We start from the raw sequence: 70,161 nt of genomic DNA, 5'->3' as shown, positions 1-70,161 counted from the left end.
TGAAAGCACATACATAACTCGTGTGTCTCTGTGTGTGTGTCTGTGTGTGTGTGTGTCTGTGTGTGTATGTGTTGGCCATCAAATTGCGGCTGACTCAGAATGACCCTGTAGGGCTTTCACACCAAGAGACCGACAGAGGTAGTTTCCCATTGTCTGCTTCTGTATGGCAGCTTCGTACTTCCTCGGTGGATTCTGATCCACGTACAAACCATAGTGGATCCTGCTTAACTTCTGTGATCTGGCCACATAATCCTAAAGTGGGAAGGGACTATGCAGGCCACCTAGTCCCACCCCCTGCTCAGTGCAGGTTCAGCCTCAAGCATCCAAGAGAAGGATCTGTCCAGCTGCTGCTTGAAGACGGCCAGTGAGGGGGAGCTCCCCACCTCCTTAGGTGGCCCATTCCACTGCTGAACTAGACTCCTAGAATCCTAGAGTGGGAAGGGGCCAGGCAGGCCATCTAGTCCCACCCCTGCTCAGTGCAGGATCAGCCTCAAGCATCCAGGAGAAGGATCTGTCCAGACGCAGCTTGAAGACGGCCAGTGAGGGGGAGCTCCCCACCTCCTTAGGCAGCCCCTTCCACTGCTGAACTAGACTCCTAGAATCCTAGAGTGGGAAGGGGCCATGCAGGCCATCTAGTCCCACCCCCTGCTCAGTGCAGGATCAGCCTCAAGCATCCAGGAGAAGGATCTGTCCAGACGCAGCTTGAAGACGGCCAGTGAGGGGGAGCTCCCCACCTCCTCAGGCAGCCCCTTCCTCTGCTGAACTAGACTCCTAGAATCCTAGAGTGGGAAGGGGCCATGCAGGCCATCTAGTCCCACCCCCTGCTCAGTGCAGGATCAGCCTCAAGCATCCAGGAGAAGGATCTGTCCAGACGCAGCTTGAAGACGGCCAGTGAGGGGGAGCTCCCCACCTCCTCAGGCAGCCCCTTCCTCTGCTGAACTAGACTCCTAGAATCCTAGAGTGGGAAGGGGCCATGCAGGCCATCTAATCCCACCCCCTGCTAAGTGCAGGATCAGCCTCAAGCATCCAGGATAAGTCTGTGTCCAGCCGCTGCTTGAAGACAGCCAGTGAGAGGCCATCTAGTCCCACCTCCTGCTCAATGCATCTTAAGATATAAAATATATATCAGACTAGCCGAACCGCCCATTGCATGGGTGCTAGCTCCCCCTGCAGGGGGAGCGGGCCGAGGGAGGGGGGATGTACATGAGGTGAGCGGTGCGGTGGCAGCAAGGAGGTCGGTGGTGGGCAGGCCACTGGGAATTGGGGCGAGTGGTGGGGGGCGCGTGGAGGGCTGGGGGCCGGCGTCCTGGTGGCGGAGAGAGCGGGGGAGAGGGTGGTGGCCGGGCAATGGCAGAGCCAGCGGTGTATCCTGGCCGCGCGGTGAGTGACTGGTGAGGATCGCGCTGGCGGCCAGGGCCGCTGGCATCAGCTGGCTTAGTAGCGGGTAGCCAGAGGGCAACGGGGTTCCGCAAGCGGGAAGGCCTCTGTAGAGGCAGGTTCTTCTGGAGCGGGTGGTTCCGTGGCAGGCGGGCCGAGGGCTGCTGGCTGCCGCTGGTGGCCACGCTGTTTGGGAGTGGGTGCAGAGGGCGGCGGGGAGCCAGGACGGAGGCGAGGCAACCAAGTGCAGCCCTCACCACCCAGGAGCTGTGTGGCGGCAAGGCTGGGCGAGCGGTCCTACGCTGCTGGGGGAGTTGGGTGCTCTAGGGGCTGTCTCAATCTGGAGGCGCCCAGCTTCACTGGGTGCCTCCGGACTGGCCCACTGCCAGTGGTTTCGGAGGGCCGGACAGGCCCAGACAGCAGCCCTGTGACCCAGACAGCGCTGCCCAGATGGCCCTTTCGAAAATATATAGAGGAACTGGGGCAAGGATATATCTGAAGAAGTGCGCTTGCATACAAAAGCTTCTATGTTGAATAAAATTTAATTGGCAGGTGCCAATGGACTGAAACTTCATTTTTACTGGCATTAGAATCATAGAATAACAGAGTTGGAAGGGGCCTCTTGGGTCATCTAGTCCAACCCCCTGCACTATGCAGGACACTCAGAACCCTCTCGCTCATCCACTGTCACCTGCCACCCCCTTGAGCCTTCACAGAATCAGCCTCTCCGTCAGATGGCTCTCCAGCCTCTGCTTAAAAATTTCCCAAGATGGAGAGCCCACCACCTCCCGAGGAAGCCTGTTCCACTCAGAAACCGCTCTGACTGTTAGGAACTTATTCTGGAGGTTTAGACAGAATTTCTTTTGAATCAATTTCATCCCATTGGTTCTGGTCCATCCCTCCGGGGCAAAAGGGAACAACTCTGCCCCATCCTCTATATGGCACCCTTTTGAATACTTGAAGATGGTTATCAGATTAGCAGTTACTAATGACTGCTAATATCCAATTTTAACCCCCCCCCCCCGAAAATATCCATAAAGAGATGAGCGGGTGAATCTGGATTTAACTTGCTTTATCTCTACTGACCTCAATAGGATTTACTCATACCCTGTTTATGGTTCAAATTATCTACGTATCTTATGCGCATTATGGTAGGCAGTGACCAGCGAATGCTCTCTCTCTCTCTCTCTCTCTCTCTCTGTCTGTCTGTCTGTCTTTCGTTTTACTCCAGATTGTGAGGAAGGGGAGGAACAATGCGCATCCAGGTCTGATGCCTCGTTTTATTATTTTTATTTTTCTCCTGTCCTCTCTATCGAGACTGTTCTTTCTCTTGCCGGAATAAAAGCCACCGCCCAGCGTGAAAGGGGGCTGCATGTGCTGAAATGTAGCCCAAGGATATGTGTTATTATCATTCCCCTCTTGACCAGCAGGGTCTCGGCTCTCCCTCCCTTTCAGCCTTTTGTTTGAACAGATGGGGCTGGGGAAGGCAGGGAAAGAATAGCAGTCTCTTCTCATTAACTCTCCCAGTACACAAACACAGACCGGAGCACTGGGGACTGGGGAGGAGGCCGGCTTTCACGAGCCCCAGCGGAGGCCTGATGTCGTCACGCACAAAAGAAAGACCCCGAGATGTACAAAAACGTCGGCATTTACCTAAGAGGGCTTCTCTGTTTGGGTATGAAATAATAACCCGAATAATCATTCTTTTCCCACTTCATTTTATTCAGCCCGCTTGCCCCAGGAAAAAAAAAATGAAAACAAAACAAGCCCTGTGAATAAAAGCTTGGAGTCGGTTTTGCCGGGGCTGGAGAACAACGGCAGCCGGGGGGCTCCAAGGAGTTCTTGGGGGGGTCTTATGAATATTATTCTGAGGAGGCGTCCGTACAAAAGTGAAATGATGGAAGGGGACGGACGTCCGTACAGGTGGTGACCAGAGCCAGCTTCTTCCGTCGTGGACGTTCGGATGGCAGAAAACGGCCGGGCATGAATGCAGCTTCCACCCCCTGAACTGGATCTCAAGGGCTACTTCGTGGCAGTGAAAGGGAAGCCCATGTGGGAAAATATGGAATCAAGCATGCACATATTGCCCTGCATGCTCTACATCAGGGGTCCCAAACACAGAGCCTGTGGGCACCATGGCACCCGTCAAGACTTTCCCCAGCACCTACCAAGTGTCTTCAGAAAGTGGAGGTGGCCCAGTGGGGCTTTCTCCAGCAAGGCTTCTTCTGATGGACCACCAGAGAGAGGATGGTTTGCACAGATCTTTATAAAAACGTTGCATTGGCAATAGTCAGCCCAGCAGCACAAGAACCATCTTGTGACTGAAGGTAAGATCCAGCAGCCGTTTTGTGGCTGGCTCCACTTCATACAGCAGTCACTTTGAGGCTGGCTCCGCCTCCTGCAGCAGCCATTTTGTCGCTGCGCTCACCACACTGTGTCAAAATTCCAAAGCTGCTCACAGGCTCAAAGAGTTTTTGGGGGTGGGGGTGGCTGCCATGGTTCTATAGCACATCTTGGCCCTACGGAATTCTGGTTAAAAGGTTCTTTATCCTTGTTAGAATCAAGTTCTGCCCTCCAAATTTCAAAAGTCATTGTTTCATCCCTGCTGTTAACGGTCTCTCGCCTCTCTCAGCCCCGCCTTCCCCATGGGGTGTCTGTTGTGGGGAGAGGAAGGGAACGGTGTTTGAAAGTCATGGCCCCTGTCAAGCCCCTGCAGGAGGTGGGAGCCACACGCACTGACCAGACTGTACCCAGTGACACCTGTTCCCAGGGGGTGCAGGACAGCATGGCAGTTCACATGCCAGTTTTGCTCAGCCTGCTCCCCAATGGCATGGGCCCAAGGCCAGGCATGGTGGCCTCTCAGGACCATGTTCAACACAATGGTGGATGAGGTGAAGGAGGTGGGGACCCTAGGGGGAAGTGACCATGTCCTCATAGAATTCCTTTAGAGATGGGGAGCCAAGGAAGCTTGTAGCCAGACGCGGATGTTGGATTTTCGTAGGGCAAACTTTAATAAACTCAGAGACATGATGAGTGTCATACCATGGACGAGAATGCTGGAAGGGAAGGGAGCATGTGAAGGGTGGGCGCTACTCAAACAAGAGCTATTGCATGCTCAATCAATGACTATTCCAGAAAGACGAAAACACTGCAGGAGCTCTAAGAAGCCTATTTGGATGAACAGAGAACTTCAAGAGGAACTAAGAAAGAAAAGGAAAATGTTCAGGAAATCGAGGGAAGGACAGAGCTCTAAAGAAGAATACCTACAGGTTACTAGGCACTGTAGATCAATCATCAGAAAGGCCAAAGCTGAGAGTGAGCTAAGATTGGCCAGGGAAGCCCACTGTAACAAGAAAAGATTTTTCAGTTACGTGAGGAGCAAACGTAAAGTAAAGGAGGCAATAGGCCCGCTGTTGGGTGCGGATGGACAAACTCTAACGAAAGATGCAGAGAAAGCAGAAAGGCTTAGTGCCTATTTTACATCTGTTATTTCCCACAGGTCAAAGTGTTTAGGCACGTCTAGAGATGGCTGTAGCCAAAGGACAGTGTCTGGGTGGCAGGTTAACATGGATAGAGAGGTTGTCGAGAGGCATTTAGCTGCACTGGATGAGTTCAAATCCCCTGGTCCAGATGAAATGCACCCGAGAGTACTCAAAGAACTTTCCAGAGAACTTGCACAGCCCTTGTCCATCATCTTCGGAACCTCTTTAAGGACTGGAGATGTCCCGGAGGACTGGAAAAGAGCAAACGTTATTCCGATCTTCAAAAAAGGGAGGAAGGATGACCCGGGAAACTACAGACCAGTGAGTCTGACCTCTGTTGTGGGGAAGATAATGGAGCAGATATTAAAGGCAGCGATCTGCAAACATCTGGAGGACAATTTGGTGATCCAAGGAAGTCAGCATGGATTTGTCTCCAACAGGTCCTGCCAGACCAACCTAGTTTCCTTTTTTGACCAAGTAACAGGTTTGCTGGATCGGGGAAATTTGGTTGATGTCATTTACTTGGATTTTAGTAAAGCTTTTGACAAGGTTCCCCATGATGTTCTGATGGATAAGTTGAAGGACTGCAATCTGGATTTTCAGATCGTTAGGTGGATAGGGAATTGGTTAGAGAACCGCACTCAAAGAGTTGTTGTCAATGGTGTTTCATCAGACTGGAGAGAGGTGAGTAGCGGGGTACCTCAGGGTTCGGTGCTCGGCCCGGTACTTTTTAACATATTTATTAATGATCTAGATGACGGCGTGGAGGGACTACTCATCAAGTTTGCAGATGACACCAAATTGGGAGGACTGGCAAATACTCCGGAAGATAGAGACAGAGTTCAACGAGATCTGAACACAATGGAAAAATGGGCAAATGAGAACAAGATGCAATTTAATAAAGATAAGTGTAAAGTTCTGCATCTGGGTCAGAAAAATGAAAAGCATGCCTACTGGATGGGGGATACGCTTCTAGGTAGCACTGTGTGTGAACGAGACCTTGGGGTACTTGTGGATTGTAAACTAAACATAAGCAGGCAGTGTGATGCAGCGGTAAAAAAGGCAAATGCCATTTTGGGCTGTATCAACAGAGGCATCACATCAAAATCACAAGATGTCATAGTCCCATTGTATACGGCACTGGTCAGACCACACCTGGAGTACTGTGTGCAGTTCTGGAGGCCTCACTTCAAGAAGGACATCGATAAAATTGAAAGGGTACAGAGGAGAGCGACGAAGATGATCTGGGGCCAAGGGACCAAGCCCTATGAAGATAGGTTGAGGGACTTGGGAATGTTCAGCCTGGAGAAAAGGAGGTTGAGAGGGGACATGATAGCCCTCTTTAAGTATTTGAAAGGTTGTCACTTGGAGGAGGGCAGGATGCTGTTTCTGCTGGCTGCAGAGGAAAGGACACGGAGTAATGGGTTTAAACTTCAAGTACAACGATATAGGCTAGATATCAGGAAAATGTTTTTCACAGTCAGAGTAGTTCAGCAGTGGAATAGGCTGCCTAAGGAGGTGGTGAGCGCCCCCTCACTGGAAATCTTCAAGCAAAGGTTGGATACACACTTTTCTTGGATGCCTTAGGATGCTTAGGGCTAATCCTGCGTTGAGCAGGGGGTTGGACTAGATGGCCTGTATGGCCCCTTCCAACTCTATGATTCTATGAAGCTCCCGTTGCCCATAGAGAAGCTTCTCTATGGACATGGGTGTGAGCTGTCCCCAATCCGGCTCTGGGGAGGAGGGTTAGTTTGCAGGCAGCCATTTCTCTGCAGAGGTCCCGTCCCCCAGCCCTGCCCATCCACTTGATCTGGGCGCAACATTAGGTCGGCACGTCACTGTTGGTAAGCCGCTTTGGGACTCATTCAGGTAGCAAAAGCAGGGTATAAAAAAACCTGCTCTTCTTCACCTCGCTCTTATTTTCTCTCTTGGCCTACTTGTCCTAATCACTCCTCTCTCATTCTTGCTGGATGTCAACATTTACATTCTGATTGCTTTAATGTAATGCGTATTGATTGTTTTAAGGCCTGTCATCAGCCACTCTGAGCTGCCACAGGAAGGGTGGGTTATAAAAATAAAATAATAACATTTATGCATGCATGAATGTATGTATGGCAGGGGTCCCCTACCCTTTTGAGCCTGTGGATGCTTTTTAAAATTTGATTCATTGATAAATTGATGTGTATGGTTATGTGCCCTTATTCAAGCATGTTGTTATTTTAATATGATGTCTAAAGAAAAAAGTCTTTGCTTTAGTTTCACTTTTCACTTATTATGTTGTTTGGTTATTATGGTCTAGTAGCAGGGCCCAGGCTGGGCCTTGTCTTTCAAGTAAAACCATAGAGTTCCCAACAGTTCCTAGAGCTACCCACTTCTGGATCCAACACTACGGATGCCACTGGGTTTTAACAATATCCCCCCCCCCCCGTTGCTTGGAGTGGTGGCAGTCAGTGGAAGGAGTTGGATATACCACCATAACAGAGGCCTGGCAGCCTTTAAGAGTGACGTCACTTCCAGGTTTTACTATAGAGTTCCAGCCAATTCCTAGAGAGGCTTGGCCACTGAGTGATTCCCCCCTTCACCCCAACTTCACCCCTTTTCCAATAATGTTGTGAACTGTTTTGTTATTTGGTGCTATGGAGTTATTACAATCTCTCTCCCTTTTTCTCATCTTCCTTTCTCTTTGTCCCTATCTCAGTTCTTCAATTCTAATTTTCTTTTTAAGCCTCATCATGAACTTTGTTGTTAACTCACAGCCCCGTATGCCCGGAACATCCTTCCACCATTAACCTGCCAGTGACTGGCCTCTTCTGGTCCATAATCTAAGAAGTGGTTCAAAATTCTGTCTTTTCCCTCTTGCGATTACTTTAATCTCCTTCATCTTGGAAGCTCCGGTGGTGATATCCGTACTGGGCCCCAGATTGTTGTGGGTGAGTGTTGTAACTTTTTGGCAGTGCTGACATAAATACCAACTGTATGTTGATTTCTCTCTTTTGGCAGGATACTGAGCAGTTCTGTTGCAGAGAATGGGATGTTAAGAAAATTCCTCATGCCTGCTGAATATCACCGCTGTAGTGGGGCTTAATCCCAGAATCCCAGGCCACTGGGTTGCCAACCTCCAGGTAGTGGAAGGATTTCCCACACCTTGAGGTTTGCACTCAGTAGTTCTCCTGCATAAGGGATATAAAAACCTCTTATGATTTGGCATACTGATAGTTTGGCATCACATTGAAAAATCTTAAAAGGAATTCAGAGACAAGGGCTGTTTCCTGGGCTGATTCTGCACTTACTTTGTTTTTTCCATTGTGGATCCTCAGGTCTTTCTCTACCCCCCCCCCATTGAAACTGAAAGTGTTCTGCACATTGTTAGGGAAGTTCAGAAGGGGAGGGGGGGAGACAAGCGCAGCAGAAGTCTCTTTCTTTCTTTTCTTAAAGGGGCGGGAGAGGATTGGAGACAGCAGTAGAGGGAGGGAGGAATAAACCAAGAGATAAATCTCTGCTGAGAAAAATGTTGGCTTCTGGAGTGCAGTCACTTTAAGACAACACTTGCAACCAGGAACCAGGAAGTCTTTGAACTGATGCCCTGGCCAATCGGGGAAGACTGCTTTGCTACGAGGCATGGAGAAGGAAGTTAATTCGCAAAAAGCAGAAATTTGCACACTTACTGATGGCGATTTTTCAAATATCAAGAGTTATATCTACTTCTGGATATTGCGGGGGAAAGGTAGGATCACTCCAAATCAATCATGCATGTTGCAGAGGGAAAATTTAAAGTGCCCCAAATCAAAATAGAAATCTAATTCAGGGTAGACGACAAGGATTGATTTGGAGGTGGAGGGGTAAAAAGCCCTGTGCAGACTACACCCTGGTCGCCCCAGAAGAAGCACCTGCTAAACGGGTGGGCCCAACTACTGTCAGAAGTTATGGGAGGATTGTGTTATCTTTATGGCCTTTGGCTCTGTTTACAATGACTTGTATTTGAAAAAAGTGACAACATATTCATGTTAATAGTGCATTGAACAGATATTTTGATGGTACTTTATGCTAATTGTAAAAAAATTATTGTAAATATAACAGACATTTATTGTAACCTTTGTGCCCAAACGTTGGGTAAATCACTTTCACTTGGTATAATTTGCCTGTTGTATTAACTTTTGCTTTATTAACCTTCAGGTGTTGGCAAAAGACACCCATTGAACTGAATGGAAGACAAAGTTACCACTCCCCACTTTTGCTGACACACCCAGGAAGAATACAATGGGTGCTAGATTGGGGGGGTGGAATAACTCTGTGGATGGCCTCCCCCTCTCCCCAGGACCTGGAAAGGCTGCAGGCAGCTGGCAGGGGCAGCTCTCACCCGGCAGGGATCTGCAGCCTCCGAGCCTCAGAGGGAAGTGGAAGGAGGAGGGGGTGGTTGGAGTGGGGGACGGAAGGTGATTGGCTAGCCGCTGGACAGACAGGCAAGCTGGTTGGAGGAGGAGGCACTCAGGGGCAGGACATCTGCCCTGAGTGGGTGTTAAGCGCCAAGTGGCACTTAAGCCATATGAGACACGCTCTTCCTCCAAGGCCTTACCAGAAATATATTATGTGGAATAGATTATTTATTTAAATCATTTATTTCCCTTCTCCTGGAGAAAATGGCTGTGTGGCATCATACCCTACTAAGTCGGGGAACAGAGCTGGCCTCCAACCACGCAAATATTTAAAAACGCTGCTCTACATTAATCCATATATTGGTGGGTGTTGTAGCTGGCTTGGAGCCATATTTTAATAAATCTAATCTAATCCAGCAATGAAATTCTTTAGACCCCTCTTGTTCCAGCATAATAACTGGAAGAGGCATCATATTCATTTGTGGATTTGTTCATTTTAACCCGGTAGAGGGATTTGGATGAATGCTTTCTGCTGTGCAGGTTTGTTTTAACAGCTGAAATATCCAACTGTTTGCATCAAGGTGTTTCTCTAGGAATCTAGGATGAGATGATACCAAGGGCAAGATTTTAGAAAACTTTTAGTTTGTTATTAATTAATTAATTGGACTTATTGCCCGCCACATGGCGGCTTACAGTTTGTCCGAATTAAAAACCTATTAAGACCCCATTAAAACATCAGACATGTCTGCAATTACAATAGACTCCTAAAAAACATTTTTAAAATGTTGGCAGACTAAAGCTAATACAAGAGCAGGAGCAGGAGGAGGGAGCACAGATCGATTAGCATTATGTAAGAACCGCCTTAAACCTTCCTGACCACTTCCCATGTTTTGGATGTCACCCTTGGGCAAAGGGCAAATTGCTTACTATTTTATAATCTACGGTTTTCCATCTTCTCCACTAGCGTGTCCAAGAAATCAGCAGAAGCTCTCTTCCGGGTGAGTATTACGGCATCCCACCCATGCAATTAGGGTCGCAAACCTCCAAGTGGGACCTCTGGAATTATAATTGACCTTCAGGTGACAGAGATCAGTTCCCCTGGAGAAAATGGAGACCTTGGTGGGTGGACCCTGCAACATCAGGCCTCAGTGAAGTCCCTGCCCTTCCTCCCAAACCCCACCCCCACTTTCCTGAAATTTCCAACCCCAGATTTGGAAACCCGATTACCCTTCATGGAGTTCTCTAAGGATATGCCTTAATTATTCTGTTGCCTGGCTCAGGGCAGTCTCTTAGACCTGTACCCTGTTGACAGAGGTGCAAACCTGTCCATTCTGCTGAGGTGAGCAATCGTCCCAGCGGTCATCCCCTTGTAGGAAACGTGCCACACAGAAGGGTCTCCAGTCGCCCTTTATCCACCAAGGTCCTCCACCAGCTGAGGAAGGCTGCTGGAGGCGGGCAGCAGAGGGAAGCCATTTCTTCCTCAGGAAATCGTGCCTCAGCCAGCAGGAAACAGCTGGGCAGGAGCTGGGGGGGGGGGGCCTGGGAATTCTGCTGCGTTGGCTAAGCCATGCCAGTGTGGGTTTTGGGGATGAAGGCTGGGGGTCGGTTTGGGGGAGAAAGGAACCTCAGCAGGGTATCGTGGCAAAGAGTTTGTCTTCCAAAGCAGCTGTTCTCCAAAAGGAAACTGATCTCTGTGGTCTGAAAATCAGCTGTCATTCCCGGAAGTCTTCATGCAACACCAGGTGGTCTCAAAAGAGGCTGGCAATCCAAGATGAAGAACATGTGGGGTCAGATAGCAGGGATCAGTGCCCAGGGACAAAATGGCAGACCTGCACTGTGGCCTCCATGGCATTACACCTCACAGGGTTGCCGGTTCCTGCTGGCGGACTTTAATCGGGAGAACTGGGTTTGAGTTCACTTTCCAGCCATAGACACTGGGAGCATGGTGGGGAAAATGGCCCCCTGTGGTCCTGGCACTCTGGTGAGGGAAATTTATTCCCAACAAGTGGCACTTCTGAGGCAAGGGGGAGTGGTGTCCAGTTCTCAACTCAGACTCTTTCCAGTCTGGAGGGCTGCCAGCTTTAGATTGGGAATTTCCTGGAGATTTTAGGGATGGAGAGAAGCATAGAAGAGATGAAAGGGGATCTCCAGGCCATCTAGTCCACCCCCTTGCTCAGTGCAGGACCAGCGTAGAACATCCAGGATAAGTCGCTGTCCAGCCTCTGCTTGAAGACCACCAGTGAGAAAGGCCCCCCCTCCTTAGGCAGCCCATTCCACAGCTGAACTAGACCCCTTGAATCCTAGAGTGGGAAGGGTCCATGAAGGCCATCTAGTCCACCCCCTGCTCAGTGCAGGATCAGCCTCCAGCATCCAGGAGAAGGATCTGTCCGGCTGCTGCTTGAAGACTGTCAGTATGGGGGAGCTCCCTACCTCCTCAGGCAGCCCACTCCACTGCTAAACTAGACCCATAGAATCCTAGAGTGGGAAGGAGAAGGAGCTCCCCACCTCCTGAGGCATCCCTTTCCATGGCTGAACTAGACTGTGCATCAATTCCTCTGCTGCCAACAGGAACTGCTCCCTGCCCTCGAGGTGACAACCTTGGGGGAGGTGTGGTTTGGGGGGGGATGATCTCAGCATGGTATAATGCCACAGGGGCCTTTCATACATTCTAAATAATGCGGCTTCCTACCACTTCAGCAACCAAATGCAAGTTTCCGTGTTCATCGGAAGTGCGTGATTTAGTACCTGTGAAAGTTCCCGGAGTCTTTGCCCTCCAAAGCAGCTACTTTCTCCAGGGGAGCTGATTTCTGCCATCTGGCAATCAGCTGAAATTCCAGGAGGTCTCCAGGCCCTGCCCAGAGGTTGGCAACCGTCACCCACCAGCCTTCAGTTTGCAAGGCCGGAGAAATCACATTGGTGATCTTCTGCTTGGACCCCCTCACCAATTTTAGTCCGGTCCCTCTTTCTGGCAAAGACTTTGGCCACTTGCCAGAGCATGAATAATTAAGAAGACAGCAAGAACCGGCCACCAGACACCTGTTCTGCTCAGGTTTCCTTTATATTCCCATTCACACAGCTGAATATCAGAATCTGCAAATCATGACCGTTTGGTGTATGTTACACGTGGCAGAAGCCAGGGAGGAAACAGCAACACAGAGATATAATGGTTATAGCTGAAGACAACTGCAATGGGCACAGCCGGACTGGGGGCGGAAAGGGGTGTCACTCTGGGGGGGGCGGAAGAGAGGAGAGGAGAGAGGCTCTGGCCCTGACCCCTGGGGGGAAAGCACTGTGTGGGGACCCTGGAAGCACGGGGCCCATGACTCATGCTCCGTGTGCTCCATAGACAAGTTGCCCCTGGACTCAAGGTGGATTATGGAATGTGGATAGGGGAGTCAGGTCCCCTCTGGCCACCTGCAGGGAAAGGGGAGTCAGGTTTCCAGATCCACATTGGGGAACCCTGCAGATTTTGGGGTGGAGCCTGAGGTGGACAGGGACCACTGCACCCACCTCCCAAGAGTACTATGGCTGTGGACCGAAACCTGTGTGGGATTCCTGGCCCCAAAGAGGGGAGACCGGCCTCAACCAGAGCCAGGGCTTTTTTGGCCTCTGCCGGCTGAGATCAGGGCCCTGCAGGACCTTGGACAGCTCTGCAGGGCCTGTAAGAAGGTGCTGATCCGCCAGGCCTACGGTTGAGGCCGGGCAGACAACACGCTCCTTATCTATTGCAGCCTTTCTCTCTCTCTTTTTTAACCACTGAGAACCCCCTGGAATATTTTTCAGGCTTCGAGCAACCCCAGAAGTGGCATGATCATGCAGAATATGGCTGGGACACAAGGCTGGGGACAGGCCCACCTGGGTCATCCAGTAAAGGTTCACTACATCCAGATGTAGATTATGCTCTTTGGGCATCATGGCAAGCTAAGAACGTTTGCTTGAATCTTTTGGTTTGTTTCTGTGGACAGAAGTGACGAGAACAAGGTCAGGCTCTATTCAGGTGTTGGAGTATTTGATTTGCAGATGTTCAGCCCAAGTCACAACTGAATAGATCATCACTGGGCCCTGGGGGAGCAGGTCAATATGACCATATATGGTCACATCACCCCATAAATGTTTAGAATCATAGAATCATAGAGTTGGAAGGGGCCATACAGGCCATCTAGTCCAACCCCCTGCTCAACGCAGGATCAGCCCAAATCTTCCACAGTGAGGCCTCCAGAACTGCACACAGTACTCCAGGTGTGGTCTGACCAGTGCCGTATACAATGGGATTATGACATCTTGTGATTTTGATGTGATGCCCCTGTTGATACAGCCCAAAATGGCATTTGCCTTTTTTACCGCTGCATCACACTGCCTGCTCATGTTTAGTTTACAGTCCACAAGTACCCCAAGGTCTCGTTCACACACAGTGCTACCTAGAAGCGTATCCCCCATCCAGTAGGCATGCTTTTCATTTTTCTGACCCAGATGCAGAACTTTACACTTATCTTTATTAAATTGCATCTTGTTCTCATTTGCCCATTTTTCCATTGTGTTCAGATCTCGTTGAACTCTGCCTCTATCTTCCGGAGTATTTGCCAGTCCTCCCAATTTGGTGTCATCTGCAAACTTGATAAGTAGTCCCTCCACCCCCTCATCTAGATCATTAATAAATATGTTAAAAAGTACCGGGCCGAGCACCGAGCCCTGAGGTACCCCGCTACTCACCTCTCTCCAATCTGATGAAACACCATTGACAACAACTCTTTGAGTGCGGTTCTCTAACCAATTCCCTATCCACCTAACTATCTGAAAATCCAGATTGCAGTCCTTCAACTTATCCATCAGAACATCATGGGGATGTTCGCTGGCAGGGGACCATGGGAAATGAAGTCCAAGTGACAACCTTTCAAATACTTAAAGAGGGCTATCATGAGCCCTGAGCCTTCGGGGAGGGCGGTATATAAATCTAATAAATAAATAAATAAATAAATAAATAAATAAATAAATAAATGTCCCCTCTCAACCTCCTTTTCTCCAGGCTGAACATTCCCAAGACCCTCAACCTATCTTCATGGGGCTTAGTCCTATAAGTGCCTTTCCATTGTGTTCCAGGACATCCCTGTTGCCTGTGTCAAAAAACCTGACGGGGGAGCCTTCCTGACCACCTCGGGCAGGTGGGGGCCACAACAGAGAAGGCACAGTTGAGAATTTTCCCCAGTTGCAGAGTGGCCGCTGGACAAGGCCCTCCTCCGACAAACAAAGCTGTTGTGGCAGAGCATCGGAGGAGAGGCCGTCTGCAGGCAGGACGGGCCAAGGCCAGGAAGGGCTGTGCATGGCACCCGGAGGGCATGGAAAACCTCTAGGACCTAGGTAGTGGTTGGAGGTCTCTCACTGTTACAACTAGAACAGATCACCTGCTTTGCAAGATGTAGCCCAGGGGTAGTCAAACTGCGCCCTTCCAGATGCCCATGGACTACAATTCCCATGAGCCCCTGCCATCATTTCCCATTCCCGAGCTGGCAAACCTGGAATTCATTGTCTCTATACCTTCCCCAAACAGGGTTGCCAGCTTCTCACAGGTCCAGGTTAGGAAACTCCTGGAGATTTGGGGATGGAGCCTGGGAAGGACAGTGCGGCAATATGCCCTAAAATATGCCCTCCAAAGCTTCCATTTTTGCCAGAGGGGCTGGTCCCTGTAGTCTGGAGATGTAATTCTGGGGGATCCCCAGGTCCCCCCTGGAGCCTGGCATCCCATCACCAAAACACCTGTCTGACCCATTAGTTTAGCCCAGGGGTGGCCACAGTATAACCATATCACATAAAGGTCCAGGAAGGCGCTTTGATCATTAGCGATGAGGGGGTGCCAACCTCCAGCTGGAGCCTGGAGATCTTCCTTAATCGCCATTGATCTCTAGAGCGCACACGGCTCGGTTGCCCAAGAGAAGATGGCTGCTGAGTTCCTTCCCCCTGCCAAGCTTTACTCTCCCTCAAATCTCCAGGAATTTCTCCCGTAGTTGGCAGCCCTACACAAGAACCAATTTCTCTTCTTTCCTGTCATGCAAATCTTCCGCTGGATGGAAGGAGCGGGCGGATGCTAAGTGCAACATCTCCATCTAGTGTCAGAGAGAGGCAATGACACCTTCTTGACATTTCCCCCTTCCAACACACACGCGCCATGAATCACTCGCGGGTGCAGCAGGAAACGGGTGTGAAAACAAATATACCTGCTCTGTTTGCCCCGAGGGAGGCCCTTGGCGAAAGGAAGGAATTTACACTTCTCAACTCCAAAGGGCTAGCTGGACTAGGCTGCAACTAAAATAAACAGGAGCCTCCAAGGATATCAGAGAAATAAAAATATTTTATTCCAGTCAAAGCTTTCAAGGGCCACAGACCACAGTTTTGGAAGCAAAGCAGTGGATCCTTTCTGAAATATATGAGGTTATCATTACTGAAGCCAACCTCCAGGCGGGAGCTGGCAATCTCCTGGAGTTACTGATCTCTAGTAGACAACAAAAATTACTTATTTTTAAGATTCCGGTGGGTCGCCCTGGGAGTTTGAAGCAAAAGAACAGAGGCTGTGTCCGGAAGTGCCTTGAAGACCAACTGAATTTAATGCTGGGCATCATGCATGTCTGAAGAAGCATGCCTGTGTCAGGTCCACAAAGGACAGGCCCAAGGTCAGCCAGGAGGTCCTCTGTGTCTCAGAGCAGCCTACAGTCACCTTCCCTTCCTCTCCCCACAACAGACATTCTCTTGGGTTGGTGGGGCTTTCATGTCAATAGCCCCGGGGCTCTTTTAATTTACTCTCTCCTTATAGATGTATTCTGGTGCTTTCCATTTCATTGTCTGAAGAAGGGGGCGTGCACATGAAAGCGCATCACACCTTGATTAAAACTTGTTTGGTCTTAAAGGTTTCGCCGGACTCAGGCTTTGTCCTGCTACTTGAGACCAGCACAGCGACCCACCTGGATCAATCCTCCCCGCAGGAGGTGTGCTTTCTTGTCCTGGAGTTCTTCCAATTTCTGGGTCTGTCAGAAGGTTTCCTCTCTTCCAGAACTGGGAATGCCCCTGCCATTAATCACCAATCCGGACATTTTTAGACCCTCTGCTGTTTTTGAATCAGAGTTGGACCCAGTTTGACGGCTTTCATGGCCAGAGTCCATTGGCTGTTGAGGGTTTTCCGGGCTGTGGTTACACAGCTGTGGTTACACAGCCCGGAAAAATCAAACCAGCCGGTTGACTCCAGCCATGAGAAGCCCCGACAATTCATACCTGGATCTCCTCCCACAGCTCTGCAGCCACCGTGCCCCTCAAAGCCCCTCCAGGAGGCCCATGCCAGGGAGATGCCACGCTCTGCCAGGCGGTCTTGGGTGCGAAGGCGAATGGTAACTCTATGCCTGAGTCTGCTCCGGGCCACATTTCAGGCGGATTAACAGAGGCCGGCCCACCCACCCGTCTTGGTGCACACGCCTCCTGCAAGTCAGGCAGCCTGATGTCCCATGGACAGGGGGCTCTGGTGGGTGCCCATCATCGCCCTCCCTGATCACGGCAGCTGCTGGCCTTCTCTGCTTGCTGCAAACAGATCCCTGCCGCGGGGGCAAAACTTCAGGGCTTTCTGCCGCAGGACAAAGGAGGACACCCGGGCTGCCAGTAATCGCTCACCCGCTCCAGAAAGAAAGGACAAAAGTGCTTTTGAAGAAGGACTCACATTTTGCCAGAGATGCTTTGGCTGCCCGTGGCTACAGACGGGAGCCGAGCCGGCCAGCTAGAACCGGGTGCCAACACCTGGTTGGGGAATTCCTGGGGATTTGGGAGAGGAGGAGGGAGGGGGGAGAGGGGACCTTAGCAATGCCAAAGACGAGTCCGGCCTCCCAAGCAGCCGTTTTCTCCATGGAGACGGGCCTCTGTCGTCTCGAGGTCAGCTGCAATCCCAGGAATTCTGCAGGCCACACCTGGAGGTTGGCGACCCTAACTGTAACTTCTGGTCATAAAAGCTGTTTGGATTGTACTTTTTGGCAGCACCCCCTCCCAACCCTCAGTAAGCCAGCCACTGCATGTGACAGTGCAAGTTTAGGGACCAGTTCTTGAGGATGCCAGCCTCCAGGTGGGACCTGGGGATCTCCTGGGGTTATAGTTCATCTCCAGTTTCCCTTAAGAAAACAGCCACTTGGGAGGGTGAAGCCCCTAGTATGATGCTCCTCCCCTCCTCACCCGAATCCCGCCCACTCCCAGCCCCACCCCCAAATTCTACAGGCGTTTCCCAGCTCTAGGAGGAACCAAGCCAATCACCCGGGGGGGGGGATGCACCTCCTCCACTCCCTCTTGGATCCAGCTCCCTGAGCATATTGATAGTGTGTTTTTAAACTATGGAAGTCCAGGGAACAACCACGTCCTCGGAATAAATAGCTGCTTGAGAGTCAATCGGAATTTAAGCAGGTTCCACAAAGGAACAGACGGTTCCAGCTGGGCATTTGGCTTCTCCTTTGGGCTGCTATCTCCAGACCAGGAAAATTCCAGGGCGGGGTCAAGCCTGGGGAAGGGGAGGTTTGGGGAGCAGGGAGGGGGCTTCCGTGGGGTGCAGTGCCAGAAAGACCACCCACCAAAGCATCCATTTTCTTCAGGGGAACTAGAGGTCTCCAGTCCCCACCTGGAGGTTGAGAACCCTAGCTTCTCTTTAATAGGTGAATGGAAATGGGGATTGTAGGAGGTATATTTTAAGAAGAAGAAGAGCAGGTTTCTTATATCCCGCTTTTTCCTACCCCATGGAGTCCCAGAGCAGCTTCCAAACACCTGTCCCTGCCTCTCCCCACAAAAGACCCCCTGAGGGGTAAGCGGATGGACTCTGAGAGAACTGTGACTGGCCCAAGGTCACCCAGCTGGCTGCATGGGGGGGAGACGTGGGGAATTAAACCCAGTTCTCCAGATTGGGGCCCACCCCCCTTTAACCACGACACCACGCTGGCTCTGAAGTCCCACGGCAGGGCTGGTAACCCCCTCTGTGCAGGAGATGCCACCGACACGAGAACTTGAAGGCAAGTTGTGCCCTCCATGGCCACGGAGGGGCCGGAGAGCCATAAAAGAGCCTGGAGGAGTCTCCCCGCATCCCCCCCCCCCGCTGCCCCCTTTCTCTCTCCCGGACGATGCCGAGTGCCAGCGAAGTCCCTGAGCAGTGTCATCAGCTCTGTCCTTTCTCTTCATTGCACGGTCTATTTATATCCCGAAACAACTGCTTCCTAAAAATGGTGTTCTCCGTGACACAAGAGCCGGGCCCAGCTATGTGAGGTATCCGGGGCTGGGACGGTCCAGCTTCCCCTGTCTGTCTTGGGGGCTTTGTCTGCCCACCGGGACGGAGGGTTTGTTCCTGGGGCTGCCGGCTCCTCTGCGCCTCTCCCTCTCCGCATGGGCTCCTGAGAAGAGGCGGCACCCGAAGACTGGCTCCTGGGCCGCTTGGGCTGGCGACTCCCTCCTCCTTCTTGCCCCCGAGACCCCCCGCCATGGCCTCGCTGGCCCAGGGCGCTCTGTGGGGCTTGGCCGGCCTCTGCCTGCTGCTCGCCTGCTGCGGGGCAGAGGAAGGCCTGGAGTTCCCCACCTACGACGGGAAGGACCGGGTGGTCGACCTGAGCGAGAAGAACTACAAGCAGGCCCTGAAGAAGTACGAGATGCTGGGCGTCTTCCTCCACGAGCCGGTGGCTTCCGACAAGGCCTCACAGCGGCGCTTCCAGATGACGGAGATGGTCCTCGAGGTGAGCAGGGCGCTCGGGCTCAGAGCTGGCAGTCTTTCCCGCTCCATGGAGGTGGTGGGGGGTGGGGGGGGTGCCAGGTTGCAAACTTTGCCCTGGGAGATTTGCAGAGATTTGAAGATGGTGCTGTGGAGTGCGGTTAGCCTCAGGCTAGTCACAGTTCTCTTAGAGCTGTCCTCGCAGAGCAGTTCTCTCAAAGCTCTCTCAGCCCCACCGACCTCACGGTGCGTCTGTTGTGGGGAAAGGAAGGGAAAGGTCTCTGCAAGCCATTTTGAGACTCCTTCAGGCAGTGAGTACAAACCCTGTCTCTTCTTCTTCTCTTCCTTTGATATTGCAGAAGGCACTGGATTTCATTCCCCCACTCCTCCACATGCAGCCAGCTGGGTCACCTTGGACCAATGACAGTTCTCTCAGAGCTGTTCTCTTAGGGCTCTCTCGGCTCCAGCTGCCTCCCAGGTGTCTGCTGTGGGGAGAGGAAGGGAAAAGGGGTTGGGAAGCCGCTTTGGGGCTCCTTCAGGTCACAAAAAGCTGTGCATAAGAAAGCAGCTCTTCTCCTTAAAATATGCCTCGTATAATCTGCATTTCTGTTCACCCTATGAAGGAGAAGCTAGGGTTCCCAACCCACAGGTGGGGCCTGGAGATCTCCCAGAATTACAACTGATCTCTAGAGATGAGCTCTCCTGAAGGAAATGGCTGCTCGGGGGGGGGGGGGGGTAGGAGGGAACGAAAGGTGTCTGGAAGCCGCTTCGGGGCTCTTTTGAGTGGTGAAAAGTGGGTCTAAACACCGAGCTCTTCTCCTTCCCCTGGAATCGATGATGCACCGTCTGCCCTCCCGAGAGCAAGGGCAATTCCAAGAGAACTCCAGACCCTTCTGGGGAGTCCGACTCCTCTCAAAGGCCACCGGTTCTGCTGACTCTCCAGGGGGAATCAGGTCCTTCCGGGCCCAGCAAGGGCAAGTGAGAACAAACAGGCGGGGGGGGGGGCGGGGGTCTGGGGGCTGAGTGCAGTTCCAGAGGGGTGGCTGTGGGTGTCCGTAGCAGCACGAGAGAACTTCCCCTTAAGGCCCCTGGAGGAAGTGCTCGTGGCTCGGAGCTTGCTTTTTCGGGGCGGGGGAGACCCCTGGGGCTGGACGGCTCCAATGCCCACCGTGCAAATCCCCACCAGAGAGGCTTGAGAGGGGTGCCCTCGCTCCCTCCCTGGATAAGGCCAGGGGCACTTGGAGGGTGAACAAAGACGGGATGCCAAAGGAGAGGCCGGTTTGCACATAACAGAGGGCCTCCTGGACTCTGGTCTTTATCGCTGGGCTGACAGCGATGCAGCCCCAAGCGGGAGACGTCACGGAAACTGAGCCGACCAGAGATTCCAGCTGGCTCCGGTCCCGCAACTCCCAGGATTTCTCCCAGCTCCCACCTGCGGTCGGACCCCCATCAGCTTTTCCAATGAACTGCTTAGCAGAAGCAGTTTATTGAGGCGGCAATACGAAGCTCGTGCTGCGTCTTGCTGAAACTGAATCGATAGGCAATACATTGATCCACATCACCCCCCAGAGTCTCCAGCCCCCATCTTTACACCACTCCAGCGGAGCGGTATAAATAAAAGGCTAAGGGCTAAAGGGGGGGAGCGGGGGCAGGCTCTTTCCGTGATAAAAACGCAGAGGAGCAAATCAGGAGCCACTTTGCGGCTCCTGATTCGCTCCTCCGAGTGGCACTCCAGGGCCAAGTGGCCAATTCTGCGCTGCTCCCCATTGGCTACTTGGCCTGTCCTCAGAACAGCACTCTGCTGAGTCGCCCTTCCTCCCAGGCAGCCATCCTCGCCACTGTGGCCTCCAAACAATGAGTCCTCTCCGCGGGGAAAAGAGCAGGACCGCCACATCGAAGAGCAGGGCTGCCTGCTCTTTTCACACCGCCCACCTAGGGACTTCGCCCAGGGATGAGGGTGGCTGCTGGGGAGGAGGGTTGCACCACGCTGCCATGCCCCGGGAAAGAAGCTGGGCCGCCGCATCGAAGACATGGCGGCCCTGCTGCTTTCCCTCTGCCCACTGAGAGCCCTTGCCCTGGGAGGGAACTGCTCGCTACCCAGCAGGGCCGCCGCCTCCAGGCCCTGCTCTGCCACAGCCTGCCCGCCCACCACCGGACACACCCTGCTTAACGCCGCCGCCTCCATGAGCCTGCCGTCCTCTTTCGTCCCCGCCCTTTGTGCGCTGACCCCACCTGTTGCTTCACCCGCCCACCCACGCTTCTCCACGGCCCTCCGACGGCCTGCGCCCTGCCGCTTACCCGGAGACAGGCCTGCCCGCGACCTCACAGCCATGCAGCGTCGACACTGCCCACCCACTCTGCTGCTGCGCCTCTGCTCTGCCACCGTGCCCATTCTCTGGCACCACCGCTGATGCGGCACCCGCCCACACAGCCTTCTCCCCCCCTCAAACATGCCCATTTTTATAAATGGGCTTTGTTTCTAGTCAGACGTAAACAGACCCTGGTCAAAAAGGCGGGCCCCTGTTCCCACAAAAAGTGCAGGTGTGGGTTTGCCCCCAGGTGTGGGTTACATCATCCATGTCAAGCCAACCAAGGCTGGGCACAGCTGATGATGTTCCAACTCCCCCACAAGAGGAATTTAGCAAGACTCTCCAGTGGGAATCAAGCAGAATAAGCCTAACAAATCCATAAAGGTGAAGAGACTTTCTCCGTCTTCCTTCTCCCTGCCCGCCCCCCCCCCACCTCAATGACCCTATATTGACAGCTTGGCACCTCCTCAATAATTTACAAAGAACAATCCAGAATAACCACTGGGAATACTGAGCAGAGTTGCATGGCCGGTGTGTATTTTATTCAGGAGATCCATGGATTGTCTAGCAGGCAGGCAAGGGATTTTTGGAGGTGGTTTCTTGGCTCTGCATCCTGACCCCTAGTGTTCCTTGGAGGAATTACCACCCAAATTCTTGGGGCCATTCCGCACGAGTTCAAAGTAGCAGAAGGCTTACAAATGGTAAACGCTACTAATTTGCCGTTCCGCATGACATCGCACACAATCTGCAACAGTCCTGCAACACTAGCACTAAAATCGCTTCATTGTAGCGATTTCTGGTGAATCCAGAAAAGTGGATTCACCCTCAGAAAATGAGGGTGAATCCTCACTCCTGCCAACAACCTGCAACACTTGCGAAAAAGACCTGTGCGTTCTCAATGTAGTAGCTGCAACAAAGACCCTCCCCCTGGCTCTCTCCTCCGAACTTCCGGTGAAGCGATCGCCATTTTTTTTTCCTCGGAGCGAGCGGGGAACGGAACGAACCAGCGAGGCTTGGTTCACCCAGCGAGGCTTCTCCCCGGCTACAGTCCCTCCACAGAAGTGCTTTAAAGCTCCCCTAAGTCCCCAAGCACAACAGCTCACACACCAGCTAGATGGGTCTCTATGTTAGGAAGAATCAAGGCATATTCGTTGCAACCTGTGTGTGTGTGTGTTTTTTAACCTGTGCTTAAAGGGAAAGGGGCTTTTCGGGAGCAGGATAACAACCGATATGCCATTGTAGCGATAGACTTCACAGGGTTCTCTGAATCCCCGGCGCCCATTTACACAGCAGCAACAAAAGTATCCAGTTCCTTCCCTCGGGGACACGTGCCCTTTTCTTTATGGACTTGCTCCTTCAGGGGAATGTAGCCAATGTTCCCTCTAACACTTTCCCCCTTCGGAGGGGATCAGCTCACCTCCTGAGCAGAACTGAACCGCTGTAATCGTCCAGTGGCCACTGTGAGACCCGGCTCCAGATTCTTGCTGAGTGGGGCTGCCTGTGTTTATGAGCGCCGCTCACAAGGGCTCACAGCTTCGACGGAACACTGAATCTATTTAGTTATATTTTCTTTGTGTTTGCATTCACGCCCTGCCCTTCCCCGGAGGCTCAGGGCAGCTTACAAGTAGGTAAAAATAAATAGCAAAATTAAATAGTGCCGTGTTTCCCCGAAATTAAGACATACCCATAAAATAAGCTGTAGCATGATTTCTAAGCATTTGCACAATATTTACCATAGAAGCTGTGGCTGCCATTTTACTCTGCACTGTGGGTCTCTCTCCCCCCAGCACCAACCAGCAACAGTTGTGGGAGGATTGTGGCTGCTTTGGCGCCCACGGACACCCAAGGCGAGGGGAGGGGCGGAGCTGGCACCAGCGCACTAGCCGGTACCCGCATGCGGGCTCAGAGCTCTGCGCCTGCATGCAGATGCCGTCTGGCACACCGCCAGCATCAGCACCCCGCCCTTCCATGCCACGGCGCTGGCTGCCCCAGTCTCTCTCACCCCCCACAAAGACCAGTCAAGCTGCTGATCCCCAGCACTGACCAGCAACAGTCTGTGGGTCTCTCTCACCCCACACAAACACCTTTGTTGATGGCATCGACTTCTCTAAATAGCAATAAGACAGCCCCTGAAAATAAGCCACAGTGTGTCTTCTTGAGGAAAAATAAATATAAGACAGTGTCATATTTTCAGGGAAACACGGTAATAGTCAAATTTTAACAACTAGGTCAGTTGAAGATGAGTTGATTTTTACGGCTATTGGTGACAGCCTAGCATTTCACAGGCCTGTTAAAGAGCAGAGGGGGAGGAAGCATAAAATGGTCACTCTGGTGGGTTTCAGCTGGGCGGGATGTAGATCGGGAGGCCAGCAACTAGAAAACTGTCTCGACACCTCGACTGCAGGCTGGGCAGAACAGCTCTGTCTTGCGGGCCCTGCGGAATTGTTTGAGGCCCATGTCATTTGGCAGGGTGTCCCCCAGGAATACAACCCCGGTCAGGGCAGGAGACACCTGAAACGCCAGGACCCCAGTCAAACTTTCCACTCACCAGGAACACTTTGGTCTCGTGGGCATTAAGCCATGCTCCAAATTGCCTCCAGGCACTGGCTGGGTTTTGCCAGTGTGAGATACTGGTGAGTGTCACCCGCCTATTGGTGACAGCTGAACCCCTGGATGACCTCACCCTGCTAAAAAGCAGAGGGGACCTTGCCGAAGCACACGGACCAAACCCCAAGGCCCTGAGCAGCACCCGCCCAACCCCACCTTTGTACGCCTCCCCTCCAGGGAGGACCAGAAGCACCGGAGAACAGGGCCTCCCCATCCCCGCTCCAGGAAACCTCTTTCCCCGACACATGGGCCAGGAATGCGGCTCACGGCACGGCATCTGCTGCGAGGCACAATGGAGGGAGGGGGTGTGGCTGGGCAGAGGCCTGGAGGAAGGTTCCACATAGCTGGGGGGGGGGGTGGCGGATCGTATTCCTCTGCGGATGAGCCGTTCCTAAATTTAGTGACCTTAAGCCTAAGGGCATTTTCCATTCTAATGTGCTCCGGGACTGGCAATCTACAGATCTACATCCGCGGAGGCGTCCGTGAAGAGCGACCAGAGCCCAGCCCCATGCAGCTGCTGCAGCAGCAGGATGCCAGCCACCAGCCACAGGCCTTCGCACGCTTGGGGCGAGACTCTTTGTCCCTGGGAGGTCAGGATCCTTTCGTCTTTCTGCCCACTTCCCCCAGTTCTTATGGAAACCGAGCTGGGACGTGTGGACCTATTTTTCACAAAAAGGCAAGGGGGTGGTGGGGGTGGCAGGGGTGGTCTGCTTTGCCAGAGTCAGCCAGGCTGAGAGAAAGACTTAGGAACGGAGCTAACTCTTGAAGGGCCTGCAGCAGCAGGGCTTTTCACTATGTGGGCGCAAATCTGTTGTTCGTCCCAGCCCACGGGGGGGGGGGGGGTGCGCCTGGCATCCACCAGGCCAGGGCCTTTTCAGACCTTGCCCCAACCCGGTGGAGTGAGCTCCCGGAAGATCTGTGGGCCCTGATGGAGCTGTTCACAGTTCCGCAGGGCTGCAAGATGGAGCTCTTCCGCTCTTCCGCCACGTATTTGGTTAAGGATATGGCGGGGAAGGTCATGGCCCCTCCCTGAAATAGCGGGAAGAGTGGCCATTCCCATCCTCAAGACCCCAAAATGTTGGGTGGCTGTGGTCTGTTGAGCGGGGGGGGGGGGGAGTGGAACTTCCTTTGCTACCCGAGGTTCATTTTTATGACTGTAAATTAATCATCTTACGTTGAGGTTTTATTGTGGGACTTATTCCGTAATGCACCACGAGTCAGTTTGCCTGGGAGCAGCAGGTAACAAATCCAATAAAATAAAATCAAATACACAGTTACCAAGGGGCACAAAAACCAACAACTTAACATATAAAAAAAAGATAACATAGCAGCCCGACAAAATATGCTCATAAGTGAAAACAGTTGATACAGCTAGAAAAAGATAAAAGGGCTCCCCAGTAACTCCTCATTTCGGTTCAGCCTTTCTCAGTGATCTTCAAAACAATTATCTTCCCCAAAGTATCCTGTTAAAAAAGTAACGGGCTAAAAACAGTCATTTTGATCACAAAGGGTGTCTTCAAAGCATGCAAAAAACAGCTGGCTACTCTGTTCTAATACTCACAAATTGATGCAGGATCCAGCTGAAATCGGCTCCTGCCCCCAAGGCTAAACCGATTGGCCTTCCCCTCCCCCTGCTTTTTAAACACACACACACACACGGTTTAAAATTTGGCGTGGAAAATGCCATAGGACTTCAGTTCTGTGTGGGATTGTTTTCTTTCATGGGCATTCCAAGAGTGAACCATGGAGGAAAAGTCCATATGGAGGCTGGGCCAACGGCTTCTGCCCCAGCCCCAGGCAGTGTGGGTCAGAGACCCCATTAAGGATGATGTGAAATTGGTTTGCCAACTCTGGAGACGTTGAGGATGGAGGCCAGGAAAGGAGTGCTTGGGAAGGGGAGGGACCTCCGCAGATGAAAGGGCTGTGCGGTCCGGTCTCGGGGGCAGGCCGTTCCTCCTGCTCCGTAATCTGGAGGCCAGTTAGGGATCCCAGACACCCCCGGAAGGCAGGTGCAAGAAGCAGCGTGGGGCGGAAATGACATTGAGCTTTGTGCTGGCAAGGACCTTGGCCCATTGCCCACCATTTCTGCCCCTTGTGCTGCTCCCGAGCATCTGGAGAGCCACAGTTGGGCCCTAGGCTCAGGGTGAAAGTGCAGTCCCACACCTAAATGTTTCCTGCTCGGAAAGTGTGTGTGAAGAAGCCAGGCCTCACGGAAATGAATGGAAACCAGCCTCCTAGGGTTGCCAGCTCTGACTGGGACATTCCCGGACATCAGGAAGTGGAGCGTGAGAAGGGGGCTGAGGAAGGGAGTGACCTCGGCTACTTATACTGCCAGACTCCAAAAGCATCCATTCTCTTCAGGGGAACTGATCTCTGTAGTCTGAAGATGAGTTGGAATTCTGGGAGAGTCCCTTGGCCCCACCTGGAGGCTGGCACCCCTGGTCCTCTCCGTTTGTTAAACCGGGTAACTCCAGGCTCAGCTGCAGAGGAAGGTAATCTCTATAATGCCTGCGGAACCCACGCTCCTTATTCCATGCTGTCTCAATCAAAAACAAGAAGGCTCCAAAGGAAGACTCCACTGTGAAACTGCTGAACTAGAATCCATTAAGACATTGAATAACGTACTTTCAAGGCAGTTTTGAAGTATATTTAACTTTTTCGCGCAAGAAAATCCAGCTGCAAAAGGACACTGAAAGTGCATTATTATTTATTATTTATTTTATTTTATTTATTTATATTTTATACCGCCCTTCCCTACAGCTCTAGGCAGTTTACATAAAACATTTTTGAACACTCACATAGAACACTATCAAAATTAATAACAGTATAACAATAACAACAACACATCAACTGGAGCAATTAGAACGGCACTTCAACAATAACTTAACAATTCCTCAGTCGGTTCGTTCCCTCAGTCTGGGGGGCACCTGTAGATGTTATGGGTCAGTCGGCCCCACCAAATGCCTGGTGGAAGAGCTCCTTTTTGCAGGCCCTGCGGAATTGTGGAAGTTCCGGCAGGGCCTTGATCTCTTCGGGGAGCTCATTCCACCAGGTGGGGGCAAAGACTGAAAGGTGTACGGAATGTATTGAAGTGTGTGTGTGTGGGGGGGGGGGGGCTTTCAGCAGTTTCCTCTAGAAAAGGGGTAGTCAAACTGCGGCCCTCCAGATGGCAGGGGATCCTGGGAATTGAAGTCCATGGACATCTGGAGGGCCGCAGTTTGCCCACCCCTGCTCTAGAAGAAATGCAGGCAAAGAATGCCATTCCCTAGCCCTGTGAAACAGTTGTGATTTTGGGGTTGCGTGCTTAGAACTTAATTCCCAGGCACACGTGGGAGGGTGGGGGCATCTAGATCAGGAGTCCCCAACGTGGTGCTCACAAAGAGCTTTTCAAAACGGGAGGGGGCTAGGTGAGCTTTTGCCATCTGATTGGCTGTGCAATTTAATAGGCATCATGTTAAGCCGAGCTTCTGCCTGAAATGTCAAAGAGTAATTGAATTATATATATCCTCACTCCCTGACATTTGAGAGTTGGCTCTGCCATTTTGGGATAAACTCTGCTTCCTGCAGCAGCTGTTTTGCGTTTGTGCCCACCACCCTTTGTCAGAACTCATGAGGTGCCTGTGGGCTCAAAAAGTTTGTAGGGTGTTGGGACTTTTGGGCTAGGCATGGTCCCATGTCCCTTCAGAGAAAGAGAGCTGCAGACTAACAGAGCGTTTTGAAAGCATTCAGTTGTTACTTTCCTTTGTGGATGAGATACAGATCAAGCCTCACAGCGCTTTGAGATTTAAAAGAGAGAAATCTTTACTGGAAAGATTATTTACAAATATATACCATATTTATCTGCTTCAATCTCCTTACTGAAGCAGAATACAAAAGTCTAAAGAGCAGTTACAAAAACAGCACTGCAAGCCTCTAAGACTGGGCTGCAAGCAAACTACTGGAGAGCCAGTTTGGTGTAGTGGTTAGGAGTGCGGACTTCTAATCTGGCATGCTGGGTTTGATTCTGCACTCCCCCACATGCAGCCAGCTGCACTAATAAAACTGTTCTGACCGGGCAGTGATATCAGGGCTCTCTCAGCCTCACCCACCCCACAGGGTGTCTGTTGTGGGGAGAGGAAAGGGAGGGGAGACTGTAAGCTGCTTTGAGCCTCCTTCGGTTAGGGAAAAGCGGCGTATAAGAACCAACTCTTCTTCTTCTTCTTCTTCTTCTTCTACATGCCATACATCAACAGAGAGCCTTAAATGGAGGATGCTGCTCCTTGCTTCTGCAGAGCACACACACTGATCTGCTCCTTCTCTTCCTGAAGAAGCAGGAAGTGTGTGGTACCCCACCTTAAACAAAGGAATCCCCAGGACATGTGCTCAGGGTTTTTCCATTGCAAGCTCCCCTGTGACCACCGGGTGCCACTAGAGAGCACACTGCTACAGCTCAGACACTTAAGAACAGCCCTTCAAGGCTGACTTCACCAAATCACTTGCTGATTGCAATTGTAACAGGGAGCCCCACCCTCGATCTAGATGGTGTGGCTCAGGGGTAGTCAAACTGCGGCCCTCCAGATGTCCATGAACTACAATTCCCAGAAGCCCCTGCCAGCATTCGCTGGCAGGGGCTTCTGGGAATTGTAGTCCATGGACATCTGGAGGGCCGCAGTTTGACTACCCCTGGTGTGGCTGAAGGAGATCTCCCAGAATGACAGGGGCAGTGATCAGTTCCCTGGAGAAAATGGCTGCTTTGGACTCTGCCGAGGTCCCCCTCCGGTTCCACTCCCAAAGTCTCGAGGGAATTTGCTGCCTGGAGCTGGAAACCCAGGGTGGAAGGAGGTGGGCAGATTTTGGCTCTCATTCACCTCCCTTCGCCAAAAAGACCTTGGTCTAAATTTGGCAACTCCAGTTTGGGAAATTCCTGGAAATTTGGGAGTGCAGCCTGCGGAGGGTGGAGTTGGGGGGAGGGAGTTTAGCAGGATATAAAGCCCCAGAGTCCACCCCCCAGGTTTGCTCACAGCACCTTTTCCTTGCACTCTAGTGGAGTGACCGTAGGGTTGCAAAGTTCAGGATGGGAAAAGCCTGAAGATTCCCACCCCCACAAACCAAACACAAACACACAGCCACACAACAGTGTTTTCTCCAGGGGGACTCATCTCTGTTGCCTGGAGATGAATTGTACTTCCAGAAAATTTCCGGGCCCCACCTGGAGGCTGGCAGCTCTAAGGGACAAGCTACACCTGGCCCTTCTCTGCCACCCTGAAAGGCAGAGGAGAACATTTGGTGCACAAACATGGCGACACAAATGGCAGGACATAGAAGATCCCTGCCTTTTTGTAAAACCCATGTTCATCTTCAACCCTGAAAGGAAGAAGAGAAGAAGAGCTGGGTTTCTGTGCCTCACTTTTTACCACCCTAAAGAGTCTCAGAGTTGCTGACAATCACCTTCCCTTCCTCTCCCCACAACAGACACCCTGTGAGGGAAGTGAGGCTGAGAGAGCTCTGAGAGAACGGTGACTGGCCCAAGGTCACCCAGCAAGCTTCATGTATCTCAAAGCAGCTTCCAATTGCCTGCCTTTCCTCTCCCCACAGCAGATGCCCTGTGAGGGAGGTGAGGCTAAGAGCTCTAAGAGAACTAGCCCCCAGTCCCCCAGCAGGCCTCAGGTTTCTCAAAGCAGCTTAGAATGGCCTCCCCTTCCTCTCCACACAACAGACACCCTGTTAGGGTGGTGAGGCTGAGAGCTCTGAGAGAACTGGAAGCAGCCCAAAGTCCCCCAGCTGGCTGCCTGTGGAAGGGGAGTGGGGAGTAATCCAACCCGGTTCTCCAGGTCACAGGCCGTTGCTCTTCACCCCGACCCCAATCCTGCCCTCCAGGAGGGCCTGCCTTTCCCGCAGCCAGACAGGAGTCAGAGGTTTGGGGCAGGCCAGGACACGTCCCCAGCAGCCTCAGAAAGGCCTTGGCAGGTGGCTTGAGTTGCTTCCCTTTTCTCGCTGGTTGACACACCTATTCTTGGAATGAAAGTCCCCAGCAGGCGGGGGGGGGGGAGGGGGAGGCTCCTGGGTTTAGACGGCCAGCCCTGACTCGCTGACAACATTTGCATCCTACTTCTCCAGGCAAAGGATCTGCAGGGAGGTTTAGCATCACTGAGCAGCAGTGGGCTCGTGGGACCCTCTGGGGAGCCACAGTTTGGCCACCGCTGACTAAGCCCTCCAAAGCATCCGCTTCCCCCTGGGGAACTGACCTCCCTCCTGGAGGTGGCCCATGCTGACTCCTGGATCTCCCCATTTCGGTCTGGCTTCAGTCTGGCTACAGTGTCCCCAGCCTCCACGTGAGGCCTAAATGTCTCCTGGAACAAAAAGTAATCTTTAGGTTATGGAGAACAGTTTTCCTGCCCCGCTTCAGTGGGGAGGGCTCTACGCAGGAGAGCCACAGTTTGGCCACCCCTGCTCTATGGTATACCACAGAGTCTAGGAGAAACAAATTCCTAGCATGCTATCACACCCTGCTCCCCAAGTTCCACCCCCACAGGCACATCTGCCAGTTTTTCAGGAATTTCCCCCACTCGGTCAAATAGTAGTCAAATAGCAAGATGCCTTTACCCCCCTGTGGCCTGGTCCGTTGGCTGCATCTGGCCCCTTCTGTCTTCGGAGGGCACAGCTCTGCTAGGTGGGCCCTGGCTGACTTCCCTGTCTCTTTTCCGTTCAGCTCACAGCTCAGGTCCTGGAAGAAAAAGGCGTAGGCTTTGGACTGCTGGATTCCAAGAAAGATGCCAAACTTGCCAAAAAGCTAGGTAAGTGCCATTTCCTCACCACTGGGGAGACTCCAGGTACGCTCTTCAGGGGGGCCAGATCCTGATTACTCTCCCTGGAGCACCATGTGTCTTGCATCTCTGTGGCTCTTCTCCATGGTCCTGAGTGACCCAGAGATGCAGGCCCTGTCAGACCTCCCTGAGTTCCGCAGGGCCTGCAAGGCAGAGCTCTTCCACTAAGCCTGTGGCTGAGGCCAGCGGAACAACCACCATGGCTACCTTAGAAGGCCTTCCTCCGACCGCTACAGTTTTTCCATTGGAGGAAGAGCCACTTCAGTGGAAGGAAGTCTCCTTAAATTCAAGGAAGGCTTCCAACCTGAGCCAAAAGGAAACACCAGATGTGGCACTTTAATAAATAAATCAGAAAAGGGCTGGATCGTTCATTCATGGAAAACAGCTGCAATTGGGAGGTGGGAGGTGGGAGGGGGGGGAGGGGGGGTTGCAGTGCAGATCTTTTGGATGTGGCCCTGTTCCACATCCAGACTAGAATTCGGCACTCTTCAGGATTCACCCCCTGTAAACACACTCCGGAATCCACAGGGGACAAAAAGGGAAACAAAAATTGCTCCTGGAAACAGGTAACGTTTTAGTTGCTGCTGGGTGATTCAGTGCAAATATCTGCCAGAATTCAGGGTTCACCGAATTTTGAAAATCAGAAAAAGAGGGCCTGTTTCCCAACTGGCTACTTCAAATACATGATCACCATGACAAATCTCATTTTAAACATCCCTCCAGTGAGAGCCAGGGTGCACAAAGGTGGGTGTGATGTTCCCGCAGCCCTCCGGCTGTTTAAGGCAAAACCTCTATGAGAGCCAGTGTGGTGTAGTGGGGAAGAGCAGAGGGTTTGATTCCCCATCCCACCCTGTGTCGCCAGCTGGGTGACCTTGGGCTACTCACTGTTCTCCCAGAGCAGTTCTCTTAGAGTTCTCTCAGTCTCACCTATCTCACTGGGCATCTGCTGTTGGAAAAGGTGTTTGTAAACTGCTGTAAACTACTCCTTCGGGTAATGGTGGTATACAAAAAAGAAACTCTTTCATCTCTCGAGGGCCCATTGTCTATACCAGGGGTGGCCAAACCGTAGCTCTCCAAATGTCCATGGACTACAATTCCCATGAGCCCCTGCTACTCCTTACAATCAATTATGGAGGCCCCGTGCTTTGCTGTCAAGCACAAGGAGTCTCAGGAGACGGTGCCCAGTCTGAAGGATGCACTTTCCTGGGAGCCGCGCCAAAAGCACATGTTGAAATTCCTTTCTATTTCCATGGGGCTTGTAACTTTCTGTAGTTTGTGGTCTGCTCCTGGCAGTGGTTAGAATGATTAACTGGATTGCTGTCAGCCCGGTTCTCCCTTCCACCCCATTCGGTTGGCTGTGTTATTATCAACCGCCTGTTTAATCTGTCTAATCTTGCAGTCCTGAAATAGCACAAAGGCACAGTCAAACTTTAAAAATGTCTGTACTGCTTTATGTGAAATATCTGTTTCCGGCCTCTTGGGGTATTGCTTTCAAGGGCAGGGTCCATCGATGCCAATGAAGCTGAGGAACAATTAGGAATAAGCAATAAAAATAAGAACAATTAAGCTCCTATGAATAAGGTCGCTGGGGAAAGAGCCAGATTTGTTTGTAAAGTGCTCCTGAGTTGCATCTGGCTTACAGAGACCCCAGAGATGAACAGGAGGGCTTTCTGTTGGAACTGCAATCAGCAAATAGCCTTGAAGGGCCGTTGTTAAGCTGTTTAAGCAGCTTAGCTGTGCTTGTGTGCTCACTAGTGACACTTAGTGGTCACGCTGGAGTTGCAGTGGAAAATTCCTAAGCACATAGTTGGGATCCCCTTAGAGAAAGATGGGCTACCGTCAGCTTCCTCCTTCTTCAGGAAGAAGCTGTGTGCTTTTGCAGAAGCAAGCTAGAGCAGCTACCATTTAGGTTCTCTGTTCTCTCCATTGGCTGATGTGTGAGCATGTAGTCTGCCTGCAGCCTAGCCATAGAGACTTGCAGTGTGTTTTTGTAAGTCCTCTTTAAGCTTTAGTACTCTGCTTCAGTAAAGAGACTGAAGCAGATGACTATAATATGCATTTGTAAACAATCTTTACAGGTAAAGATTTATCTCTTTTAAACCTCAAAGCACTGTGAATCTGGATCTGTGCCTCATAATCCACAAAGGAAACTATTAACTGCATGCTTTCAAAATGCTGTTACTCTGCAGCTCTGTTTCTTTGGAGGCACTCAAGACCAAGCCTAGTTCAAAAGTCCCAACACTCCCCAATTTTTTTGAGCCCACATGGACCTTTGGAATTCTAACATAGGGTGGTGGGCAGAAACACAAAATGGCTGCTGCAGGAAGGGACGTTGAAAGTTTCATCCATTTACCAGGGTGAGACAGGAGGGGTTACGCACAAGTTTGCTTAGTGGGTACCTTCTTATAACCCACTCTTCACTACCTGAAAGAGTCTCAAAGTGGCTTACAATCGCCTTCCCTTCCTCTTGGCACAACAGGCACCCTGTGCAGTAGGTGGGGCTGAGAGAGCTATGAGAGAACTGTTCTGTGAGAACAGTTCCATCAGGACTGTGACTAGTCCAAGGTCCCCCAGCCAGCTGCATGTGGAGGAGGACTGGGGAATCAAACCCGGATCTCCAGATTAGAATCCCCCGCTCTTAAATCACGACCCCATGCCATGAACGTAATGCTAGAGCAGTAGCCTCAAAGGCAGTTAGTTGCCCAACGTCCGCTGATGCGCTCGGTTTAGCTGCAATTTAGCGGCAGGGTTAGATTTCTCAGGGGTCCGGATTGTGGCACATGCTGCCTGGGTTTGTTGCCGCCTCACTTTGTTGATTTCACACTGCAAGGCCCTCGAAGGATGAGACAGGCTGGAAAATTTAATTACTTAATTAGAGGCACTAATGATGCTATGAAAAATGTGTGTTCGGGGAAGGAAAGCAAGCAAGCAAGCAGCGATAAGGCCGGATGATATGTCAGACCTGACAAAAGGTGTGAGTGAGTCATCTCTGATCCAAAATACCCTGTTCAGGCTGGAGTGGGTGAGAAACGGTCGTGGTTTCATGAACTTCAGGCGGTAAAATTGAGGCTGTCGGGTGGCTGGGTATCACGTTTTCAAAATTTTAAAAGATCTGCTGGATACGGAAGGCAGAAGGAGAGCTCTCTAGTGCGGGTTGGGTTGCCTACGTCAAGGTAGGCCCTGGAGATCTCCCGAACTCTACAAATGGTCCCCAGATGCCAGCAGTCGGTTCCCCTGGAGAAAAGGGCTGCTTCGGAGGAGGAGGGTGGGATCAATGGCATGTCTCCTGCTAAGATCTCTCCTCTCTCCACACCCCACCCTCCCCCAGGTCCCACCACTCAAATCTCCAGGAATTGCCTAACCCAGAGTTGGCAACCTGGGCTGATTCTGCACTCACTTTGTTTATTTCCGTTGTGGATCCTGCTGAATTCAGATCAATTTGAACTCGGGTCTTCCTCTACCCCTCCCCCCATTGAAACAGGAAAGTGTTCTGCACTCGATTGGGGGAGCTCAGAACAGGTGTGGGGGAGAGCCAAGTGCAGCAGGAGGCTCTTTTTTTCTTTTCTTGAATTGGGGGGAGAGGATTGGAGACAGCAGAGGTGGGGGAAAAAATCCAAGAGGCAAATCTCTGCTGAGAGAAGTTAGGGCTTCTGGAGCACAGTCACTTTAAGACAAGGCTTGCACCTGGGAACCAGGGAGTCTTTGAACTGATGCCCTGGCCAATCTGGGAAGACTCCTTTGCTACCAGGCTCAGAGAAGTAAATTAATTCACAAAAAGCAGAAATCTGAACACTTACTGATGGCATTTTTTCAAATATCGGGGGTTATCTCCACTTCTGGATATCATGGGGGAAAGGCAGGATCACTCCGGATCAATCATGCATGTTGCAGAGGAAAAATTTTAAGCGCCCCAAATCAAAATAGAAATCGAATTCAGTGTAGATGGGAGGGATTTATTCGAGCTGGGAGTGGGTAAAAAGCCCCATGCAGACTACACCCTAGTTAGGGGCCAAACTGGGTCTCAGGGGTGCAGTCCACTGCAAAAGCTGCCCAAAGTTTTATAAGGAAAATATACTTCAAGCCCACAGCCCCATTTCTTGTGGTTGCGCCATATATGTATTATTTATTGTATTTCTACACTGCCTCACGTCTGAACCGGAAAAATGGGGACAGCCGAAAGAATTAGGTTGCTTTCCTGTTACATTCACATGCCATGAAGCTCAGGGAGTGGCCAGGAGGGGAAGGTTCTGATCATAGCTCCCATGAGTGTTTTAAAACCAAAAAGTGGAGGTAAGTTCGGTGAGAGAAACAGTGTTGGGCAACCTCCTTGCCATTTTCCATATGCAAATCTCCTTTCCCAGGTCCTCTTTGCCATGGGAGAGGGAGAGGTGACGTATTGGCAGCTGTACCTTTTCCCTTGTGCAGCCAATAGCATCTTGTGGAGAAGGGATTTGGGCTGGGACAACTGCATGGGGGTCACACATGAATGCCCTTAAAGCCCGAGTGGGGAGATGGCAAACCTTTAATCAGTTATGGGAAACACAAGTGTGAATCTCATCTCTGGTCTCACCTTGCAGTTCGTGGGAAGGAACTGGGTATGTATATCATCAGCTATGCCGGTGAGGAAAAAGAAAAGGTGGCTTCAACTGGAGGTTCACGTTCTGGTGTAGGTTCTCGGTTCTGTGAACCTTCTCTGTCAGCATCTCATCATTTTGCTTGTCCTGCTTTCCTGACGGGCTGTTCCTGCTTGCTGCCACCACTGTGGACCTGCAGAAGGGCCTTTTCTGTCGTGGCTCCCAGGCACCTGCATCATATGGTTTTCGGCACCTGGTGAAAAGACCCCTCGTGGCCCAGGCCTTGTGAGATCCTGTTTCCTCTGGGTGCTGTCCTGCCAGGGTGGGAGGGAGGGAGGTTGTGGGGTTGTGTTTCAAATGTTCTTAATGTAATTTAGATTATTTTATTCTTGTGACCTACCCTGGGACCTTTCGGAGGAAGGTGTGGAATATAAATCTTTGTAAATAAAATAAATCATGAACAAGGCACTTCAGAGGGCATATGGCTGGGGGGAGGGGAGGGGAGGGGGAGGGAATGACAGAGGTTTATGCAATTGTGACTGAGGTAGGAAAACTTTTCTTCCTCTCCCAAAACGCTGGGATTTGAGGGCCTCCAATCCAATGAAGCTGGTGGGCAGTAGGCTCAGGATGGACTAAGGACATACTACTTTACAAGCCAAGTCACAGAACTGTGGCATTCATTGCCAGAGGACGGACTGATGGCCACAGACAGAGACAATTTTAAAAGGGTATTAGACAGATTCATGGTAGGCAAGTCTATTGACAGCTACTACCCCAGTTGACTAAAGAGAACCTGCACGTTCAGAGGCAGTAAATCTCCAAATCCCAGCACCAGGCGGAAGAACCAGGGGGAAGCCTCGGCCTCTGCCCCTGTTGCTGGACCTCCAGGTTGGCCACTGTGTGAGGCAGGAGGCTGGACTAGATCCAGCAGGGTTCTGACCCAGCAGGGTTCCTCTCAGGTCCTTAGCAGATCCATGCCTACAAAAACCTCCTTCCCACAGTCCAAACATTCTGAACATTGTGGTAGGCTTTTCACTCCCTCACAAACATCTCAGGTGGTTGTGTTTTTCACACAAAAGTTCAGACTTCATTTCTTCCCTAGTACATGCAGCTGGTCTGCCTGCTAATTTGTGGCATGTTTTCCCAAAATCCTTTGTCAGTAGAAAAAGAGTTGGTTTTCTGTATCCCACTTTTTACTATCTGAAACAATCTCAAAACTATCTTTATCCTCTCTGAAGCAATCTCACTTACCCTTCATCTCCCCATAACAGACACCCTGTGAAGTAGGTGGGGTTGAGCGAGCTCTGAGAGAACTGCCCTGTCAGAACATTTCTAAGAGAACTGTGACTACCCAAAGGCCAGCCAGCTGGCTGCATGTGGAGAAGGAGAGGGGGATCAAACCTGGCTCCCCAGGGGGATCAAACCTGGCTCTTTAACCACGACACCAGGTTGGCTCTCTAGGAGAAACCAGAGCAAAGGCTGAACAAGTTCTCCGCACAGCCACACCACCTCATGTGTCCTGCTGCTTTCTTTCCAGGATTAGATGAAGAGGGAAGCCTCTACGTCTTCAAGGAGGACCACATCATTGAGTTTGATGGGCAGATGGCCGCTGATGTCTTGGTGGAATTCCTCCTGGATGTGAGTGCGTGCCAAGCGGAGCTGGCTTGGGATCGGTTGACTTTTCATATCGAAAAACTACGTCTTCTTATTGCATATCCCCCTTCTTAGGAAAAAAAGGATAATGTCACTTCAATCGCCATACATTTGGAGTCGAGACACTCGTTGTACAATGCCCTGATCAAGGAACAATGATTATTCGTGGGCCTTAATGGGGTCCTGAGGGGGGAAATCGTCGAGTTACTTGATGCGGCTTGTTTAAGACCTGCCATGGTGATAAGTCCTTTCCCCTTTTAGAGGACGCCGTCATCATTTATGGTGTGAGAGCTGTCCCCTTCATCCCTCCTATCTATTCCCCGGACTGTCCTTAGACAGAGCCTTGGAGACGTTAAACCATCAGTCAGATCTTGGGTGGGCTCATAGAGTATGTGCCATGCTGCGTTTTGGAATTTCTTCTTCTTCTTCTTCTTCTTCTTCTTCTTCTTCTTCTTCTTCTTCTTCTTCTATTAACAGAGCCCATAAATTGTACAAGAGTTGTCTAAGCAGGCCAAGAATAGGTTTTCAAAAGGAAATCCAATACAACAGCAGTAAGTCAGTCTCTCAGGAAACCTGTTGAAGCAACGCTGGAGGGCTCCGTCCTCCTGCTTTTATATGTTCACTTCTGGCTCACGCCATGACTGCCTTGACCAGAGTCCCAGGAGCCTCTCAGGGCAGCTTGAGGGCTCTCTACCTCAAGTCCCCCTCCCCATTTCTCAGATTCTTGAGCCATCTGGCCTATTAATGTGATCTGAATGCTATGGCTGCCCTTTTCTGCCCCAGGTGTCTAGCTATAAACTGTGCATACCTTTGACAATAAGGTGATTCATCCTGTAAGATCACGGGCTGTGGGAATAAACAGTGTGAGAAGGGGCTGGCTTCATATCTGCTGCAAACTTTTGTCTTTAGCTTTGGCAACAAAATGTCCTATGTAACCGTTTGTAGTCTCCTCAATAAACTACTGAGCTTCAAGCCAGGACTCTGTTTGCCTTGTTGAGAGAATTTCCATACAACATGACAGGGGGAAGAAAGACGCATCTAACAGCCTATTCCTCATCTGATTGGTCAGCTGCAGCTGCTAGGCACAGAATCGAGCTGTTCTTTCTTAGAGGAGCCACAGCTATATCCAGGGCTGGCCTATTCCACAACAGTGTTGCATTTTCAATGCTGAGAGACATGTAGAGATTGCAGTCAAAATGCGAGAGATAAATAAATCGGGGGGGGGGGGGGGGTCAGGACCTGACTGGAATGTAGGAATACAGCTTAATTTGGCCAGACAACTTCTGGCCAAACATCAAGTAGTAGCCACATTATTTCAGTTGTAAATAAGTTGATCTTGATCAAATCTCTCTCTTTCTCTCTGTTTTTCTGGGACAGTTAATGGAGGATCCGGTGGAGATCATCAACAACAAGCTAGAGCTGCAGGGCTTTGACCACATGGAAGAGGAGATGAAACTCATTGGCTACTTCAAAGGAGAAGACTCAGAACGTGTGTTAATGGATGCTTAGGTCCAGGTGGAATTGGAGGGGGACTGGGAAGGTGGACGCTTCTAAACCAAATTCTGTAGATGGGTGGGCAGAGATCCTTTAAGTAGTTCTTCTCCCACAGGATCCTTGTATTGTGTCCCCTGTGGGTGGAAAAGCACTGGGAGGGGGGATTTTGATCACAAGTGGGTCACCATGTTGGTCTGGAGTAGCAGAAGAAAGCTAGAGTCCGGGGACCAACCAAGACCAACCAAGTTTTATTCAAGGTATAATAAAATCAGAGTCCAGTGGCACCTTTAAGACCAACAAAGATTGGTTCAAGGCGTGAGCTTTCGAGTGCAAGCGACCTTGTCAGTCTCAGCAGGGATGGACCTGAGTGGGGTGGATCACTTGCTGGAAGGAGAGGAAGTAAACAAGTAAAGGAAGGAGAGGAAGTAAACAGTCTGAGGAAGAGTGCTTGCACTCGAAAGCTCACAACTTGAATAAATCTTTGTTGGTCTTAAAGGTGCTACTGGACTCTGATTTAATTGTGCTACTTCAGACCAACACGGCTACTCATTTATTCAAGGTATATGAGTTTTCGTGTGTACGCACCCTTCCTCAGATACAGTGTCATGGAGTGAAAGTCATCAGTTCATGCTTCTAGGCAAAGTGTGAGAACATAGATTAATATACAGCATAATGAAAATGGTTAGCAGATTCCATCCCTCTACACCTGCCTACCTTTGGTGTCTTCCCCTGTCACTTTTAACAATCTGCGCATCCAATCAGAACTCCAGTGGCCAGTCATGAGACCTATTCCGCACCCAAAGGATAATGGACTTTCAATGCACTTTAGAAGTAGATTTTCCTGTTCCGCACAGGAAAATCCAGCTGCCAAAGCACATTGAAAGTGCATTATCCAAGGTGTGCGGAATGGCTGCTGGCCTCCTCCCTGCTTCCTAAGAACACTTTACATGCAACCAGAAAGGTACTGCTGGGGGCCATTGTGCCCACGGGCACTGTGATGGTGACCCATGCTCTAGACTGTTCTCCCTACCTCTGTTTGAAAATGTGTCCCAGAGACTGACTGACCGCTATGCCTTTCTTCCATTTCTTCCCTACCTTACCTTTCCCAGCTAGACCAAATAGGGAGGAGAAACCATTTCTGAACCGCAGGTGTAGGGGAGGGCCACATGTTCGCCCCCCCCCCCCCGTTCAGGACCTTGTCCCTGCTCTTGAGCAGGGGTAGTCAAACTGTGGCCCTCCACATGTCCATGGACTACAATTCCCATGAGCCCCTGCCAGCGAATGCTGGCAGGGGCTCATGGGAATTGTAATCCATGGACATCTGGAGGGCCGCAGTTTGACTACCCCTGCACTTGAGGAAAGAGTGTGCGTGTGTGTGCAGGGGGGGGGTCACTTTCCTGAACTGCAGATCAAGTAGATGAGGGTGGTTTCTGGGGGTGGGGTGGGGTGGGGGGGACTTCCAGATCCCGGCTCCTGGAGAATTCCATTTCTGCTTCCTCTCTGGGGGGAGAGGTGCCCAGTGAGGGCATAGCTGGACCGAGAAAGCCTTTTGTTTCAGAGCAGGAAGGTGCTTCCGGTGTTGCTGCCAGCTGTGGCTGGCTATCTTTGGGCTGAGCCCTGCTTAAGGGTTTGCCCCTTTCCCTTCCTTGCCCCGCAGATTACAAGGCCTTTGAGGAGGCGGCAGAGCACTTCCAGCCCTACGTCAGGTTCTTCGCCACCTTTGACAAAGGGGTAAGCGGCGCCCGGGCCTTTCTTCTTTCCTTATTTTGATTTCATGCAGAGCAACGTAAGCCTTTGGTTTGAGCGGCCCCGTATTTATCCACTCGCGTGAAAAAGCGTCGTTCTTGAAGATGCCTTGGGCGGAATCCGGCCGGCCGTCTGCCGGAGTCCGCACTGTCGAATCAGGCCGGGGGCAGGTCTGTAGGGCAGGGGTAGTCAACCTGTGGTCCTCCATATGTCCATGGACTGCAATTCCCATGAGCCCCTGCCAGCATTTGCTGGCAGGGGCTCATGGGAATTGCAGTCCATGGACATATGGAGGACCACAGGTTGACTACCCCTGCTGTAGGGTACCACGCAAAGGTCTTTCACATGACCCCCCCCAAAAAAGAACAATAAGATCTTCGGACGAAAACCTGCTTAGGATCCCTGACCCAAAGGAGGCGAGACTCAGCTTGATGGGGACCCTGGCCTCGTGCAATGCCTTTCCGGCACTGGCCCCAGACTGGAGGAATGGTCTGCCAAGCGAGATCCGGGAGAACTGACCAAGAGCTGTTCTGCCAGATTGACTGCCAGGAAATGCTGGCCTCACTGCCGAAAACAGAGGGAAGGTCTGCCCGCTAAGATCTGCACCTGAACCCCTCCCAACCTAAATTAGTTGGGGGCAACTGAAACACAATGAATGTTTGTATGTTCTAGACTTTATTGATTGTCTTTTGATTTGGTTAAAGAGCCAGATTCTTTAGCAAGAGACTCTGGAGACTGAACCAAGGTCCTTCTGCAAACCACACAGACGAGCCACAGTCTGTCCGCTGAGGATTATAAAAATAAAAGCCCTGCAACCTTCCCAAAGTCAATTAGACTTTGTTAGTCTTCAGCACAGCAAAGAATGAGGAAATGGGGGAATCAGACAGATGCCACGTTCTGTTGTTATTCGTGAAAGCCATCCGGCATTTCTGTGTCTTGGCTTTTAAGGAGCTAGATTCGAATCCAGGAGCACTTTCGGACCTGGACTCGAAACTGGCATCTCTACATGATGCTTCAGATGTTTTCACGACAACAAATTCCTGTTCAGGTGGGGACAGGGACGTCTCCATCACAATCGCCTCCCAGCACAAGGCCTAACATCTCGTCCCCTGGCCTAACGCCTTTGCTTGCCCCTAGGTGGCCAAGAAGCTGGGCCTGAAGTTGAACGAGGTGGATTTCTACGAGCCCTTTATGGACGACCCCGTCCGGGTTCCCGAAAAGCCGTACACAGAGGAGGAGCTCATTGAGTTTGTGAACGAGCATAAAAGGTATCATGAATGGTTGTCTTCTGAGTAGACCAGGTCATTCCATCGATGTTTTGGTGGCGCCTTCTTCCAGGTAATGTCCAGGGCTAGTTCCAGGTTTTGAGAGGCCATGGGCAGAGACTTCCCATGGCCCCAAACCCCTCCTCAACACCCCAAACCTGGGCCTATTCTGCACACAACAGGGGTAGTCAAACTGCAGCCCTCCAGATGCCCATGGACTACAATTCCCAGGAGCCCCTGCCAGCAAACGCTACACATGGGTGTAGTCCATGGACATCTGGAGGGCCGCAATTTGACGACCCCTGCAATAGATACTATCCACTTTAGTAGTGGATTTTCCTGTTCTGCACAGGACAATCCAGCTGCCAAAGCACATTGGAAGTGCATTATCCTGTGTGTGTGGAATGGGCCCTGCTCTCCCACCTCCATAGGCCTCCTAGCTACCTGTTGGTTCCCCCCCCCCACCTACTTGTGGGCCGTCCCCCTGCCCATATCACCACGGCCTACGGCATTTTCCTTGGTGGAGCTGGAAGCACCATGGAGGCCTAGCAAAAAAGGGGATGGGTGGGGCCAACACCAGTGGGTCCCAATGAAGCTTTGGACCTGCTGCTGCCAGCCCTGCTAGGAGCGAAAGACCAGGAGCGAAAGACCAGGGCATCATCTTGGCATCATTCTCCACCAGCTGCATTTTCCGGAGTGAAGAGAGACGCAGGGATTGGCAACTGCACTCCCCTACAGAGTGACTCCAGCCCAAGCCAGCCGCTGCGTTAAACCACAACGTCTCTGCTTTGGGCTGCCCCGTTGGGCCCCACCATGGGGATCTGGGGATAGCAAGCTCTCTCTTGAGATTTTGTGTAGGCAGCCGGATACATTATCTGCTAACTGGTACACGGGGACAGCCCACCTGCGGGTGGATTCAGGGCTGCTGACAGCTGTTTTGCATGGCCCTGTTTTTCAGGCGAGGGTTGAGCAAAGTTGCTGGGTGCCTCGGGCCTGTCTCCATGCAAATGGCGCTTTCGACATACACACAAAGCAGCTCGGTGGCGAAAGCTACCTCCTCAGTCGAGCGTCTGGCCCTGCAAGTTAGCGGGAACTGCGGGGTCCTCCTTACGGTGGAATAAAAGGGCCCTCTGTGTTTCCCCTTTCCAGAGCCACCCTACGCAAGTTGCGCCCAGAGGACATGTTTGAGACCTGGGTAAGTGGAGATGTGGTACGGATGTGGTACGGCACGGCATGGTTCGGCCCAATCTTGCAATGAGTCTGTGGGTTCGGTAGACGCAGACTCGGAGTTCTTTGAAAACAACGGCTCTTGGTTGAATCCAGACACCAACCAATCACTGAACTACAGGAACTTCTGTACAGTTTGGGCAGCCCACCCAAGAACCTGATGGGTGCTTAATGGGCACAGTTCATTGGCCCATGAGTTTGCACAACTAGAGTCCCTGACGGGTTGCCTTGCAAGCCTTCCTTTGCATTGTGGCCCGTGTGAGCACAACTAGCATTGCATGCATAACCTCTCGGAAACGAAACAATGTCAAAACGCGGAAGGGAGGCATCCCAAGATGTCTCAGCCGAAGAGGGCAACGGCAGACCTCGCTGCGGGGAGCCCCAAGTCGGTCGCAACTCAACGGCCCAAACGGGCAAGTTCAACCTTTCATACAAGACAAAGCATGGGTGGCAATTTTTATTTATTTATTTTTCAATTTTTAGACTCGTGGCAGTTTACAAATACAAAATCAACAAGTACCCCCCCCCTTCCGAATCAAAGATTCAGTCGGCGAAAGGTTTGCATGTTCTTGCCATACAAACTGCAAACTCCCTGCCCGTTTTGGGATGTCTCCCTTCAAAGCAAGCGTGGTGGACACAAAATTCCTCCCCCCCCCCAAGAAAGGAAAAAAGCAACCGGCAAACCACCCCCCACCCCCACAATGTATTTTCCTGTTCCGTTTCGGATATGAATTAACTGTAATTAAAAAAAAACAACAACAAGTACCCCACATTATATATAGACAATATATTGACCACTGGATGAGCAAATCTTGGTGAGCCGTGACTCTCAGAAGCTCCTCCCCTGCCACAAATGTGGTTAATCTTTCAGGTGCCACTGGACTCTTGCACTTGGAGAGCCATGACTCATGAAAAGTCCTCCCCTGCTGCAAACATTGCCAGTCTTTCAGGTGCTCCTGGACTCTTGCTCTGGGCGAGCCATTATCGAGTCCTGGTCCAGTCAGCCACCTTCCCTCTCCCCTTGAGCTCTCGGTCTTTTCAAAACTACTTTTGACTGAGAGAGAGAGAGAGGCAGGGGAAGGTCTGAATGGAATTCCTCCAGCACCGAAAACGTTGTGCTTCATGGTCTGGGCCCAGCGTATCCGGGGGACTGTTCAAGTCCCTCTGCCCTCGCAGAGCTCTCCGCTCGGTGATTCGTGGCCCACGTGAGCTTTGCCTGGCCTCAGCCAGGGTCAGGGCCTTCTTGGTCTTGGCCCCTTCCTGAAGGACGGCTACTCTAGAGCCCTGGGTCCAAATCTCTAGCCATGAAACTCACTGGGGCCTGGTCACAGTCTCTTGTCTTTAAAAAAAACAACAGGTGTGTTGTGAAGATGAAGGGCCAAAGCATAAAACAGGCATGGCCAAACTTCTGGCAGGGGCTTGTGGGCATTCTTTTCCATCGATATCTGGATTGCCACAGCTTGGCCACCCCTGGCATTTTTGAACCTTTGGAATTCTGGTGGACACAGCCACAAAATGGCTGCCACAAGGGACAGAGCCAGCCACAAAATGGCCGCCACAGCTTATGTTCAACTCACACAGTGAAGAGCCATGTGCTGTGATGGGAAATGCTGCCATTTAAAAAATCTGCAGTGAATCAGATCTCCAGTGACCAATTAGAAGCTTTGTGGGCAAATCCCCACCCAGTGTGCCCATTTTCTAAAACCCTCGGTGGGCACCAGGAAAGGGGTTGGCGTGTGTCATGGTGCCCACGGGCACCGCATTGGGGACCCCTGCTGTAGCTGTGGCCCTGAGTCCTCAGGCGAAGGGGCAGGGTGTAAACATGGCAGACCAGTTGCTGGGAGACTTTGAGGGGCAGCCCCCCCCCCTCCAAGCTGAGCGGCAGCATGTGTTTTCCAGGGCTCTGGTAAAAGTCCTCTAGAAGATCCAGGAAAATGAAGCTCTGGGAATCCTCCACTCGGAGCGGAGAGCTTTTGCAGCTTGCTTAATGAGTTATCGACTTTGGTAGTGTGTGTGCACGAAGACAGCTGGAAATTGTCTGGAGGTGGGGGGGGGGAAATAAAGCGAACACCAGCCAGACACACAAACGTACAGTAGACTATTTTGCTCTGACTTTGGTAGTAAATCTGCTCCCGGTGTCCCCGTGAAAATCTGATTCCCCTGCGGAAGGCTCATTCTGGCAATATTGCCCCCCTAAATGATGTTTTCCACTTCATCTTTTAGCTCTTCCTTTTATGGGGGTTCTGTCACTCACGGGCTCAGAGGGGAAGGAAATTAGCATTTAGATGGGATTTCTGTCTCCCCCTCACATTAATAGCAATTGAAACAGAGGGCCAGGATTGGTAGAAGGCCGGGAACATGAGGGCTTTTCATGGTATAATTCCAAGAATGACATTCATCGCAGGTGCACAATAAACCCGGCTGCCACCGAGGATGGCCTTCAGCAAGACAATTTGCGCTGCGCACCGCTACCCATGGCCCCTCTGCTGCCCCTGTGGCTCCGGGGAAGAGAACGACCCCAGCTTCTCAATGCTGCCACCCTCTCACAAGTCCCATTCTCGCCCTGCAGTCAGGGTCACTCTCGGATCTGGTCAGGTTGGAGGCTGCCCTTGCATTCCTTGACAGAAGAAAGGAACAGCATTTGTGGCAGGGCAGGAGCGTCCGTGGCTCGTGGCTCACCCAGAGCAAGAGTCCAGTGGCACCTGAAAGACTAACCACATTTGTGGCAGGGAAGGGGCTTTCGTGAATCACGGCTCACCCAGAGCAAGAGCCCAGTGGCACCTGAAAGAACAATAACATTTGAGGCAGAGGAGGAGTTTACAAGAGTCATGGCTCCCAAAGTCCACTGACATTTGAAAGACTAACAACATTTGTAGAACGGAAGGAGCTTTCATGAGTACTGTGCACAAAGAGCAAGAATCCAGTGGGTCCTGAAAGACTAACCACATTTGTGGCAGGGAAGGAGCTTTCGTGAGTCACGCCTCACAAAGAGTAAGAGTCCAGTGGCACCTGAAAGACTAACCACATTTGTGGCAGGGAAGGAGCTTTCGTGAGTCACAGCTCACCAAGATTTGGTTACCCAGCTCACAAAGAGCAGGAACCCAGGAGCAGTTGAAAGACTAACAATATTTGTGAGTCACGACACACTTCAGACTCACAGACTTCAGACTCACAGATCACCACAGCTACCCCTTGTGGTTTAACCTTAGCGCCTTATGAATTGTTCAAGACGGAGTACTCAGAAGTTGGGCTTTTTTATTTTAAGCAGCAAAAAATAAAACTCTTGCTTCCAAAAACTAAATAAAAAGGTGCCGAGCTCAGAGGTGGGGGTGGAGCTGAGCCGGGAGCAGCCAAGATGGTTCCCGTCCTTCACCTCATGCGGCCCAGCCATTCACAAATGCCCTGCCAAAGAACTGATATTCTCTGCCTGCCCAGGACAATGGCTTGTGATGCCCTCAGAGGCCACTGGGGGTCAAGCGAAAAGCTCGCATAAACATGGAGCATATTACCAATGTGCCAGGGCATTTTAGAAAAATTTTAAAGGCTGCCGGACTGGGGCACAGGATTGATCCTAAGCAGGACAAAAATGGCATCTGGGAATTGTTGGTGGTGGTGTTGGTGGCGGTGTTGTCGGTGTTGTTGTTGTTGTTGTTGTTGTTACTCACCTCCCTCTGAAGGCTCAAGGCGAGTTACAACATTAATAAAACCCCAATAAATTCCCCATAAACAGACATAAAAACAACAGTGCAAATATACTCACATACTCTCTTGGGGATAAGATGTGGGGTAAAACACAACTCCTACTAACAACCATCCCTGAAAAACAATGTAGTGAAATATAGACATCTCCTAGAGTTGTCAACCTCCAGGTGGGGCCTGGAGACCACCGAACTGATCTCCAGAAGAGATGGCTGCATTGGGATTGGACCCCACTGAAGTCTAAGGTTGCCAGGTCCCACCAACTACCAGCAAGGGATGTGGGGGGGGGTGTCAATGAGTGTCATCTGGTTCTCCTTCCTCACTCCCAGAGGCCTCTTCTCCATCTCTTTGCGCTCAGCAGGAACATTTTCTTGTTTGTGAACAGGAGGATGACATGGACGGAATTCACATTGTGGCATTTGCCGAAGAAGACGACCCAGGTACAAGACGTCCGCCAGTGGCTCTTAGCCAAAATGTACGGAGGGATCTGGGGCAGTGATGCTTTGGATTCTTGGTGGTTGGGGGGCCACAGTGGGAGGGCTTCTGGAGTGGTGGCCGCACTGGTGGACCTCCTGAGGGCCCCTGGGATTTGGCCCCTGTGTGACACGGAGTGTTGGCCTGGAGGGGCCACTGGCCTGGCCCAACAGGGTTTCTTTTATGTTCCTACACAGCAGAACAGCTCTGTCTTGCGAGTCCAAAGGCAATGATTTCCTAGGCAGAGCGTTCCACCAGGCCGGGGCTCGGGCCAAAAAGGCCTTGGCCCTGGTTGAGGCCAGTTTGACCTCCTTTGGACCAGGGATCCCGAGCCAGCTTTGTACAAAGTGCCAGCAGTGGGTTCCCCCAGGCTATAATCCACCCCAGTTACCACTTGATTGATGGACTGGTTGTCTGGCGTGTGCGTGGTGTAGCCACAGGATCCGAGGTCTGTCTGGGAGCCAGGCAAGAGACACAGGGAGGCAGCTGGCCAGAGCCAGCCTCAGGGTCATGACCCCCCTGGTGTTCCCTGGAGCGGTGGTCCCCAACCACCGGGCAGCTGCCCAGTGCTGGGCTGCGAAGGCCCTGGCACTGGGCCGCGGCTCCCTATGCGCATTTGCGCCATGCGCGACCGCAAACACGCATTCACAGCACTCCCGCACATGCATGGCATGTGCGGCCAGGCAATCGCCCTCCCCGCCGCCGCTGTTCCACAGCCTAGAAAAAGTTGGGGACCACGGCCCTGGAGGAACTGCGACCCCAATCCCTGGGGTCTGCCATCCAAATGCTATCCGGGGCCTGCCGGGCTTAGCTTCCGAGATCTGAAGGGGTCAGACTTGGCTCAGTCAGCCATCGGACTGTGGAAAGGGGCAGGCCAAGTCGTGGGGCAGAAGAAGACAGGCTCGCCGACTCCTGGGAAGGTGTGTGGGGGATCCCTCCTCCCCTCCTGGCAGTGCGGTTTCCCGGAAGCCGCCCTGCTCGCCCTCCCTGGCCGTGGGAAACGCAGAGTGTTGGTCGTGTGGAGTATTTGTCGTCCATCGGTGTGTTCCCCTTGCAGACGGCTTTGAATTCCTGGAGACGGTGAAGCAGGTGGCCAAAGACAACACAAACAACCCCGACCTGAGCATTGTGTGGATCGACCCCGATGATTTCCCGCTGGTGAGTGGCCGAGGCCCTTGGCGGCTTGTCTCTTTGTGCCACACGGAACAACGTCCAAGGAAGGGCAGCGCCATCCTTCCCTCTCCCGCCTTTCCGAAGGCCCCTCAGGCTGAAGCCGCCTGTGAGGCCGATTTCTGGGTCCCAGAAGGCCCCAATCTCTCTAGGGAGAGCCTTCCGCCAGGCTGGGGCCGGGACTGAAAAAGCCCTAGTCGTGGGCCCCAAGCAGATTTGGATTGTTCCATCTAATGATTTTGGAAGGGGGGGCACTAGGGAAAGAGATGGTCCTGTACAGAGCTGAGGGCCCTGGCTGGGGTCTAATGCTGCTGTGTCCCCCCTCTGAAGCAACCTGATATCCCCCCCCCCAGGTAGGGCTATAAAGCCATTTACCATCTCCATGTTCTTCAGTTTTGGGCACCCCAGTTGAAGAGGGATGTAGAGAAACTGGAGCGTGTCCAGAGGAGGGCAACAAAGAGGGTGAGGGGTTTGGAGATCAAGACGTATGAGGAAAGGTTGGGGGAGCTTGGTCTGTTGAGCCTGGAGAGGAGACGACTGAGAGGGAATCTGATAACCATCTTCAAGTATTTAAAAGTCTGCCGTGTAGAGGATGGAGCAGAGTTGTTCTCTCTTGCCCCAGAAGGATGGACCAGAACCAAGGGGATGAAATTAATGCAAAAGAAATTCCATCTAAACCTCCGGAAGAAGTTCCTGACAGTTAGAGCGGTTCTTCAGTGGAACAGGCTTCCTTGGGAGGTGGTGGGTTCTCTCATCTTTGGAAATTTTTAAACAGAGGCTGGAGAGCCATCTGACGGAGAGGCTGATTCTTTGAAGGCTTAAGGGGGTGGCAGGTGACAGTGGACAGTGGATGAGCGAGAGGGTTGTGAGTGTCCTGCATAGTGCAGGGGGTTGGACTAGATGGCCCTTCCAACTATGATTCCATGTTTCTTTGCTCCTGTAGTTGATCACCTACTGGGAAAAGACCTTCAAGGTAGACCTTTTCAAGCCACAGATCGGCGTGGTCAACGTCACAGACGTGAGTAGCCCTTCCCTGAGCCATCGAGATCATTAGAGCAAGAAGCAACCAGTCAATAGCGTGTCCAAATTAAAAACAACAGGCTATTAGGATAATTCTATTAGGATAATGACAGTTTGCAGCGGCTGTCAAACCAAAGATGTTTTCAATCAGTTAAGCGGGGAGGGGGACGGGACGGGGGCCAACAACAGCTGAGGACAGCCCATAGAGCATTTCCCTTGGGTGCCTGAGACTCAACAAATGGACCAACATGGCTGAGAAGCTTTTGGCTTGTCCGCAGTCCAGAATTGGGGATCACTTGCACCTCCCCAAGCAATCCCTTTTCCCAGAAATCCTTGTGCTTAAAAAAAAATATATAGAACTCTGTGATTGGGGCAGACCAAAAATGGATCCGCAGGCATGAAATTCTCCCCCCTCCCCAGTTCCATTGCTGCAGGGCTGATTCCACGGTTTTTTGGGACCTCCTCCCCCCTTCTTTTCTGCCTTTCACCAGGCAGTCATGCTCTCTCACCTCCCCTTCCCCTGCTTCTTTGCTCACAAAGACAGCCACAACCCCCCGAAAGCCTTTTCCGAGGGGGGACCAGGCAGGGAGCCTGGGGGGTGGAGCGGTAGGAAGGGAGTGGGTATGGGGGTGCAGCAGCAGTGGGGCCCTGCCAGAAATCTTGGAGCCCAGCAGTTACCCCACGAGTCTGGCAATGTCGTCCCCACGCTGCTGAATGTAGAGAAGGTTCTCCACCCGTTTTCTTGAGGGACTTTGTCTTTCAGGCTGACAGTATCTGGATGGACATCACTGACGACGACGACCTTCCGACGCCTGAGGAGCTCGAGGATTGGATCGAAGACGTTCTCGCTGGGAAGATCAATACCGAAGACGACGATCTGGATGACGACGAGGATGAGGACGACGATGACGATGATGACTAGGAAGAGTTCTCCACAGTTGGTCTTTGGACAGTACACCCTGAAGAGAAGGAAGGCCTCCATTGTCCGTGGGGACTTCTGAAGTCTGTTTCTGTGGGTCGTTAAGGACTCATTGCCCCGGGTCCTTTCCTTTCTTTCCCCCAAGTTCTCCTTTTTCTGGCCGCCATAAAGCGTTTGCCAAGCATACGGTATACTGGGATGAATAAAAAATTGGAGACAGCTATATCTGTCTGAAATACTTTCCCTTCGGGTCTCCTTATTGGCGAGGACGAGAGAAAGAGATCGGCCCTTTCACAGAACCACACCTGTGCCAAATGGGGCTTTTCAAGGAGGCAGGAGCGCCTTCTACAGATCAGAGGGAGCCCCATACCGAATCAGAGCAGAACACCTGCTTGGCTGGCCAAAACAATCCCCTCGCAGACCAGGGCAGGTAACCACTGGACAGGTGTGCATGTTTTGTGCATTCCGGGGCACTTCCTGCAGTTTCTAATCACCTGCTATTGCTAGCCACATTGAGTGGCCTTAACTATCACGAGCCTCAAATCCGATTTTGGAGATCACGTGTCAGAGAGCAATATCTGCTGCAACTCCACCCCCAGTGGGTGAATTAGGGCCAACCTAAATGTGAATGATTTTACAAAGGTGAGGACAGCCCCCCTCCCATCCAAGAAAAGTGTGTATCCAACCTTTGCTTGAAGACTGCCAGTGAGGAGGAGTTCACCACCTCCTTAGGCAGCCTATTCCACTGCTGAACTACTCTGACTGTGAAAAACTTTTTCCTGATATCTAGCCTGTATCGTTGTACTTGAAGTTTAAACCCATTGCTGTGTGTCCTCTCCTCTGCAGCCAACTGAAACAGCATCCTGCCCTCCTCCAAGTGACAACCTTTCAAATACTTAAAGAGGGCTATCATGTCCCCTCTCAACCTCCTTTTCTCCAGGCTGAACATTCCCAAGTCCCTCGACCTATCTTCATAGGGCTTGGTCCCTTGGCCCCAGATCATCCTTGTCACTCTCCTCTGTACCCTTTCAATTTTATCTACGTCCTTCTTGAAGTGAGGCCTCCAGAATTGCACACATAGGTGACAATCCTTAATAGGAAGTGATCTCTCCTTGCAGGTGGCAGGGCCAACTCCTGGCAGGGCCAACTGAGAACTGAGTTTGTGGGGCCTGGAGGCAGGAAGGGAAAGCTTGTGGTGCCACCCAGAGAGTGACCATTAGGGGGTGGAGAGGTCAGCCAGATTCTGCCTTGGCCTGAAAGACAGCCAAGAGAGAAACAGGCAGGAGACCCCTCTTGTCCAACAGACACAAGGAACGTGTAAATTGGGCCCCAGATTGACTAGGGGGACTTTGTTCCAGCTCATAGTTGGGATCTCAAAAACACACACCCACACCCAAAATCAAGAGCTACATCTGAGTTCAGTGGCAGCTTAGGGACCAACAAGATTTCCATGATTTAAACTTTCCACTCAAAGCTCCCTTTTCTCGGGAGTTTTGAGATTAAAGCAGAAATTTGGAGAAGCAAAGAACTTCTGGACGAAATATAGATCTCAGTAAAACGGCCAAAGCAAAAATCCAGGAATTGAGTGGGCGTGGGTGTGGGTGTGTGTGGGGGGGCTCATTCTACCCATTTGTACTCAGTGATGCTCCTACTGTACTTGGTGCCGGGGCAAGCCCTGGGCAGGGCTTGGTGACATGGGGGCAGGGTTTCTTCAGAGAAACACCCACTTGCATACTGTCCTCTTCAGTGCCCGAAGTCCTGCTGCCAGCACCTAGGGTAGCAGCAGTCGGGCTGGCCGCCTCAGGCCATGAGTCCATTGGCTTGTCCCTGCCCTTGGCAAGGTGAGACTGGCGGTCATCATGGGAGGGGCCCACACCAAGGCCTGCACCAGAGGAAAGACCGTGGGGAGTGTGCCAGGAGGCCATTGGGCATCACGCCATTGCAAGCACCCACTAAGCCCAGCCTCAGGTCCGCGGCATCCAAGAGCTGGGCTGCCTTTGACTGCCGAGCTGTCCTCTGCCCATTGGGGCGGGTGTCAGGGGTGCGGGCCAGTCAGGATATGCAGCACCTACTGCCTGGGGGAGCTTAACGGGGCCAAGTGCAACCCCATCAGGCAGGGGTAGTCAAACTGCGGCCCTCCAGATGTCCATGGACTACAATTCCCATGAGCCCCTGCCAGCGTTCGCTGGCAGGGGCTCATGGGAATTGTAGTCCATGGACATCTGGAGGGCGCAGTTTGACTAGCCCTGCGTATGGTAACCAGGGCACGAACCCCGTCACCAGTCCCCTGAAAACGCCGTTGTTTGTAATTGGAGGAATGGAGACTCTCAGGCACAGGATAAGTTCCAAGGGAGAATGTTTAGCGGGATCCGAAACTCAAAGGCTACCACCTGAAGCCTAGAATTACCAGCATAACATTTCAGCTTTGCTAGCAATTCTGATGAGAAAACTTAATTTTATTTATGTTATATCCCTCTAGTCTAGTCTGTCAGGCGAGACCTCGAATAAGCCTTGGGAGGGAGTCGTTTTCTTCTGGCTTCGTTCTCTTTGAATCCAACGCGATGCCATTTTTCCCCTCCAAGAAACCTCGGAGACCAGCCCGAATCTCAGAGAACAGCCCCCAAAAACACATCCTGGAAAAACAAATTCCACAAAATGTCTGATTTTATTTCAAGGTAACAGTACAAAATATGCGAGGTGTAAAACGGTCAGTTCCAGAAAGACCAGCAAACAGACACGAGGACCCGGATTCCTCTCAAACACTCAGTTACACTCAACACCCAGTGCGAAGGAGGGCACGGACAGACAGGAATCCGCCTCACTGACTTTTGTACACAGTTCGAGCGAAAAGGAAATTGTTTCACACCATGTATTAATTGTTTCACACCACCATCATCAGCATTAAAGTTACATGTGCAGAGAGGCGGTCCCTTTTGTTGTTTGTTTGAAGACAGTTTGTGCATAAAGAGTCCCTTGGCTGAACAGCACATGAAAAAGTGCTCAAAAGGATGCTTTCGGCCCCTGATGCACCATTGGGTCGGCTTAAGGAATGAACAAGAGGCACTATGGAGGAGCCCCCAAATACTTGACGGTCAGATCTCCAGAACCAGCAGGCCAGGGGGCCCAAGGGTGGGAGCCGGGCTTCCAAGTTACAGGATGCTGGGAGGAAACCTGGAACCATCTGGACAAAACAGCTGGAGACGTCGATGCTGTTGGTCCACGGGACACCCCACGGCAGCTATTAAGTTTGGGCCCATTCTAAATGGGGACTAAGACCAACGTGAGCCAGGAGATGAATGCTACATGGACCATGCCCCCCCGCAAGAGGCGCTGGCTAGCATTTGAGTATCACATTTAAATGTGCTAGCACCACGCCAATTAACAACTCCTTACACCCAAAGCTGCCGTTCCACACTGTTCGTGGCAATTTGGTCACTTAAGAGGGGGAGCTGGGCATGTGTGACGCCTTCACAAGACAGGTTCCGGCACCTAAACATGAGTGTTCCTTCCCGGGCTGGCAGAGGCACCTCCACAAGGCTCGGTCCACCATCACAGATGGGCTATGGATGTGCTGGTTCACAGAGGTGGCCCCTTGCCCCAAGGCAACCCCGTGAAGCTTAGAGAAGGCCGTGGCCAAGGATCCCTCAGGCTCGTTCACCCAGGCCTATGGCACATTACGGACTGACATATCCCAATGGGTGCGGAAAGGCGTACATGGGTGCCCTCGGACAGGAAGCGAAGCCATTTTAGGAAGAAACAAATGCCGACGGCATGTGAGTTCAAAACATGCACGCCCCTGAACACTGTGATGGAACGGCGAACCACACAGCCTTCGACCCTCTGAATATAAATCTGCAAAAATGTCCATTGTATTTGGTTTGCAAGAGGCAGGATGAGGTTGCCACAGAGAAGCCGTCTGTCAGTGGCCACTAGCCATGGCAACTGAGGAGAACCTCCACAGTCAGAGGCACTAATCCTCTAGATCAGGGGTAGACAACCTGTAGTCCTTCAGCTGTCCATGGACTACAATTCCCATAAGCCCCTGCCAATGTTCCCATGAGCCCCCTGCAGCAGGGTCACAACTGGCTCAAGAAGCAGCAGGACAGGTGTGTGCAGAAGCTGTTTATCCTAGTAGCACAGGTAGCAGATGCTATGGGTCCATTCGACCGTTCCAGGGCCCCAGTGGTGCTGTACGGTTAGGGGGCCTTTCCCACCATGATTATTAGGGGGTCTTCATGCTTACGTGGCTTGTGGACCACAAGAACGAAGAAAGGGTGCTACGCATGTCCTCCAGCATGAGGCGTTGCTACATGGAAGGAAGAACCAGGTAAGAAGCATGCACCTTCCTGGAAACAGCCATGGAACCGCACTGCCTTATCCCTTCCAGGCAGCACAAGTGTCAGTTGTGCTCTGCTAAGCCCCCACAGGCCTGGGTGTGTGGCACAGAGACTTCCAGTCTTCCCAGTTCTGTTTGGGAACAGCCCTGCCACTCTGGGGCCCGGATTCAGCCCGATAGCTCTCTGTGGGACACAAACATGCAAAATCCCCCCAAGTTCCCACAACAGAGAGAGGCAGCTCTGCAGGTTCTATTTTGGCTCCACAGTATTTCCAGCTTCCCCCCTTAAGAGTCAGGGTTTTAAAATGAGTAACAAACTCTGCACTGGTTTCAAGTCTCTGGAATTCATCTCCTCCAAGGTCTGAGAGGGACACCGAAAATGGCAGGAAGAGATCTCCTTCCCCAAGAAGACTGCAATGTTCCCGGGGGAGGGAGTACCCAGCATAGGGTGGCCCATTCAAGGCCCATTCTGGCCACCACAGTCCAGAACAGCTTTGCAACCTCCATGGGAGGTAGGCAGAATTGCTGGGCCTTTGGTGTTCACCGAGAGAAGGACAAGTGTGACTCACCTGCAGTGGCACCAGCAATTCCAGCAATAAATCTGAAACAGGGAAGAAGAAGAAGAAGAGTTGGTTCTTAGATGCCGCTTTTCTCTACCCAAAGGGGTCTCAAAGGGGCTTACAGTCACCTTCTCTTTCCTCTCCCCACCTTGTGAGGGAGGGGAGGCTGAGAGAGCCCTGAGGTTACTGAAGAATTGGTTCTTAGATGCCGCTTTTCTTTACCTGAAGGTGTCTCAAAGCGGCTTACATTTGCCTTCCCTTTCCTCTCCCCACAACAGACACCCTGGGAAGGAGGTGGTTCTGAGAGAGCTCTGAGAGAACTGGGACTGGCCCAAGGTCACCCAGTGGGCTGTATGTGGAGAAACGAGGGATACAACATGGCTCTCCAGAGTAGAGGCTGCGGCTCGTCGCCACGACACCCTGCTGGCTCCCAAGAAGACAAGCCTTGCCATTTCAACAGGCTGCATGGCTCAGTGGAGTGGGAAGGGCAGAGGCTGGAGCTACTGAGCTGTCGGAAGAGGGATCCGTGGGAAAGAGCGAGCTCCTCCCCTGCCACGAAAGCTGCTAGGCCTTAAGGCACTCCTGGGCTCTTGCGCTTTCCGACTACCGAGCAACGAACACCGCCGTGTCCTGCCTTCACCCATCCTGTCCTGCCTCCACAGAAGAGGCACCAGCTGTTCCAGGGAGCACCCACTGAGGGGTCCCCCCCCCGCATTCCCAGAGGATGCATGAAGGCTCAACACCCCCCCCACACACACACACACACACCCCATCCCTCCTGGCACATCCAGAAAAACCCAGCAGGGTCTTGTGAAGGCAAGAAGCTCACGGGCGTTTAAGACGCGGAAGGAGGGAGGCGAAGGAGACGGTTGCTGAACATTGCGAGGAAAAGCCCCCCCCCCCCGAATTGGATGTTCTTGGCTCTGGGCGGACGCGTGGCCAGGGCCAACGGGTGGAGGGGGTCAGGGCATGTTCTGAGTGCAGCTCCCACCTGCTAGGCTTTCCCCACGGTGGGCCTATAACGATGCACTTGCAAAGGGGTGCGTTTTATACCAAACCCCCCCCCATGTTCTGGTTAAGCGGAGAGAAAGGGAAGGGATGCCCCTGTGTAATGCTATGCTATGTGTGTGGCATCTGGTGTTGCTATGTGTGTAATATCAGGCAAGTGTGCAATATCAGGTGCTGGTTGGAAGCCTCTCGCTGCTAACATTTGTGTTAAATTTTGGCCCATCAACAGTGAATTTTGAATGATTAAAAAACACTGACTTCCTTTCAAGAGCGGCCAGCCCCTGAAAGAACCATGGGACCAGGGTGAAGAACCAACAGATTCACGCTAACAAAGCCTGAAAGAAATAGCCAGGAACACACAAACTCAGTTGGGCCACACATGGTGTCATGAAGCAGGATACCCCTCCTATTCCCCCCGCTCTCCATACAACTCTCCAGCCACAGACAACCCCAGAGGTGTGCCAGGTATCCAGAGAGACAGACTGGGCCCCTCACTGAAGTTCTTGGGCACATCTGGAGAACTTGGAAGAGAGAAAGAGGTCAGTCCCCCACTTCCATCTGGAGAGGACGTTCCAGAAGCCATGAAAGAGACCCTCGCTCAGTCAGAGCAACTCCACACCGTGTGACGTCTGAAGATCCGACAAACTGCTCCTTTGCACGCACACCAAAGGACACGGGGGAGGGACAGTAGTAGCTTACAAGTGACTGGCCATTGGGACCAGACAGAATTTGGGAACTGATCCACTGAGTTTGGTCTCAATTCATCTTGGGCGTCACATACAAAATTCCCCTCTGAAGCCAGAAGCCACCAACCTCTTCTTCTATAGGAGAACATGGAAAGCAGGGAGCCCCCCCCCCCCCTGCAGAATAATGCTCGCTTTTGCCATAATTGTATGTATAAACATCTCACTATCCTCCATGAGCCAGGAATTTTCTGAATACTGTGTTTACTCAAAAGGACAGGAACCGTTCATATAAGATGGCCTCCCCCCGTCCACACACACACACACACACACCGACACACACAAAGGCTATGAACCTCCCGGGATTTTGACAGGACCTCACTGTAACGTGTGCCTAAGATCTCCTCTTCTTCCGAAGGCATACCTGGAGGGAGAAGCCTAATCTTGCATTGGGGTAAATACTGCACATGTGGCGTGTGGGTGGGCGGGGGAGGCCACAGACACACTTGGCAAGGAGTAGAAACACAAACGGCCCCTTCAGGCCCAAGAAAGGGAGGAAGTGGAAAGGAAGAGAACTGGGATCCACAGACCCTTCACTCTCCAGAAACACACAGGGGGTCAGGCTCCAAACAGCCCCAATGAAAGAGAATCGAGGGGAACCACCCCAGAGCCATGGAAAGATGGAGTCACAGGGATGCATTTTGGTCTCAAGGCCCGTCCGGGAAGCAGATCTGCCATCCCCACCTCATCCTCCGGCTGGCATCACCCAGCAGCCAAGCCGCGAGCCTCCTGTCAAAACAAAGTTGGGCAGCCTCACTGCAGCTCGGTGCGCCGTACCGTCCCTGATCTCAAAGCACAGTTCCTTCGGCCTTTTCATGCTCAGACCACAGAAAGCAGAGCCTCGAAAATGAAAGTGAACTTTGATTCGTGGTTGGCAGGTGGTGCTTTCGGAAACTCAGACGCGGGGTGGGCCCTCAAGTCGGGCGACCGCAAGCCAGGGCGTGATTTGGTGTCAGAAACGAAGCAAAGCCAGGACTTCCCCCAGAAAGCCGTAGCCTAGCAGGGTGGGGCAGCAGAATCCGTACGCCCGCTCGCCCAAGGAAGGTGGCAGGGAAAAGCGGAATGCCACGTCGGCTGCCCTCCGTACTACCCAAGGCTGAGAATTCACTCCTGATGCCTTGACCTGGCCCAGTCCTCTTCCGGTCTTCCGAAGGAGATCGCCCCGCCTCTCCTCCTCCTCCTCCTCCCAGATAAAGTGCAGGTGGTCAAAATGTACCTGATTGGCCTCTTGTCAGATTCGGTCAGAAGAACAGGGAAGGATAAAACTCCCCGAAGCCAAAAGCACAAAGCTGGAACCGGCCCTCTCCGTACCTCCACGGCTGGCCCTCCCTAGACAGACGTTTCGGACTGTAAGCGAAGGGCAAACTGGTGGGATTTGGGGTCAATGAATTCCTCCGAGAGTTTGATGAAGGGGATTTTCTTCACATTGACGACAAGACTGAAGTCCAAGCATTTGAGGACAAACACCACCCCGTCCCTTAATCCTTTGGTGACAGCTTCCTCGCTGACCAGCGTCCAGTGCTTGGATAACCAACGGTCCCTGTTGTACTGCAAGGTCGGGCCTGGCATGAGGTAACGCTCCAGGAAGGCCTAAAGAGAACAGGAAATCAATGAGGGCTAGGAACCTGCCAGGCCACTGAAAAGCTGTCCCTGCCAAAAATACTCAGATGGGAGGGAGAAAGGTACAGGTGTTTCCACATGAGTTATTTGCCCCACGTTTGATGCAGTTGGGAAGTGGAACGCTGCCAGAGATACTGGCTCCCCCATCTATTTCAGAACATGGAGAGAGCTAGCTACCTAGAATCATAGAATCATAGAGATGTAAGGGAGCTCCTGGGTCATCTAGTCCAACCCCCTGCACTATGCAGGACACTCGCATCCCAATCGTTTGTCCACTGTCACCTGCCACCCTCTTGAGCCTTCACAGAATCAGCCTCTCCGTCAGATGGCTCTCCAGGCTCTGTTCAGAAATCTCCAAAGAGGGAGAACCCACCACCTCCCAAGGAAGCCTGTTCCACTGACAAACCGCTCTAATGGTCAGGCACTTCTTCCGGGTGTTTAGCTGAAAAGCCCTGTCCCTACTGTGCTGAATGAGCTCCCTAGAACCAAACAGGAAAATGACATCTGCCTGTCCCTGTGTGGACAACTCCCCCCTATTCCCCCTTCTGGGCCTTCCTTCCTGCTACTCCCCACAAACAAGTGTGGGAGGAAGTTGAGGCAGCTAAGAAATCGCCCCTCGAGACACAGTGAACTGAAAGCCGGACCAAGCCCCTGAGCGGCTGCCTCTCCCCGGGCCTGGCCCTCCTTCTCTCAGCTGGCAGAAGCCCGCCAAGTGAAAGCATGGCTAACTTCCCACCCAGTCTTCTGGAAGCCAAGCTCACGCCCTGAAGAACAGGCTTTGCTTCCGGGCGCTTGCTGCATGCACCAGTTCAAGGCAAACCCTGGGTGGGGCGTGGGGGGAATCCTGCCAGGAAATGTTTGCGCCAGGCTTGTTTGACACTTGGGCTGGAACGCGGAGTGGAGCAGACCTCATGCATTGCAGGATGCGAGCGTGCTCGGCTGCCTGGAAAAGGATCCAGGATCGGGTTGGGCGGCCGGACTGTTTGGGGGGGGGGAGGGGGCAAAGAACGCTTATCCCGCTGTTTGTGCTGAGGAGAGGGGAAAGGGGATGCCAGGTCTCGGGAGGAGGAAAAATCACACTCCACCCAGAAAACCTTTTCTGTCCTGTCTCTTTGGAGAGTCACAAAACGGGCATGTTACTGTCCTCCCGGGAGTCAGAACTTCCTCAAAAGCTCCGGGACCAGAAAGCCCCCTTGATTCTACTGACTACACTGTGTAATATGCCTTGACTCTCAATGACCGAGGCACGCTATGAACAATGTATGTAAATAAATAAGAAAGCGGGAACAAAGGAGAAAGTGTGGTATCCAGGAGGGAGGGAGGGAGGGAGGGAGGGAGGGAGGGAGGGAGGGAGGGAGGGAGGGAGGGAGGAAGGAAGGAAGGAAGGAGGGAAGGAGGGAAGGAAGGAAGGAAGGAAGGAAGGAAGGGAGGGAGGGAGGGAGGGAGGGAAGGAAGGAAGGAAGGAGGGAGGGAGGGAGGGAGGGAGGGAGGGAAGGAAGGAAGGAAGGAAGGAGGGAGGGAGGGAAGGAAGGAAGGAAGGAGGGAAGGAGGGAAGGAAGGAAGGAAGGAAGGAAGGAAGGAAGGAAGGGAGGGAGGGAGGGAGGGAGGGAGGGAGGGAAGGAAGGAGGGAGGGAGGGAGGGAGGGAGGGAAGGAGGGAGGGAAGGAAGGAAGGAAGGAAGGAAGGAAGGAAGGAAGGAAGGAGGGAGGGAGGGAAGGAAGGAATAGTGTCCAGGATAGAGGAAGGAAGGAAGGAAGGAAGGAAGGAAGGAAGGAAGGAAGGAAGGAGGGAAGGAAGGAAGGAAGGAAGGAAGGAAGGGAGGGAGGGAGGGAGGGAGGGAGGGAAGGAAGGAAGGAGGGAGGGAGGGAGGGAGGGAGGGAGGGAAGGAAGGAAGGAAGGAAGGAGGGAGGGAGGGAAGGAAGGAAGGAAGGAGGGAAGGAGGGAAGGAAGGAAGGAGGGAAGGAAGGAAGGAAGGAAGGAAGGAAGGAAGGGAGGGAGGGAGGGAGGGAGGGAAGGAAGGAGGGAGGGAGGGAGGGAGGGAGGGAAGGAGGGAGGGAAGGAAGGAAGGAAGGAAGGAAGGAAGGAAGGAAGGAAGGAAGGAAGGAAGGAAGGAAGGAGGGAGGGAGGGAGGGAGGGAAGGAAGGAATAGTGTCCAGGATAGAGGAAGGAAGGAAGGAAGGAAGGAAGGAAGGAAGGAAGGAAGGAAGGAAGGAAGGAAGGAAGGAAGGAAGGAAGGAAGGAAGGAGGTGTGGTGGCCAGGAGAGAGAGAGAGACTGAGAGCCACATAAGAACAGCAATGTGTCAAAATGGTGGTTTAGATAGGTTTGAAATATTTAGACCTTGCTGGACTCTGTTTATTCAAAGGAGATGCTCCCCACCCCGCCTGCTGGCACTAATCTTTAAAGCCCTAAACAGTCGGGAACTGGTGTACCTGGGGAAGTGCCTCTTATAATTCCTCAAGAGCTTTATGATCCGGAGATTCTCCCGCTTAGGGTCCCCAGCCCGAAAAAGGTGGAATTGGTTAAGCAGGGAGTGTGTCACTGGCCCTGGGCTATCCAGCAGGCTTCCAAGGCAGAGGAAGGATTCGAACCCAGGTCCACTACACTGCACTGGCTCTCCAGAGCCTATCCCATCCTAAAACCCTTTCAAAACAATTTTTGTAACTTCCAGCCTGAAGAAGAATTCCAGTGAACTTAAAAGCTTAATGCTTAGATTAGATTTCTTGTAATACGGCTCCAAGCTAACTACAAAACTTTTCTGGAACCATAACCTAGAAAATCACAATTATGTACAAATGTCCAACAATAAAAACACTTATAAATCAAACATTTAAAATATTATAAAACTATAGAAACATATCAAGGTTAGCTAAGGCAAATTTCCAGTAACGCAGTTTTGTTGTACTTTGCATAAGATGGCACAATAGTTAGCTATTTGTTTATCTTAACAACAGTTATTGCGGGTTTTTTGTGTTATTTGGAAGACTGCTGTCACCTTTCATTCCTGTCCCCAAGTGTCTCTCTGCCAGGTGGTCTTGGCCAGGGGGCTCCACCTTTTTTGAGCCTGTGGGCACCTTTGGGGTCCTGACACAGCATGGAGGGCATGCTCACAAAATGGCGGCAGCTGGAGGCGGAACCAGCCACAAAATGGCCACCAAATCTGACCTTCGGTCATGCAGCATGGTAGCCTCTGTTGCCAGAGCAACATATGAATAATTCTGCCTAGCCAATCAAGTCTCCAGGGGTCTGGCAAAAGAATCACCTGACCCCAATCCCTTTCTAAAAACACCAGGAAAGGTGTCCGGAGGCACCGTGTCACCCGTGACATGTTGGGGACCCCTGATCTAAGCTCATCATGCAAGGCACTGCGAATTAGGACCTCAGTGAAAACTGAAATGCTGCAGCAAGGGAAGTAGACAACTGCAACCTGTATGGATTGTGCAAATGAAACCAGAAGGTTACAGGGGGGAAGTCTGCGCTGTAATGTTTCCTGCTTTGCATATGTAATTCTCGTCGTGCCAATCTCAGCGAGGGAGCAGGGGCTCTGCAGGGCACTGTTACACAACTCCCCGAAACCCACCAAGCAGATTTCCTGCAGGCCCACCGCTTTCCTGGAACCTGCCAAGTAGTTTTAGAACTAGGCAGGGCTTGTTCGGCTGTGCAGGTTGAAAGGAAGCCTGCTAACCAGAGCACCTGCCCGAAAATGCCAGGGAGCTGCCACTGCAGTTCTAGGCCACCTCACTCCCGTTGTGCATTCACGGTGGCCAGGGCGGATGATTTCCCATCAGCTGCGGTGGAAGGGAGATCCCGAAACAAGACCATGGAACAAGGACAGGTGCCTGCCATTTGGGGAGCCAGAAACAATCACACGTCCACTATTAATTTGCCCACTGGTCTTCCAAGAGCAGGCACACCTCACGGGGCTCATTTTGCAAGCCCAAAAGGATCTAACTGGAGATGTGACACAGTACTGATTAGCCGATAAGGTCCCCAAAATAACAGGGCGTGTTGCGAAATTTTTATCTGCTGTCACCGGAGACAGATTCAGCTGCTGACAGAGATCTTGATTATCCATCACTCTTACCTCATAGATCTTAATTGGGGGGATTGCCTCAGTTTTATTTTGCATCCTTGTTTATATACGGCATTGGGCAATAACTGTTACATATTATTTACTATTCAATTTTATTCTTAGTATATGCCAATAAAGGAACTGGACTGTGCATGATAACCTCGCTCTCTTTTAAGTTGTGGTTGGCTCCGCCTCCCGTGGCAGCCATTTTGTGGTTGCACATACTGCCCGGTGTCAGAATTCCAAAGGTGCAAGGAGGATCACAAAGGACGGGGCCAGAAACGCTAAGACTATCAGGCAGCTGCATTGGGCACCCACAAACTGTCCTGCGGAGGTGGTACCTTCGGGGTCATGTTGTTGGTGATGCAAAATGTCAGGTGCTGCAGGATGCTCTCCATGGTGTGGTAGTGCTGCTGCCGAGTTGTGCGGAGGTACTTCTGCAGGGCTCTTGCCATAGACGGGAAGATGGCTTGGGCAGCCTCTCGGGGGTCCATCACCTCTCCCGGGGCCTTCTGCTGCTCCTCCGCCTGGAGACGCTTAATGTGAGTGAAGGCTTCTTCGGCAGCAACCACCAGCCTGCACCGCAAGGAAGCAGAAACAGTTGCTCAGCCTCAGCAACACAACTAAGGGCGCCATGCATCATACCCCTCGTGGGAGCCGAGCCACAAGGGTGAACACAGACCCACAGTCCCTGGGAAGGACATGGGCAGGCACAGAAAAGGGTGGGAGGGAAACTGGAGGCCCCTTCTTGTCCCTCATTGTTTTGCAGTTCCCCGACATGGTGGATCAAACCTTATTTTGGGGTTCAGAGTACTGGGTTAAATGTAGGGGGGGGGACCCTGGGGTGGGAAGCACAGAATCTGTACACAGTATCCCCGATCCTTAATGTTTCCTGGTTAAGGGGGAAATGTTCTTCACACAAGTTACAAAGATGATCTGACTCCAATGGTAACAAGAGAAAGAAATTTTACTGACAAAAATAGGAGCACCTCTTATATGGAGGTACATTTAACTTATTGTGAACAGATTAAGTTCCAAAAAGGTTAGCTTGCTACAGCTCCAGGCCACGCAATAGAGAAAAGAAGAGTGGTCCTGTATAAGATGATCCACAAAAGGCAAATAAGGGCAAAGAGGCTCATAATCTAAATGACAGGGTGGATGGCGGGGGGACGAGGACTGCCAATTGCCCCCCCCCCGTGAGATAATTCATAACTCTTTCTCTCCTAGGTCCTTTTGTATGCAGGGTTATAATATCCTACACAGGGGTCATGAACACATTCTTATTCATTATTCAAATCTTCTTTCCCATATAAGAATCCTAGAGTTGGAAGGGGCCATCCAGGCCATCTAATCCAAGCCCCTGCTCAAGGCAGGAGCACTGGTGGCCCCCAAAGTACATACTCCTTGGATCAGAACCCGTGCATGTATTCTTGTAGGAGACCATCTCCAGAGCATGAACGTATGTGATTCCTGGAGGCCCTCAGATTGTTTTGGGGTACAGTTTCCACCAGCTTCTGGGGGGGTATGTGTCCTGGGGGGGGGCATACTTTGGAGCAGTCAGCAGAAGATCCGGGCTTTGGACCGGGAAACAGTATCGATCCGCCCAGAGGGCAGAGTCCCCTGAGTGCACGGGTGTCAAAAGTGCAGTGGTTCAAACCTTATTTTGAGTGCAGAGCTTTTAAATTATCCTGAGGGTGATTCCGCACGGCTTTAATGTAGCAGAAGGTTTGCAAATTGTAAACGCTATTAATTTGCAGTTCCACAAGACGTTGCACAGAATATGCAACACTCCTGCAACAGATCCACGAAAAGCGATTCGTTGTAGCTCTTCTAGGGAAATCGGGGAAAGTGGATTCACCCTCCGAAAAGCGCTAAACTCTTGCGAACAATCTGCAACACTAGCGAAAAAGACCTGTGCGTTCCCATTGTTGCGGTTCCAACAAAGTCCCTCCCCATTGCTCTCTCCTCCGAACTTCCGACGAAGCGATCATCATCTTTTTCCCTCAGAGCGAGTGGAAAGCAATGAACCGGCGAGGCTTCATTCACCCAGCGAGGCTTCTCCGGCTACAGTCCCTCCACAGAAGTGCTTTAAAACTTCCCTAAGTCCCCAAACACAACACAGCCCCCTGTTTGCCAGTTCCCTTTAATTTCGGGCAAAAATCGCGCCCGTGCGGGGGGGGGGATTTTTTTTTCACTCAGAGGAGCGCGGTAACGATGACTCGCCAGCTCACACGCCAGGTCTCTACGTTAGGAGGAATCAAGGCATATTCGTTGCAACGTGTGTTTTTCTTTTTCTTTTAAACCTGTGCTTAAAGGGAAAGGGGCTTATCCGGAGCATGATAACAGCCGCCCATTGGCTGTTCGTTTGATTGACGGCCAGGGGCGGGACCAAACACAGAAAAAACCGCTTCCTTTCAAGCGATTTTTGCGAGACCGGAAACCTGTGGGAAACGAACGAAACGCTACTGGATTCCACTACAAAAGCAGGTATGCATAACGCCGAGATTCCACTATTTAAAATAGCGTTTCCGCTTAGTGGAACCAATTGTCAACATTGGTCTTTGTGCGGAATGGGCCTCAGTGTTTGCAGGAGGATGTGCAAATTAGGAGCAAGGAACCAACTTCCACTTCGTGTCTGTGGACTGGGCCACGTGCTCAGGACCGAACACTGCTCCGCTGTGGAGGGCCTCTCCCAAAGGAGTTTTGCAGAGTGCACAACATAACATGGGGCTCCCCGCCAGGCTCAGAAGCAGCACTTGGAGACAAGCAGCAAAGCTCGTCAGGGCAGTGTGGAGAGGGGGGAAGGGGCTGGGTTCCCCAACTGGCTTTCCCTGCCTTACGTCTGCAGGGAAGGAACGGATTCCAGAAGACGCTTAAGTGCCTACTCAATATAGCTCTGGATGCCAGCTAGACACACAAAACCTTTACTATGCTTAACCCCCCACCCCCGCATCTGAACATGTATACCTGCTGACCTTCACGTGGGAGCCTGGAGATCTGGAAGTACAACTGAGCTCAAGATCACAAAGATCCATCCCACTGGAGAAAATGCTGGAGGCAGGTGGGGCTGAGAGAGCTCTGAGAGAACTGGGACTGGCCCAAGGTCCCCCAGCAAGCCTCATGTGTCTCAAGGGGGCTTACAATCGGTAACCCTTCTCTCCCCTCAACAGGCACCCTGGTGAGGTAGGTGAGGCTGAAGGAGCTCTAAGAGAACTGTGCCTGGCCCAAGGCCAGCCAGCTGGCTGCATGGGGAGGAGGAGTGGGGGAATGAAACCCAGTTCTCCAGATTACAGCGTGCCGCTCTTGAGCACCCCGCCACGCTGGAGACCTCGTGCATTCTCGTAGGCAAAGGTAGGACCATTTTGAGCCGCTCCTTGTTGCTCTGGCTGTGAGCCAGGCTTCCTCCGGAGCCAAACAGCCTGTGATCTCAAGCTGAATGCGTGTTTGGGGGGGGGTGAGCTCCCTGCTTTGCTGCTGCCTGCCCCTAGGCCCAGCTGAAAGCGGAGTGGGGCACACCCAAGCCGGGCGGCTTCCGAGGGGCTTTGGGCCTGCTTAACTCTGCCGAGGACCAACCGAGGTGTGTCTTCAAACACAGAAGAATTCCTCCGGGAGGGGCACCCCTGCCCCTGCCCCTGCCCCTGTTTGCTGTCGCCCGAGGGGGGAGAGGGGAATCGCCCAGGAATGTGGGAACTGGGCCCGGAGAGGGGGCTGGTGCTCCCTGGGAGGGAGGCGGGGGGCAGGACAAGCATGCCAAGGATTCCAGCTGAGCAAAGGAGAGAGCCAGAGAGCCTGCAGAGAACGAGGGTGGGAAACTCCTGAGACTTGGGAGGGGGGGCTGGGGGGATTTTGGGTGGGCAGGACTGCAGTGGAGGGTAACGCTATGGCAGAGGGGGCCAAATGGCGGCTCTCCAGAGGTTCATAGACTGCAATTCCCATGCTGCTGGCAGGGGCTCATGGGAATTGTAGTCCACGTCCCCCTCTGCGCTATGGAGCCCGCCCTCCAAAGCACCCCTTTCCTCCAAGGCATTTGCTCTCTACAGCCTGGAGATCAGTCCCAGTTCCAGATTTCCGGGCCCCACCTGGAGGTTGGCAACCCCAAGCAGTACTAGCTTTGCCAACCCCCAAGTGGGACCTGAAGACCTCCCAGAATGGCAAGTCATCTCCATATGACAGAGCTCAGTTCCCCAGGGAGAAAATGGCCCCTTTAGAGGGTGGAGCCTGTGGCGTCATTCCCTGCTGGGCCCGTCCCCTCCCCAAACACCGTCCTTCTCAGGCCCCACCTCTAAAATCTCCAGGAATTTCCCCACCTGGAGGTGGCGCCCCTGGCAAGCTACCTGATGCAACTCTTCTGGGGGGGGGGGACTTGAAGCCGCAGCGCAGAAGTGCCCCTTTGGCCTGCCCCACAGGTGGGTTTGCTCAGTGGGGCACCCTTCCGCTCTCCTCCACTGGCTGAGTGCAGCTTCTGGGGAAGCACCCCTGCCTTCACCCAGCTGAGCAAACAAGCCCTTCCACGCCAAGGCAGGCCGAGGGTGCAGGGTGCAGGGAGGGGGCGGGGGAAGGGCGTCCCGCTTCACAAAGGAACATCGGGGCAGGAACAACGGAGCAGCACGCTCCCCACGCCGCCTTTCCCAGAGAGTGGCAGCTCTACAGATCTCTCTCTGCACGGGAAGAAACAGACACGGTTCAGAGGCCACAAACAAGCTCAATCTGGAAGCCTCATTAAAAGAAGATGAAGAAGAGCTGGAGGTTTGCACGCCCCTTCCTACTTCTCAAAGGAGTTTCAAAGCAGCTGATAATCACCTTCCTTTCCTCTCCCCACCACAGACACCCTGTGAGGTAGGTGAGGTTGAGGGAGCTCAGAGAGAACTGTCTATAAAGATAACAGTTTCCTCAAAAGAGAAGAGCTGGGGGGCGGGGTTCTATCACGTTTTTTACTAGCCATAGGAGTCTCAAAGTAGCTTATGGTCACCTCCCCTTTCTCTCCCCACAACAGACATCCTGGGTAGGTGAGGTGTAGAGAGCTCTGAGAGAACTGTGACTGGCCCAAGGTCCCCCAGCCGGCTGCATGTGGAGGAGGAGGAGGGAATCAGACGCAGCTCCCCAGATGAGACGGACGACGACACCACACTGACTCTCACAAAAGCAGGTGGCCCTTTTCTCTGCAGGTGGGAGCTCATCCCAAACTCAGCCAGGCAGCGTGGAAAGGGTGGAGCCTCCCCTGTTCTCTCTGTGGTGTGTGGGGCTCAGGGACGCTGTCAGCCGTGCCCCCCCCCCCGCTAACCAATTCAAGCAAGGCCCCTCTGGCCTCCCCCAGCTGCTCCTGCCCCTTCATCAACCATCCAACTGTCTCGTTATTAATTTATTACAACATTTCCAACCCTTCTGGCTCCTCTTTGTTCAAATTGCCTTACGGATAAAGCCAAAGGTGAAACAGCAAGCCCTGCATCGCTCCCCTCCTTCTCCCTTAAAAGGGAGGGGCCTCGCAGAGCCTCTGGAAGATTCCGCCAGCTGGGTGACCTCAGGCTAGTTACAGGTGTTTTAGGGACTGTTCTGACTGAGCAGTTCTCTTAGAGCTCTCTCGGCCCCACCTACCTAACAGGGTGTCCGTTGTGGGGAGGGGAAGGGAAAGGCGTTTGTAAGCTGCCTTGGGGGCATCTTTTGCTAAGTGATGGGATAGCCGCCTGACACCGTACGTTTCCTGGCAGGGAGGTGGCAGCAGAAAGCCACCCTCAGATCCTGTGTTTTGGTCACGCTCTCCCTGCCACTGAAGCTCCCCCCGGGAAAGGAGGCCGGACATCCGTTTCCTTCCCAGCTAGCAGCCTCCCCTCCCGCTGCCCCGTGCCCCAAGCACACCATTTTGCAAAGGCCATAATTCCGGGGTTGGGAGCGCAAAACCTGTGTGGGTCAGGGGAGGCCAAACTGGCTCTCCAGAGGCCCATGGACTACACTTCCCATGAGCCCCTGCCAGCTGGGAATTGTAGTCCACGGGCCTCTGGAGAGCCACCGTTTGGCCACCCGTGATCACAGCTTCGTTTCATATTATCTCGGACCCCGTTTCTCCTCAGCCAGAATTTATAGTTCTACGGACATGAATGTGCCAGGATCTGCCTCACACGCAAAAATATAATAATAATAATAATTTAAAAAAAAACAGGGACAAGTTTATTTACTCCTGCAAAAGGGTTAACACAGTTATTTGTCGGGAGGCTGTTTAAATACTACAAAAGGCAGCTTTGCAGGTGTAGCCTTAAGCAAATAATTCGTATTCAAGAGCAGCACTATTTCCCCTTGAGGACAGAGCCATGGGAAACAGCATCAAGAGCATGCTCTTTTCATTCCAGCCTCCCTGGTAGTTTCCCACATACACCCCCCCACCACCACCACCACCACCACCACCGCCGCCATTTTCCAGTTCCACCTTTAGGAAACCTTTAAATATGCTACAGCCGCATCTCCAGCTGTCTGGCGGCACCAGGCCTGTTCCTCCTTGGCCATTTTGACCACTCATTTTCACAACCCCTCCAGGGGTAGTCAAACTGCGGCCCTCCAGATGTCCATGGACTACAATTCCCATGAGCCCCTGCCAGCGAATGCTGTGGGTGACAGTTCCTCCAGGGAACACCAGGGGTCAGGACGCCAAGGCAGGCAACGGCAGACCACCTCCCAACATCCCTTGCCTGGTTGTCAGACGATCCCCGGATCTCCTGGCAACAAAACATATCTGGCTGCAAACTTCCTTGCCCCCCCCCCCATCTCAAAAGGAATTCTTCCTCCTGGCCTACATCTGAGAAAGGGGGGTGGGAGGAACAACTGGGCACTCCTGAGCCTCTCTGAATATGCAGTGGCTTTTTTCTTACCGCGTCTTCTTCTCTTCCCTCCCCGTTGTCAATGAGAGAATAAAGAGAGGATTCACGGATCTGGGTGTGGAATGGGGATCCGCCCTACTACCCTCCAATTCCAGATTGAGAAAAAGCCCGACAGGTTATCCTGGCTTGACCCCCAGCCCATTCTGACCTCGCTCTGCGTTTTCGGACCCTGCGCTCGTGGTCAGCTTCTTCATAGTAGAGCTCGTTGTGCCCGGAATCTCGGCGGTGCGCGGCGGCTGCAATCATGGCTCGGGACTGACCGGCGGCGTTGCTGTCGGGCCCTTTGGGAAGAAGTCGGTCAGCAAGAGGGGTGAGGAAAGGAGTGCATCCCATGCGAACAAGCCCCGAGGGCCAGATGACTCACCCACGAGCCCCTTCTCCAAAAAATGAAAGGAAAAACCTCATCCCACAGGAGAGCCCCTTGGCTGTGGGGCTGAAATTTATCCTTTTGGTAACGTAAGCCTAAGGAACGCAGGAAGCCCGCTTAGACGCCCAGGGTAACTCACAAGTGTAGAAATAAAATCAGAGTCCAGTCAGGCACCTTTAAGACTAAAAAAGAGTTATTCAAAGTGTGAGCTTTCGAGTGCAAGCACTCTGTGCATGTACCCGATAGCTCCCGCCTTGAATAAATCTTTGTTGGTCTTAAAGGTGCCTCTGGACTCTGATTTTATTTTATTGTGCAACCTCAGACCAACACAGCTACCCATTTGAATCTAAGTGTAGAAATAATAACTCAACACAATTATAAGGACAAGTTCCACAAAAGGACATTGGGGGAGCATGTATAGAACGGGGGGGGGGGAGCACACAGATGGACAACGAGGTTACTCACCCTCTGCAAAATACATTTTCAGGGTGGCCAGGAGAGCGGCTGAAACACAGGAGGGCGAGCCAGCCGCGAGACAGAGAAGAAGCACGAAAAATAGGGGCGGGGGGGGGGAAGTCAAGGGGAGGGAGACAAGACAGAAAAGGACATCAAGAGACGTGAGACGATGACAAAACCAAAGCAGGCCTGCGAATGATGACATAAGACGCTCCCCATCTTTTAAAGACACATTTTGAG

The 70,161-nt window shown here is 52.1% G+C and overlaps 2 protein-coding genes across 4 annotated transcripts in view; one reads left to right on the top strand and one right to left on the bottom strand.

Annotated features, from left to right (window-relative positions):
- The first annotated feature begins 18,453 nt into the window (after positions 1–18,453).
- CASQ2 (calsequestrin 2) lies at positions 18,454–50,133 on the top strand. Its single transcript, XM_077346275.1, has 11 exons — positions 18,454–18,960; positions 30,540–30,624; positions 36,766–36,866; positions 38,259–38,370; positions 40,033–40,106; positions 41,259–41,389; positions 42,536–42,581; positions 46,698–46,752; positions 47,844–47,944; positions 48,900–48,974; positions 49,740–50,133. Exons 1-11 carry the CDS (start codon positions 18,712–18,714, stop codon positions 49,896–49,898), a joined length of 1,188 nt encoding a protein of 395 aa, XP_077202390.1. The 5' UTR covers positions 18,454–18,711; the 3' UTR covers positions 49,899–50,133.
- A 2,408-nt stretch (positions 50,134–52,541) lies between these two features.
- Positions 52,542–70,161, bottom strand: part of VANGL1 (VANGL planar cell polarity protein 1) — a 54,298-nt gene continuing 36,678 nt past the window's right edge. For all 3 annotated transcript variants that reach the window (XM_077346274.1, XM_077346273.1, XM_077346272.1), the window contains 3 exons: positions 69,247–69,379; positions 62,574–62,808; positions 52,542–58,132 (listed from right to left, as the gene is read on the bottom strand). In XM_077346274.1, coding sequence (XP_077202389.1) covers positions 57,872–58,132; positions 62,574–62,808; positions 69,247–69,379 — 629 coding nt within the window. In that variant the 3' untranslated portion in view covers positions 52,542–57,871. The remainder of the gene's footprint in view (positions 58,133–62,573; positions 62,809–69,246; positions 69,380–70,161) is intronic.

This window comes from Paroedura picta, chromosome 7, assembly GCF_049243985.1.
Source record: "Paroedura picta isolate Pp20150507F chromosome 7, Ppicta_v3.0, whole genome shotgun sequence".
Lineage (NCBI taxonomy): Eukaryota > Metazoa > Chordata > Lepidosauria > Squamata > Gekkonidae > Paroedura > Paroedura picta.
The sequence above is the reverse complement of the archived record's forward strand: the minus strand, read 5'-3'. Positions and strand labels throughout refer to the sequence as shown.

Bases quoted from the DNA above. Each gene is read 5' to 3' on its own strand.
- CASQ2 (XM_077346275.1), top strand. From the start codon at position 18,712: ATGGCCTCGCTGGCCCAGGGCGCTCTGTGGGGCTTGGCCGGCCTCTGC. The intron at 18,961-30,539 runs GTGAGCAGGGCG...TTTTCCGTTCAG, and splicing joins TGACGGAGATGGTCCTCGAG to CTCACAGCTCAGGTCCTGGA. The intron at 46,753-47,843 runs GTACAAGACGTC...TTCCCCTTGCAG, and splicing joins TGCCGAAGAAGACGACCCAG to ACGGCTTTGAATTCCTGGAG.